This window comes from Hordeum vulgare, chromosome 7H (assembly GCF_904849725.1).
Source record: "Hordeum vulgare subsp. vulgare chromosome 7H, MorexV3_pseudomolecules_assembly, whole genome shotgun sequence".
Classification (NCBI taxonomy): Eukaryota; Viridiplantae; Streptophyta; class Magnoliopsida; order Poales; family Poaceae; genus Hordeum; species Hordeum vulgare.
In genome coordinates this window covers 555,693,547-555,765,635 of record NC_058524.1, presented here as the reverse complement: position 1 = coordinate 555,765,635, position 72,089 = coordinate 555,693,547, and positions in this window count along the sequence as shown.

Here is a 72,089-nt window from a genome sequence, read left to right as displayed (position 1 = left end):
CGACTGCTGCCCCCGGCCTCCCAAGTATTGGTGCACCTCCCTGGCGCCGAGACCGCTCCCGCACCCGCCGCGGGAGAGGTCGTGGTCTTCGTCGAGCACTTCTACCGGGGCTTCCGGCTCCCGGCTAGCTCTTTTTTCGCCAAATGGCTCCATTTCTTTGGCCTGCAGCCGCACCATCTGGCGCCGAACACCATACTGCAGCTGGCTGCCTTCGTGGTCATTTGCGAGGGCTTTGTGGGGAACGAGCCTCGCGTCGATATGTGGCATAGCCTGTTCTTCTTCAAACAACAATCCATCGACATGGAGAAATCCGAGGTGGAGAAGCTCATAGGGCTGCGCCCGAATGACGCCATGCGGGGCTGCTTTGGTGCATCACCGCTCGAAGTCCGACTCCCCCCAGATGCCTCTGCAAGAATCCATCAAGCATTGGCAGAAGGGTTTCTTCTACGTGAAGAGCGCCGACCCGGCCCAAGACGCCCTCAACATGCCCCCGTTCGCCATCGCCCAGCCGACGCGGCGGAACTGGGATGCGAAGACTCCCAAGCCGATTCCTGAGGTGGCGCTTATCTGTGCCCACCTCGACATTTTGGAGAAGAGCGGCCTCCTCGGCCGCGACCTTCTCACCACCATGGTGGTCCACCGGATTCTGCCCCTGCAGAGGCGGCCGCATCTGGTCTGCCAGATGGGCGGCCGGCATGATCCATGCCGGCTATCCACCAAGAGGTTAACCCCCGGCGCTGTAGCGCGAAGGGTGAACCTGATCTCCATCACCCGCATCGATGAAAGCGGGGAATGGACGTGGGGGATGTCCCCATTCAACAGGGCTCATACGCCTCCGATGGTAGGTGGCCTCTTTCTTCTCTGTCGTTTGCCTTGAAGCCGGTTGTGTTGCTGAGTCGTTAGTTGAATCCTTTTCCGTAGATGTTCGAGAACCTGCAGGGGTCCCGCCGTCCGCCTGCTCCCGATGTGGAGGTGTCCAACGCCTCAGAGATTGAGGACGAGGGTCTCATGGAATCACGCTCGGACTCCTCCGCCGGCTCGGAGAATCTCCTGGAGTCGGAAGGGACAGAGCCGTCTGGTGAGTACGCATGGCTCGCTGTTGCAAACTGGACGGATGACGACGAGATAGCCTCATTCTATTCTGGTGCAGCCTTCGAGGAAGATTCTGATGAGGTGGAGGAGGTCGCCAGCCCGCCACTAACACGCGGCAGGCGTCAAAGGGGCGGTGCGACCGCTGCTGACGAGGCAGCCGGGAATAAGGGCAAGGGTGCCGTAGCTTCCCGACCGGCTTCTAAGCGGCCAGCGCCGGGTCCTCCAGTCGGACAGCAAGCAGGCGGCGTCAAGAGACGCCGCGGTGCTGGTCGGAGGCAGGTCCCGATGGTAGCGGGGTAAGATTTCCTCCTCTTTTTCTTCGTCCATCTTGTGATGAGATTTGTTCCTTAGGAGTTTTGCTTGACACGGAGGCGGTGGATGTGGATGAAGACACCGCCTCCGCAGCTGAGCGGGCTGGCTGGGCAGCAGCCGATGCTGCCCAGAGGGAGCTTGAGACGGAGTCCAAGCGCCGGTGGGACACGGCTGCGGGGAAGGCCGCCGTGGACAAGCCTCACCCCAGCCGGGTCGAGAGGCCGGTGGAGAAGTCTGCGAAGGCTAGAGAGGACCCTTCCGCACATGCTCCCGCGGAGGAGCCAGCTAGCGAGGCTGCCTCTAGGCCGGCCCCAAGGGCTGAGGAGGCCCGACCATCAGGGCCGGAAGCCTCGGCGCAGGTGGATCTGGAAACAGTCCCTGACTCTCCAAGGGCCGTGGCGGCACCCGATGAGCCAGGGTTGGACCTAGCCACGCCGGACATGGCCCCTGACGCCCGAGGGGCGACCATGGATGTGCCGGACGCGGCCCATCCGCCTCCCGCGGAGGAGGTAGCGCCAGCCGAGATGGCGCCCGAGCCGGCTGCCGAGCCGACACCAGGAGCCGGTGCCATCGTCATCCCCCAGCACGGCCCTGTTGCGCGAGGAGCTGAGGGCTAGCCTAGCGGCCGGCCCATGAGGATGTGGCGGGCGGCAAACCTGGGCTGCCTGCGACTGCCTGCTGGCACCGTTCTTTCCGGCGTACCGGTGCTGCTGAGATTGTTTGCCAGCAGCCAATCCAAAGTGGAGCAGTCGACCCGCGTGGTGTGCGGTGACACGGAGCGCCTGGAGGCCCGCACCCAGGTAGGTGTTTCCTTCTTGGCTTTTTGAACTTTTTTATCTTCCTTTCACGTCAGTGGGGACCCGACAGCGCACCCACTGGGTGTAGCCCCCGAGAATTGGGCCGGTCGATCGTCGATTGTTCCGAATCTCTTGGAGGCCCTTTTCCTGTATGACTTCTTCAGTGGGGGGGCGCTAGCGCACCCACTGGGTGTAGCCCCCGAGAATCAGGCTGGTTAATTCTTAACCAGACCGAATCTTAATATTGTTTCTTTTTTGCTCTTCTGGTAGGAGCTTTATGATGCTCAAGCGCAGGCTTATAATGAGCTACGTACCCAGCACCTGGGGGCTGAGAGCCGGATCGCCGAGCTCGAAGCCCGGTTGGGTGAGGCTGCCACGGAGCGGGATGCCCTGCGCAACACCGGCAACCGGCTCCAGGAGCAGCTGGACCTTCTTGAGACGGAGAAGAAGGAGCTTGAGGCGGCCGGCCGGGTCGAGCTGGAGCGGTTGCGTGCCACGTTGCAGGAGAAGGAGGCCTCCTACTTCGCCGACGTGGATCGCCTCATGTCGCTTCATCTCAAAGAGATGGACCTCAAGGACGCCGCCTTGAGGGAGAAGGAGGAGGCCCTTGTCCAGAAGCAGATGCAGCTGGCCAAGGCCTTGGAGTTTGCGGCTACTCTCCAGGAGGAGGTTGCCCGCCTTACTCATAGCGAGTAAGGTACGGGAGCGCGAGGTCCTCGAGGTGTCCCATGAGACCGATGGTGCCTTCCATCGTGGGTCTCCCTTCCTTGTCTTGTTTTTGATCTTTTTGGCCGTCTCCTCTTTTTGATGTGCTCTTACGCCCTGGCTGCCGCCATTCCAGGTCTCTTCCCTGAGACCCAGATCGCGGCCGCCACCGCCGTCGAGGTGAGCCATGAGGAGCACCGCGCGGCCGGGCAGGAGGTAGATACTACCTCCGGCTGGAGCGTGGAGGAGATCGGGGTGGGCCTTCGGGCCTGCCTGCGTGCTCTTCGATGGTGGCGGCCTTGTGGCCGGAAGGTGTGGAGCCGGCATCCATGAGCCGGCTCGCCCACTGGCTGCGCAGGCTGGGGCTTACATGGCCTTACGCTTGGCCAAGTCCTGGTATGGGAACCTGGACTTGGGCAAGCTTGCCGCCCTGCACGATGGTTCGGAGGTGGAGCTGCAGGGCATGGAGGAGGCGCTTCGTGTGAGGTCCAGCGTTGTCGCCGAGTACGCGGCCTGGGACGACTTCATTTTGGAGCGGGGAGAAGATGGCGGTGTGATCGCTCAAGATCTGCACGGCCTTCAGCCCTATGACGCTGACGGCAGCTCCGATGAGGTGGCCCGGGCTACGAACTCTGTTGCCGCCTCCACTGATGCGGCGCATGCCGACTCCGGTGCGGACGGAGCTGGGAGCCTTCGCGAGGGAGACGGCGCTACCGCCTCGGGAGCAGCCGGAGATGGTGATGCTACCACATCAGGAGCAGCGGTCGGGGCGATCGATGAGGCCGCAACCCCGTAGCCGGTGTCCTTTTGTGTTTTGTTCTACCCCCGGGGGGATATAATGAACGTGGGCCGTGGGCCAATGCTTTTGTGAATGTATGTATTCAGCATTATATTCGTATGTCAAGCGTGTTGTCTTATGATCTTGTCTTTTGATTCCTGATTAACTCCTTTTTCGAAGCCATCAAGACTTAAAGAACAAGTCATAAACCAATCAGAGGCCGACATGAATGAGATCGTATATATGATCGAGCCAGCCCGAGCCGGCGACCCTTTGTAGCCGAACTTTGCATGTATCCGACCTGACCTGGCGTCACCTTGCAAACCAGGTGGCCGGAGCCAGCCCGCAGGCTCGTACGAGGTGACCAGGGATCAGCCGGTTACACTATGTGTTCATTTACAATAGGGAAGGCGTCCGAGCGGCTAGCGAGCCCCCGAGCATGTTAAAGACAACAAGGGGCGTGCGATGCGTAGCCTCCGAGCTGGATTAAGCCAGTAAGAGGTGTACACGGTGTAGCCCCCGAGCTTAATGAAGCGAGTCAGAGGGCGTACACTGAGTGAAAACTCGCAATAAAAAGAAACATGAGCATGCTTTTTTTATTGCATTTGTTGTTGTTCCCTGAAGAGGAAGAAAGATACATGGGCATGTTCTTTTCTTTGCTTGATTCTTGCCTTGATCTTTTTGCTGTGAACGGGCGAAGCAACGCCGCGTTCCATGGACGTTCCGTTTCTTGGCCGGAGTCATCCCTCTTGCTCTTCCTTGGCTTTTGGGCATCGATCAAGTAGTATGCATTGTTGTGCAACGCCCTACTGATGATGAAGGGTCCCTCCCATGGGGATGAGAGCTTGTGCTGGCCGGCAGTGCGCTGGATTCTTCTGAGGACCAAGTCTCCCTCCTTGAAAGAGAGAGGCTTGATCTTTTGGCTGTGGTAGTATCTCAGCTTTTGTTGGTAGATGGCCGTCCGGCTCAAGGCCAAGTCCCTTGCTTCTTCAAGGAGATCCACACCCTCTTCTCTTGCCTCCTTCGCCTCCGTTTCTGTGTACAGGGTGACCCGAGGTGAGTCGAACTCGATATCCATGCGAATAATAGCCTCGGACCCATATACCAGAAAGAATGGAGTGAAACTGGTCGACCGGTTGGGCATGGTGCGGAGGCTCCATAGCACAACCGGCAGTTCTTCAATCCAGCAGCCGGCTGACCTGACCAGTGGTGCTACCAGCCTTGGCTTGATGCCGGCCAGAATTAGGCCGTTGGCCCTCTCTGCTTGGTCGTTTGACTGAGGATGTGCCACTGAAGCCAAGTCGAGTCGGATGCCTACCTTGGAACAGTAGAGTGCCAGAGCACCCTTGGCGAAGTTAGTGCCATTGTCGGTGATGATGCTGTGGGGAACGCCATATCGGACAGAGATGTCTGTGATGAACCTGACAACAGTGGGGCTATCAAGCTTTTTGATAGGTTTGGCTTCGATCCACTTGGTGAACTTGTCGACGGCCACCAAAAGATGTGTCATCCCTCCGCGAGCCGTCTTGAAGGGACCTACCATGTCCAGTCCCCAGACGACGAATGCCCATGATAGGGGAGTGGTTTTGAGGGCCCAAGGCGGCATGTGGCTCTGCGCGCTGAAGCACTGGCAGCCTTCCCACTTGTCGACCAGATCCACGACCTCCTTGAGGGCCGTGGGCCAGTAGAATCCATGACGGAATGATTTGGCCACCAGGGTTCTGGAGGCGGCGTGACCCCCAGACTCCCCCTGGTGGATGTCTCTGAGGATCTCCTGCCCTTTTTCTGATTTGACGCAGCGTTGGAACACGCCGGTCACGCTGCGTCCTACCAGTTCGCGATTGATGATGGAGTAGGCGGCGGATCTGCGCTGGATCTGTCTCACCTCCGCCTCGTTCTCAGGAATTTCGCCGCGAAGAAGGAAGGCCAGAATAGTTTGAGCCCATGATGGAGCTGACACCAGGGTCGCCTCCGCTTCGTCTTGACTGTTGGGGGCTTCTCCAGCCCCCGAGCTTGATGGTGTCTCCGGTGCTATCAGGGCAGTCGGCTCACCGTCTACGTTCATGACGTCCACCCACTGGGAGGATTCGAGCCCGGGCAGAGCTGGGGTTGTTGTCGTAGCCGGCGCCGCAATTGGAGTCGGTGAGACCAATGGAGTTGGCATAGGAACCGTAGCCGGCGTAGTTGGTGGAGCCGACGGCGCTTGCACCATGGATTCAGTTGATGCCGCATTTGGAGTCAGCGTCGTCAGCGCAGTCGGCGTGGGGTCCGCAGCCGGCATAACTGACGGAGCCGACGGCGCTTGCATCGTAGAGTCGGCCGGTACAAAGATCGATGCCGACTCGGGAGATGGCTTGATAGACGGCTTATGGAGTTTCTCGAGGGAGACGTCGGCTGGAATGGCCTGTCTCGTGGAGCTGATATTCGCCAATGAATCGGCCGCCTCATTTTCCTCCCTGGGAACGTGGTGAAACTCATAGCCCTCGAAAGGACCGCTGAGCTGCTGGATGAGGAAGCGGTAGCTCGCCATGTTGGCGTCCCTGGCGTCCCATTCGCCAGAGACCTGCTGCACCACTAAGTCTGAATCGCCGAAGCATATGAGCCGCCAGATGCCGATCTCCTTGGCAAGCCGGAGGCCATGAGCCAGTGCTTCATACTCGGCGACGTTGTTGGAGGCGGCGAAATGAATCTGGAGAGCGTACTTGAGCTGGTCCCCTTTTGGAGACGTCAGGACGATGCCGGCTCCCAGTCCTGTCCTCATCTTCGAGCCGTCGAAGTGCATTCGCCAATGCGTGGAGTCTGGAGGTGGTGGCTCAAACTGGGTCTCGGCCCAGTCGACTAAGAAGTCGGCCACCACCTGTGATTTGATGGTGGTGCGAGGCTCATACCGAATATCATGGTCCGCCATGGCGACGGACCATTTGGCAATCCTACCCGTGGCATCACAGTTGCCCATGATCTCGGAAAGCGGATCAGTGCTTAGTGATGGCATGCTCTTGGAAGTATTGCTTAAATTTCTTTGCAGCAAGGTAAACACCATAAAACATTTTTTGATAATTTGGATAGTTCTGCTTAGAGGCGCACAAGACCTCGCTAAGGTAGTCGATAGGGTGCTGCACTGGCAGGGCCTTGCCTTCCTCTTTACGCTGAACTAGCAACACTACGCTAAGCACGCGAGTGGTCGCCGCAATATATATGAGTATGGGTTCCCTTTCCGACGGGGCTGCCAAGATCGACAGGCTCGAGATTACCCGCTTGAGGTCGCGGAAGGCTTCTTCCTCCTAGTCGTTCCACTCGAACTTCGTCGTCTTCTTCATGAGTTGGTAGAGTGGAAGGGCCTTCTCGCCAAGCCGGCTGACAAACCGGATGAGGGATGCCAAGCAGCCGGCGAACTTTTGGACGTCGAGGATTCGAGCCGTCCGCACCATCCGCTCGATGGTGCCGATGTTCTCGGGGTTCGCCTCGATGCCGCGGGCGGACACGAAGAACCCCAAGAGCTTGCCGCCTGGAACCCCGAAGACACACTTCTCAGGGTTGAGCCGGATCTTGCATTCGCGCAGATTGGCGAACATCTCCCGCAGGTCGTCGAGGAGGCTGAAGTGCTACTTTGTCTTGACGACGATGTCATCCACATAGACGTGGATGTTTCTGCCAGTCTGTGGCAATAGGCACTGCTGCATGCAGCGTTGGAATGTCGCACCTGCGTTCTTCAGACCGAACGTCATGGTGGTGTAGCAGTAGGCGATCAGCTGGGTCAAGCTTGATTTGATGGTAGCCTGAATAAGCTTCCAGAAATGACAGCAGTTCGCAGCCTGCAGTGGAGTCGATCACTTGATCTAAACTAGGCAACGCGAAAGGGTCACTCGGACAGGCCTTATTCAGGCTAGTGTAGTCAATACACATTCGCCATGTGTTGTTCTTCTTCAGCACCAGGACCGGGTTAGCCAGCCAGTCCGGGTGGAAAACCTCCATGATGAAGCCGGCTGCAAGAAGCTGGGTGATTTCTTCTCCGATCCTCCGCCGCTTCCCCTCGGCGAAGCGGTGCAGGGGTTGTTTCACCGGCTTCGCGTCCGGTCGCACGTGAATTTTGTGCTCGGCGTACTTCCTCGGAACACCCGGCATGTCCTTGGGGGACCATGCGAAGATGTCCCGATTCTCACGGAGGAAGTCGACGAGCTCGCCTTCCTATTTGGGGCTGAGGCCAGCCCCGATGGTGATGCACTGCTTCGGGTTGGCAGGGTCGAGTGGGACCTGCTTGGTCTCTTGAGCCGGCTTGAAAGAGCCCTCGTCGGCCGATTGGGACGGAGGAGAAGGAATCGCCGGCTGCTCGGTAGCGTGGGCCACGAGACGGTCGATCTGCCGCTTCTCCTCAGCAACCACCAAGGCTCGGCAAGGCGGCTGCTATCTTGGGCACACTCGAGCGACTTCTTGTAGTCGCCAACAACAGTTATGATGCCCTTGGGACCCGGCATCTTCATCTTCAGGTAGGCATAATGCGGAATAGCCATAAACTTGGCCAGAGCCGGTCTTCCCAGCAGCGCGTGATACGGGCTACTGAGATCTACTACCTCGAACCATATGGACTCATGGCGGAAGTGGGCTTTGTTGGCGAAGAGGATGTCCAGCTAGATCTTGCCGATGGGCGAGCAGGACTGCCCACGCACGATGCCGTGGAAGACAGTACTGGTTGGTAGGACGTCCGTCTCCTTGAGCCTGAGCTTGAGGAGAGTGTCGAGGTAGAGGATGTTGATGCTGCTGCCGCCATCGACCAACACCCGGGAGAATCAGTAGGTGAGCCTCTTGGAGGCGAAGGTGGGGTCGAGGACGAGTGCGTATGATCCCGGGTTGGACATCACCGCAGGATGGTCCACCCGGCTCCATGTGATCGGTTTGTCGGACCAATGCATGTATTGGGGAACCGGGGGGACAGTGGTGTTTACCTCACGCCGCCTCTGGCGCAGGCTGTGCTTGTTGTCGCCTTCGCTGGTGAAGACGACGAACGCTCCGTCTTGATGAGGGTAGTTGTCTTGCTGATGACCGTCGTCGCGAGGCGGCGGCAGCGGAGCCGGAGCGTGGTTGGGAGCTGGTGCACGAGGGGCCCCCTGCGCACCTGGAGGAGCCGACAAGCCATCTCCTTGCGATAGCCGGCGCGCAAAGCTGCACTGTTGAAGGGTGTGGGTAGATGGTTGCGCCCCAGAATGTATCTTGCAGGGGGCGTCGAGCAGCTGCTCGAAGGACTGCTTGGGCAACCAGTTGGTGTTACTCCTGTTGGGACGCTTTCGTGGAGGGCTGGCTTGAGAAGCCGATGCTTCGCTCTCCATGCTGGCCACCAACTTGTTGTTGGAGCGGGGATCCATCTGATCCGCCTTGCGCTGGTAGTTGTTCTGGCTGCCTCGGTTGTCCCCAGCCGGCTTGGGAGTAGCCGGCGTAGGCACAACCTTGTCCGAGGCGGTCACCTTGACCCGCATCGCTGAGTTGGCCGTGGCGTATTTGTCCGCCTTGGCCATGAGCACCGCCAGAGAGGTGGGCTCGGTGCACATGAGCTTGTGCTTGAGGAGGGTGTCGTCTCGGCAGCCTTCGATGAAGTACTGGATGGCCTGTACCTCATGCACCCTCTCACAGGAATTACGGAGCTCAATCCACCGGGTGACATAGTCGCGAAGGGGTTCGTCGGCCTTCTGGACGCACATGGACAGCTCGCGGGGCCAGCCAGGGCGCTTGTACGTACCAGTGAAGTTGCGGACGAACGCCTCCTCGAAGTCCACCTAGGGTTGACACTATCTGCCGGGAGGCTGTTAAGCCAAGTCCGGGTCGAGCCGGTCAACATGAGTGGCACGTAGCGGACTGCTACGCGCTTGTTGCCCCTGGCAATGCCGACAGCCGTGGTGTAGTCAATCAGCCAGTCCTCTGGCTTGGCCGTGCCATTGTACTTTGGCGTATCCCGAGGTAGGGTGAAACCTCGACGGAACGGCTCCCCTCTGATTTGGGGGCCGAAGCATGCCGGACCGACGGGTCCGTCTTCCTCTAGGAGGGCTGACTGGGCCAGGACGATGAGACGCCGGCGGGCATCCCGCTCATCCTGGGTGGCGTGAGCGCCAGCGCTGGTGGCGAGAGGGGAGGCGCCTCGTGAGCCAGAGACGTGAGTTCTTTGCGGGGGAAGAATCTCACACTCCGAATCGCCCTCGTTGCCTCCGCGACGCAAGCCCAAAGTCTGCTCGCTTTGGCGCTGAGAGCGCCAGTTGCGGCTTCCCTCACCCCTCCGTCCAGAAGGGCGTTGCGAGGAAGATCCTTCTGCATGATGCTGACCACTAGGGTTGCGGCGTGCCCCTGAGTTGGGTCCCGGGAACTCCGACTGAGTCTGACTGGGGTCAAGCCGAGCGTGTTGCTGGTTGGCGGCGTCAAGGAGGTCCTTGACCCGCTTCTCCTGGAAAGCGCGCTCCTCACCTTCCAGGCTGGCCATCTCCTCCATGGCTGCCTGCGCCACTCACATGTTGGCCATAGGAGTCTCGTAGGTGGACAGATCGCCGCCTAGAACCTCGGCGATGAACCGGCCGCGGCTGCGGACCGATCCAAGACGGCTAGGGGCCTCGGAAATCGGAGTGAGGCCGTATGTAGAGTTATACTCGCGCTGCGTAACCTCCAACCGATGTTTCGCCGAAGCTACGACGATGCCCTCCTCCAAGATACGCTTGCGAGCCTCCTCCAGCGAGGCCCGAGCGTCAGCAGGGTTTGCGGAAGCGGTGAAGTGTGTCTTCCGGCGAGCGGTGGCGTCCCGAAGAGTATCGGCGGTGGCAGCAGCGGGCTCGCCAGCGCCTACGGAGGCCTTTCCGGGAGCAGTGCTGGTGCCGGCGCCGATAACCATCACCTCCATGGTGTTGGAGACGACAGCAACATGGTATGGGGTGAAGAACCCCACCCACGGCGGAGGGCCATCGAAGATGAGGACGTTGTTGGGATATATGTCGTGGGCAGGCATCTCTGCGATAGAGAGCCTGCTGAAGCTGGCGCAGAGCGCCTCAACGTCGAAGTCCTCGCCGAAGTAGCGTGGGCCGTCGTGGAGAAGATGGTCGCTGAAGAGAACGCTGAGGTTCTCCATAGCAGCGACGACGACGCTAGGGAGCGCCTCGTCATCGAAATCTTCGTCCAAATCCGCATGGCGGACGGGGACGTCGATCATCATGGGTGTTGCCTCGTCGAAAGCGGGCTCCACGGGCATGCAAACTGATCCGGACGCGATGCATCCGGTGGTGTAGGTGCGGGGTCCCGCCCAGCGCGTAAAGCCAGCCGATGCTGCGATCGGCCCCATGGTGGGTGCCAAATGTCGGTGAATACTCACAACATATGCCATAGGTAGTCTAAAGTCGGTGAGAACCGAAGGGACAAAGGTGGACGCTGGGAACGAGGTTGGCACACGCATGGGACGCACGATGTACCCAGGTTCAGGGCTCTCCGTAGAGATAATACCCCTAATCCTGCCGGAGTGTTTGATGTATATGAACAGAGTACAATGTCGCTCCAGGAGCTGTGTTGGGAGGAGGAAGTGTTGGGGAACGTCGCATGGGAAACAAAAAATTTCCTACGCGCACGAAGTCCTATCATGGTGATGTCCATCTACGAGAGGGGATTTACGATCTATGTACCCTTGTAGATCGCAAAACAGAAGCGTTAAGAAACGCGGTTGATGTAGTGGAACGTCCTCACGTCCCTCGATCCGCCCCGCGAACCGTCCCACGAACCGTCCCGCGATCCATCCCACGATCCGCTCCGTACTAGTGCCGAACGGACGGCACCTCCGCGTTCAGCACACGTACAGCTCGACGATGATCTCGGCCTTCTTGATCCAGCAAGAGAGACGGAGAGGTAGATGAGTTCTCCGGCAGCGTGACGGTGCTCCGGAGGATGGTGGTGATCTAATCTCAGCAGGGCTCCGCCCGAGCTCCGTAGAAACGCGATCTAGAGGAAAAACCGTCGAGGTATGTGGTCGGGCTGCCGTGGCAAAAGTTGTCTCAAATCAGCCCTAATACCTCAGTATATATAGGTGGGAGGGGGAGGGAAGAGGCAGCCTCAAACCCTCAAGGTTTGGCCGAAATTGGAGGTGGAGGAGTCCTACTCCAATCCTACTTGGAGTAGGATTCCACCTTCCCACTTGGAAACTCTTTCCACCTTGTGTTTTTTCCTTCTCAAACCTTATGGGCCTTAGTGGGAACTTATTCCAGCCCACTAGGGGCTGGTTTATCTCTTCCCATAGCCCATGAGACCCCTTGGGGCGTGACACCCCTCCCGATGGTCCCCGGCACCCCTCTCGGCACTCCCGGTACACTACCGATGAGCCCGAAACTTTTCCGGTGACCAAAACAGGACTTCCTATATATCAATCTTTACCTCCGGACAATTCCGGAGCTCCTCGTGACGTCCTGGATCTCATCCGGGACTCCGAACAACATTCGGTAACCAACCATATAACTCAAATGCGCATAAAACAACGTCGAACCATAAGTGTGCAGACCCTGCGGGTTCGAGAACTATGTAGACATGACCCGAGTGACTCCTCGGTCAATATCCAATAGCGGGACCTGGATGCCCATATGGGATCCTACATATTCTCCGAAGGTCTTATCGGTTGAACCTCAGTGTCAAGGATTCATATAATCCCGTATGTCATTCCCTTTGTCCTTCGGTATGTTACTTGCCCGAGATTCGATCGTCAGTATCCGCATACCTATTTCAATCTCGTTTACCGGCAAGTCTCTTTACTCGTTCCGTAATGCAAGATCCCGTGACTTACAGTAAGTCACATTGCTTGCAAGGCTTGTGTGTGATGTTGTATTACCGAGTGGGCCCCGAGAAACCTCTCCGTCACACGGAGTAACAAATCCCGGTCTCGATCCATACTAACTCAACGAACACTTTCGGAGATACCTGTAGAGCATCTTTATAGTCACCCAATTACGTTGCGACGTTTGATACACACAAAGCATTCCTCCGGTGTTAGTGAGTTATATGATCTCATGGTCAAAGGAACAAATACTTGACACGCAGAAAACAGTAGCAACAAAATGACACGATCAAGATGCTACGTCTATTAGTTTGGGTCTAGTCCATCACATGATTCTCCTAATGATGTGATCCCGTTATCAAGTAACAACACTTGCCAATGGCCAGGAAACCTTGACCATCTTTGATCAACGAGCTAGTCAACTAGAGGCTTACCAGGGACAGTGTTTTGTCTATGTATCCACACAAGTATTGTGTTTCCAATCAATACAATTATAACATGGATAATAAACGATTATCATGAACTAAGAAATATAATAATAACTAATTTATTATTTCCTCTAGGGCATATTTCCAACAGTCTCCCACTTGCACTAGAGTCAATAATCTAGTTCACATCACCATGTGATTCCAACGAATCCAACACCCATATAGTTCTGGAGTCTGATCACGTCTTGCTCGTGAGAGAGGTTTTAGTCAATGGTTCTGAAACTTTCAGATCCGTGCGTTCTTTACAAATCTTTATGTCATCTTATAGATGCTGCTACTACGTGCTATTTGGAAATGCTCCAAATATCTACTCTACTATACGAATCCTTTTCACTACTCATAGTTATTCGGATTAGTGTCAAAGCTTGCATCGACGTAACCCTTACGACGAACTCTTTAACCACCTCCATAATCGAGAAAAATTCCTTAGTCTATTTAGTTACTAAGGATAACTTTGACCGCTGATCAGTGATTCAATCCTGGATCACTTTGTGTACGGACTTGCTGCAAGGCACACATCAAGTGCGGTACTCAGCATGGCATACTTTAGAGTCTACGGCTAAGGCATAGAAGATTGCCTTTGTCTATTATCTTTATTCTGCCGTGGTCGGGTTTTGAGTCTTACTCAAATTCACACCTTACAACGCAACCAAGAACTCCTTCTTTGCTGATCTATTTTGAACTCCTTCAAAAACTTGTCAAGGCATGCATCTTGTTGAAACTTCCATTAAGCGCTTTTGATCTATCTCCATAGATCTTTGATGCTCAACGTTCAAGTAGCTCAATCCAGGTATTCCTTTGAAAACTCCTTTCAAACAACCTTGTATGCTTTACAGAAATTCTACATTACTTCTGATCCACAATATGTCAACCACATATACTTATCAGAAATTCTGTAGTGCTCCCACTCACTTTTTTGGAAATACAAGTTTCTCATAAACCTTGTACAAACCTAAAATCTTTGATCATCTCATCAAAGTGTATATTCCAACTCCGAGATGCTTGCACCAGTCCATTGAAGGATCACTGGAGCTTGCATACTTGCTAGTATCTTTAGGATCGACAAAACCTCCTGGTTGTATCACATACAATGTTTGCTCAAGGAAACCGTCGAGGAAACAATGTTTTGACATCCTACGTGCAATATTTCATAAATAATGCAGCAACTACTAACATAATTCTAACAGACTTTTAGCATCGCTACGAGTGAGAAAGTCTCATCATAGTCAACTGTTTGATCTTGTCGGAAACATCTTTGCGACAAGTCGAGCTTTTCTTAATAGTGACTTATCACCATCATCGTCTGTCTTCCTTTTAAAGATCCATCTTTACTCAATAGTCCTATGACCATCAAGTAGTTCATCCAAAGTCTACACTTTGTTTTCATACATGGATCCTCTCTCGGATTTCATGGCTTCCAGCCATTTGTCGGAATCCGGGCCCACCATTTCTTTCTCCATAACTTGCAGGTTCACTGTTGCTCAACAACATGACCTCCAAGACAGGGTTACCGTACCACTCTCCAGTAGTACGCGACCTTGTCAACCTACGAGGCTTGTAGTATCTTGATCCGATGCTCGATGATCACCATCATCAGCTTTCACTTCAATTGGTGTAGGCGCCACGGGAACAACTTCCTGCACCCTGCTACACACTGGTTGAAGTGATGGTCCAATAACCTCATCAAGTTCTACCACCCTCCCACTCAATTCTTTAGAGAGAAACTTTTCCTCGAGAAAGGATCCGTTTGTAGAAACAAACACTTTGCTTTCGAATCTGAGATAAGAGATGTACCCAACTGTTTTGGATATCATATGAAGATGCATTTTTCCGCTTTGGGTTCGAGCTTATCAGAATGAAACTTTTTCACATAAGTGTCGAAGCCCCAAACTTTCAAGAAACGACAGTTTAGATTTCTCTAAACGTCAGTCTATACTGTGTCATCTCAACAGAAATACGCGGTGCCCTATTTAAAGTGAATGCGGTTGTCTCTAATGCATAACCCATAAACGATAGTGGTAATTTTGATAAGAGACATCATAGCATTCACCATACCAAATAGTGCATGGCTATGACGTTCAGACACATCATCACACTATGATGTTCCACGTCGCATGAACTGCGAAACAATTTCCACATTGTCTTAACTGCGTACCAAAACTTGTAACTCAGATATTCATTTCTATGATCATATCGTAGATAGTTTATCCTCTTGTTACGACGAACTTCACTCCGAAACAGAATTGAACTTTTCAATATTTCAGACTTGTGATTCATTAAGTAAATACTCTAGTATCTACTCAAATCGTCATTGAATTAAGAACATAATGATATCCACTGCGTGCCTCAGCACTCATTGGACTGCATACATTCAAATGTATTACTTCCAGCAAGTTACTATCTTATTTCATCTGAATGAAAACAAGGCCTTGCTCATGTGGCATGATTTGCATGTCACTAGTGATTCAAAATCAAGTGAGTATAAAGATCCATTAGCGTGGAGCCTCTTCATGCAATTTATACCGACATGACTCAAGCGGCAGTGCCACAAGTAAGTGGTACTATCATCATTACCTCGTATCTTTTGGCACCAATATCATGAACATGTGTAACACTACGATCGAGATTCAATAAACCATTGAAGGTGATTATTCAAGAAAATAGAGTAACCATTATTCTCTTTAAATGAATAATCGTATTGCAATAAACACGATCCAATCATGTTCATGCAAGCACAAAATAATAATTATTTAGGTTTAACACCAATCCCGATGGTAGAGGGAGCGTGCGACGTTTGATCATATCAACCTTGGAAACACTTCCAACACGTATCGTCACCTCGCCTTTAGCTAGTCTCCATTTATGCCGTAGCTTTCATTTCGTGTTACTAATCACTTAGCAACCGAACCGGTATCCAATACCCTCATTCTATTAGGAGTACTAGTAAAGTACAAATCATGTATATCAAATATACTTCTTTCGACTTTTGCCAGCCTTCTCATCTACCAAGTATCTAGAGTTGCTCCGCCTCAGTGACTGTTCCCCTCATTACAGAAGCACCTAGTCTCGGGTTTGGGTTTAATCTTGGGTCTCTTCATTAGTGCAGCAACTGTTTTGGCGTTTTACGAAGTATCCCTTCTAGCCCTTGCCTTTCTTGAAACTTAGTGGTTTTACAAACCATCAACTATTGATGCTCCTTCTTGATTTCTACTTTCACAGTGTCAAACATTGCGAACCGCTCAAGGATCATTGTATCTATCCTTGATATGTTATAGTTCATCACGAAGCTCTCACAGCTTGGTGGCAGTGACTTTGGAGAACCATCACTATCTCATCTCGAAGATTAACTCCCACTTGATTCAAGTGATTGTCGTACTCAGACAATCTGAGCACACGCTCAACGATTGAGCTTTTCTCCTTTACTTTGTGGACAAAGAATCTTGTTGGAGGTCTCGTACCTCTTAACAAGGGCACTAGCATGAAATCACAATTTCATCTCTGTAGAACATCACTTATGTTCTGTGACGTTTTAAAACATTTTCGGGGCCTTGCTTCTAAGCCATTAAGTATTTTGCACTGAACTATCGTGTAGTCATCAGAAACGTGTATGTCGAATGTTCATAGCATCCACAGACGACGCTCGAGGTGCAGCACACTGAGTGGTGCATTAAGGACATAAGCCTTCTGCGTAGCAACGAGGACAATCCTCGGTTTTACAGACTTAGTCTGCAAAGTTTGCTACTATCAACTTTCAACTAAATTTTCTCTAGGAACATATAAAAACAGTAGAGCTATAGCGCAAGCTACATCGTAATTCGCAAAGACCATTAGACTATGTTCATGATAATTAGTTCAATTAATCATATTACTTAAGAACTCCCACTCAAAATGTACATCTCTCTAGTCATTTGAGTGGTGCATGATCCACTTACACTAGCTCAAGTGCGATCATCACGTGAGTTGAGTATAGTTTCAGTGGTAAGCATCCCTATGCTAATCATATCATCTATATGATTCATGATCGACCTTTTGGTCTCATGTGTTCCGAGGCCATGTCTGCACATGCTAGGCTCGTCAAGCTTAACCCGAGTGTTCTGCGTGTGCAACTGTTTTGCACCCATTGTATGTGAACGTTGAGTCTATCACACCCGATCATCACGTGGTGTCTCGAAACGAAGAACTGTCGCAACGGTGCACAGTCGGGGAGAACACAATTTCGTCTTGAAATTTTAGTGAGATATCACCTCATAATGCTACCATAGTTCTAGGCAAAATAAGGTGCATAAAAGGATTAACATCACATCCAATTCATAAGTGACATGATATGGCCATCATCACGTGCTCCTTGATCTCCATCAGCAAAGCACCGGCACGACCTTCTTGTCACCGGCGTCACACGATGATCTCCATCATCATGATCTCCATCAACGTGTCGCCATCGGGGTTGTCGTGCTACTCATGCTATTATTACTAAAGCTACATCCTAGCAAAATAGTAAACGCATCTGCAAGCACAAACGTTAGTATAAAGACAACCCTATGGCTCCTGCCGGTTGCCGTACCATCGACGTGCAAGTCGATATTAACTATTACAACATGATCATCTCATACATCCAATATATCACATCACATCGTTGGCCATATCACATCACAAGCATACCCTGCAAAAACAAGTTAGACGTCCTCTAATTGTTGTTGCATGTTTTACGTGGTGACCATGGGTATCTAGTAGGATCGCATCTTACTTACGCAAACGCCACAATGGAGATATATGAATTTCTATTTAACCTCATCCAAGGACCTCCTCGGTCAATTCCGATTCAACTAAAGTTGGAGAAACTGACACCCGCCAGTCATCTTTGAGAAACGGAGTTACTCGTAGCCATGAAACCAGTCTCTCGTAAGCGTACGAGTAATGTCGGTCCGAGCCGCTTCGATCCAACAATACCGCGGAATCAAGAAAAGACTAAGGAGGGCAGCAAAACGCACATCACCGCCCACAAAAACTTTTGTGTTCTACTCGAGAAGACATCTACGCATGAACCTAGCTCATGATGCCACTGTTGGGGAACATCGCATGGGAAACAAAAAATTTCCTACGCGCACGAAGTCCTATCATGGTGATGTCCATCTACGAGAGGGGATTTACGATCTACGTACCCTTGTAGATCGCACAGCAGAAGCGTTAAGAAACGCGGTTAATGTAGTGGAACGTCCTCACGTCCCTCGATCCGCCCCGCGAACCGTCCCACGAACCGTCCCGCGATCCATCCCACGATCCGCTCCGTACTAGTGCCGAACGGATGGCACCTCCGCGTTCAGCACACGTACAGCTCGACGATGATCTCGGCCTTCTTGATCCAGCAAGAGAGACGGAGAGGTAGATGAGTTCTCCGGCAGCGTGACGGTGCTCCGGAGGTTGGTGGTGATCTAATCTCAGCAGGGCTCCGCCCGAGCTCCGCAGAAACGCGATCTAGAGGAAAAACCGTGGAGGTATGTGGTCGGGCTGAGGTGGCAAAAGTTGTCTCAAATCAGCCCTAATACCTCAGTATATATAGGAGGGAGGGGGAGGGAAGAGGCAGCCTCAAACCCTCAAGGTTTGGCCGAAATTGGAGGTGGAGGAGTCCTACTCCAATCCTACTTGGAGTAGGATTCCACCTTCCCACTTGGAAACTCTTTCCACCTTGTGTTTTTTCCTTCTCAAACCTTATGGGCCTTAGTGGGAACTTATTCCAGCCCACTAGGGGCTGGTTTATCTCTTCCCATAGCCCATGAGACCCCTTGGGGCATAACACCCCTCCCGATGGTCCCCGGCACCCCTCCCGGCACTCCCGGTACACTACCAATGAGCCCGAAACTTTTCCGGTGACCAAAACAGGACTTCCTATATATCAATCTTTACCTCGGACCATTCCGGAGCTCCTCGTGACGTCCTGGATCTCATCCGGGACTCCGAACAACATTCGGTAACCAACCATATAACTCAAATGCGCATAAAACAACGTCGAACCTTAAGTGTGCAGACCCTGCGGGTTTGAGAACTATGTAGACATGACCCGAGTGACTCCTCGGTCAATATCCAATAGCGGGACCTGGATTCCCATATTGGATCCTACATATTCTCCGAAGGTCTTATCGGTTGAACCTCAGTGTCAAGGATTCATATAATCCCGTATGTCATTCCCTTTGTCCTTCGGTATGTTACTTTCCCGAGATTCGATCGTCAGTATCCGCATACCTATTTCAATCTCGTTTACCGGCAAGTCTCTTTACTCGTTCCGTAATACAAGATCCTGTGACTTACACTAAGTCACATTGCTTGCAAGGCTTGTGTGTGATGTTGTATTACCGAGTGGGCCCCGAGATACCTCTCCGTCACACGGAGTGACAAATCCCAGTCTCAATCCATACTAACTCAACGAACACTTTCGGAGATACCTCTAGAGCATCTTTATAGTCACCCAGTTACGTTGCGACGTTTGATACACACAAAGCATTCCTCCGGTGTTAGTGAGTTATATGATCTCATGGTCATAGGAACAAATACTTGACACGCAGAAAACAGTAGCAACAAAATGACACGATCAAGATGCTACGTCTATTAGTTTGGGTCTAGTCCATCACATGATTCTCCTAATGGTGTGATCCCGTTATCAAGTGACAACACTTGCCTATGGTAGGAAACCTTGACCATCTTTGATCAACGAGCTAGTCAACTAGAGGCTTACTAGGGACAGTGTTTTGTCTATGTATCCACACAAGTATTGTGTTTCCAATCAATACAATTATAACATGGATAATAAACGATTATATGAACTAAGAAATATAATAATAACTAATTTATTATTGCCTCTAGGGCATATTTCCAACAGGAAGAGGGGAGAAACCGGCTCGTCTCTTCCTCTCTCTCTCTGTGGTTGGTGAAGGTGTTGTGTTGTATGACTGGTGAATGATCGGCCCCCAGCATGGAGGGCAACCGGGGGGTTTTATAGACGAACACGCCAGCCTACAATATGGATAAAGGCTACTAGTGTGGGACCCGGCTGGCAGCCTCGCTGGCTGGCCAGGGGCCCACAAGAGTCTTGTCTTGTCGCTTGAGGGGCCCGCCGGCTGCATGGTCTCGATTGCCCGTGGGACCCGCCGGCTGGCCAATGAGGCTCTCGCGTAAGGTCGACGCCGAGCACGCTTTGTACTTCAAGCTTCGCCCCGTGAGATTCTTCATGGGCAAGTGGTACGGCTGCCTCAACTGTTCCCCACGCCGAGTGCAGTAATGGAGTGGGAGTGTGACGGTCCGACACTATGCTAGGTGATGGATCAGAGCCAGTGTAGGTCAGCGGCGTGGCCGCCGACGCTCATACCTACCGGGCGCCCCGATCCAGTACCTTTGCTGACGCGTAGATACCTTTAATCGTGAGGTCTTATCCTGACCTACGATATGATGTGACCTGTGATCTTCGACCGGCTAACCTGCTTGGCTAGCCAGCTTAAGTGCGGCCGCCTCCTCCCCAGTCCGGTTGGCGGGACCAGGCCGCCTCAGAAGAGGAGGCCGCCTTGACTCTAGCCGACAGGGGTTGCCTGGCCGGCCAGAAGGATGGCCGCCTCGTCCTCTAGCCGGTAGGTGATGCCTAGCCGGGCAGAGGAGTTGGGCCTTGGGAATCTGTATACGTTCATGTCCAATGGGCCGGAAATGAAGGAATAGGCTTGATGAGCCTACCCCGGGGTTATGCCCCCGACAACGTACACGGCGACTCTGGGAGAATCATGCCTTATATCGGTTGGTAGAACCGCCTCAGCCCCATAGACGAGGAAAATAGGAGTGTAACCAGTAGATCTGTTTGGTGTTTTTTTAATGCTCCAAAGCATCGAAAGAAGCTCTTCGCCCAACAACCCATAGTGCGCTGCAAGGGAACCATGAGTCGTGGCTTGATTCCATGCAAGATGTCCTGGTTAGCCCGCTCAGCTTGACCATTGGACTGTGGATGAGCCATTGCGGATACATCAAGCTGGATGTGCTCTCGTTGACAAAACTCCTTCATTGACCCCTTAGAAAAATTAGTACCATTAGCAGTAATGATGATGTGGGGTTAACCAAAACTGAAAATGAGCTCCTTCTGGAACTTGACTGCCGTCTCTGCCTCACAATTGCTGACCGTCTGTACTTCAACCCAATTGGTAAATTTATCAACCGCCACCAACATATGGGTCTTTTAGTCGGAAACATTTTAAAAGGGCCAACCATATCAAGCCCCGAGATTGCGAAAGGCCATGTAATTGGGATCATGCGCAACTCCTGAGCCGTCACACGTACTTGACGTCCAAACTTCAGACATCCATCACATCGGCGCACTATATCCTCTCCATCAGCATGAGCCGTCAACCAGTAGAAACCATGGCGAAAAGATTTTGACACCAAATATCGTGACCCAGCGTGATGTCCACAATCGCTCGCATGTATCTCGTTGAGAATATCTCACCCTTCTTCCGGCGGAACAGAACGCTCGAAAACCCCCCAAGTATTTAGCTTGGGTAACTCACGTCGATGTATAACCATGGACTTGCACCGCCATATGATTTTTCTAGCAAAAACTTCATGAGCTGGAACTCGCCTCGAGCTAGATAAGCCATGTAAGGTACCGTCCAGTCAGGAATTGCCCGCACAGCCGCCACCAACTCTAACTCCAGGTCACGAATCGCTATGTCTTCCTCAGAAAGCAACTTCACAAAAGGGTTTTGTAAGACATCTAAGAACACATTTGGGGGCACGGGCTTACGTTGTGATCCCAGTCAGGATAAAGCATCAGCCGCCTTGTTCTGTTGACGATCAATATGATTAACCTGGTAGCCATGGAAATAACCCGCAACCTTAGCTGTCGTACGCCTATAAGCCGCCATCAATGGATCTTTGGAATCCCATGTTCCTGATACTTGCTGAGCCAGAAAATCTGAATCGCCGCAACACCTGACCCGGCTCAGGTTCATCTCTAGAGCTATCCCGAGCCCATGGAGCAACGCCTCATACACAGCCGCATTGTTGGTGCAAGGAAACATGAGCCGCAAAACATAGGAAAACTTGTTACCTCTTGGGGACGATAACACCACTCCAGCCCCTGAGCCTTCCAACTACCTAGAGCCATCAAAATGAATAGTCCAATATGTGTTATCAGGCCTATCTTCCGAAATCTGCAAATTGGTCCAATCATTGATAAAGTCTACCAGAGCTTGCGACTTGATGGTTGTCTAAGGCATATACTGCACATGATGAGGACCAAGCTCCATTGACCATTTAGCAATCCGCCTAGTGGCTTCTCGGTTGTGTATAATTTCCCCAATTGGCGCAGAACTGACCACAATGATTGGGTGCTCCACGAAGTAGTGCTTCAACTTCTGTCTTGCCATGAAAATCCCAAAGACCAGCTTCTGCCAATGTGGGTATCGCTGTTTGGACAGGGTCAACACCTCACTGACAAAATACACAAGCCGCTAAACAGGATATTCCTTGCTTTCTTCCTTTCGTTCAACAACCACCACTACACTCACCGCATTAGAATTAGTTGCAATGTACAAGAACATTGGCTCTTTATCAGCCGGGGCTGCCAACATGGGCGGCTCAGGAAGTTGCTTCTTAAGGGCCTCGAAAGCCTCATTAGCCGCATCGGTCCAGACGAAGTGATCCATTTTTCTGAGTAACTGATAAAGAGGGCTGGCCTTCTCACCGAGTCGACTTATGAAATGACTCAATGCCGCAATACGACCCTCCATACGCTAGACCTGATTAATGTTAGCCGACTTTCCGAGCGAAGTTATCGCCTTGATATTATCCAAGTTAGTCTTTATGCCACTCTCAGACACCAGGAATCCGAGTAATTTTCCCATAGAAACCCCAAACATGCATTTGGTCGGGTTAAGCTTCATATGATACACCCGGAGGTTGTAAAATGTCTCCCTGAGGTCGCCTAGAAGAGTCTCCTTCTTTTGTGACTTCACCACGATGTCATCAACATAAGCATGGATGTTACGTCCAATCTGGCTGTGCAAACAATTCTGAATGCAATGCTGATAAGTCACCCCCGCGCTCTTGAGTCCAAAAGGCATTGAGACATAGCAAAAAGCACCAAAAGGGGTGATAAAGGTCATCTTCTCCTGGTCCTTCTTGGCCATCTTGATCTCGTGATAACCACAGTACGCATCCAGAAAGCTCAAACACTCACAACCCATCGTAGAATGAGTGATTTGATCAATACAGGGAAGGGCAAAATGGTCCTTCAGACAAGCTTTGTTGAGGTCTGTATAGTCAATGCACATGTGAAAAAGTGTCCTTTTTCTTGAGAACCAAGACCGGGTTAGCCAACCATTCAGGATGAAACACCTCGACGATGAATCCGGTGGCCAAGAACCGGGAAACTTCTTCTACAATTTCTTTACGCCTCTCCTCATTAAAACGACAGAGGTACTGACAAACCGGCTTCATCTTGGGATCTACATTGAGATGGTTCTCAACAAATTCTCTCGGTACTCCTGGCATGTCAGAAAGTTTCCATGCGAAGATGTCCCGATTCTCACGGATGAATTCGATGAGCACGCTTTCCTATTTGGGATCCTAGTCGGTCCCAATAGTAAACTGCTTGGAAGAGTCGCCAAGGACGAAACCAATTTGTTTGGTATCATCTGCCGGCTTGAATTTAAGGGGGGGGGTCAGGGTCAACCGTTGGCTTTTTTGAGCCGCCTCATGTCAGTGTGATCCACATTGGCCTTGTAGAACTTCAACTCTTCGGCAGCACATGCCAACTCAGCATATGCGGCGTCTCCTTCTTCACACTCCTGAGCTATCTTTCGGTCCCCATTGACTGTGATGGTGCCATTGAGACCTGGCATTTTAAGCTTAAGGTACACATAATAAGGCGGAGCCATGAAGCGACCGTAAGCTGGCCGCCCGAACAAAGCATGATAAGGACTTTTAATTTTGACCACCTCAAACATCAATGACTCACTCTTGTAATTAGATTCATCCCCAAAAGCCACATTCAACTTGATCCGACCAACAGGATATGCCGACTTGCCCGGAACGATGCCGTGAAAAACCGTGGTCGAAGGCATAAAGTCCTTCTCATCAAAGTTCATCCACCGAAAGGTGTCATAGTACAGGATGTTGATACTACTACATTCATCCATGAGGACCTTAGAAAGCGTATATCCCCCAACCTGAGGCGCCACCACCAACGCTAAGTCGCCAGGGTTATCAATCTGAGGCGGGTGATCAGGTCTACTCCATGTGACAAGCTGTTTAGACCGGTTTAAGTATCTGGGAACCGTCGGCTCAGCCATATTGATGGCCCTCTATTTTATTTTCTTATCCCTCTTATAGGTACCAGTGGTGAAGACATGGAATTGCCTCCCATTCAACTACTTAGGATTACTCTAGAAGCTGCCCTGATTGTTTGGCTGCTGGAAACTGCCCTAATCACTATACTTCTGACTGCCTTGGCCAGACGATTGTCCACCATTGTTATGTGAGCCGCCCCGCCCTTGAGGACCTGGGTTAGGAAAGTCATTAAATGAGCCTCCTCGCAACCCGCCCGGGCAAAATTGACCCTGCTGGGCACCATCATTACCTCCTTGATGATCTCGGGACGCCTAAAGACATAATTCCTGCATTACAAAACAGTTTTCCCAAGAGTGAGTAGACGGGGCACCTGGGGTACTATGCATAGGGCAAGGTCCCTTGAGCATCTCTTCATAATTGCGAGGCTTCCTTTCGCTAAAGCCCCGGTCCTTAAAGCCGCCTTGGCCAATGTTCCGACACTTGTTCCGGGGCCCGGCACTGGCGTTAGGAAGAAGTTAGGCACGCCATCTTGCTGCCTTCTTTTTTCCTTGACCTCCATGGTTATTGTTGTTCCCGTGAGTCTAGAAATGACCCTTACTTCTATCTCCTCTTTTCACATCACTGGCCTTCTCATCATCTAAGCCGGAATCCTTCGTGCCATCTGACTCAGCATACCTGGTGAGGGTGTCCATCAACTCGCCCATATCTGGCATCTTTCGCTTGAGGCGGCCAAGATTCAACACCACGGGCTGAAAATGACAATTCTTCTCCAAAATCAGCACGGCTTGAGCCACCGTAATGTCATCCGAAGAGTGGATGATCTCCGCGACCCGCCTCGTCCAATGATGAGCCGATTCATCCGCTTGTTGAACACAATGTTGTAGATCTACAATGGTCATCGAACGTTTGCAGGTACCCCAAGATTGTTGTTTGTATGGAAGGTACCCGTGGATTCGACCTTCTGTGGAATGTGATCGATTGGTGGAGGGGGTGTAAAAACTTTACTATTATGTTTGGTAACTGCCTATAATGTATTTAGCATGGAAGATATTGAGAACTCTTAGTTGTTATGGTGACAATGAAAGCATACCGCCCAATTTTTTTGTGTCATCCCTATTTTAAAAGCTCGAGATCTGGCACCTCTGTAAATCAATGCTTCCCTCTGAGAAGGGCCTATCTATTTTACTCTATTGTTGAGTCATCCTCTTCAAATAAAAGGGCACCAGTTAGAGAACACATCTATCATTTGTATGCTTTGCTATTAATTGATATTGAGTATGAGTATGACTGGATCGGTTTTACCATGAATTACAATATCTAGTTAGTCCTTGTTCTTTGGAGGTACTCTGCATTTATGTTTTGCGGTCTCAGAAAGGGCTAGCGAGATACCAGTTTATCATATTGTATTATGATTGTTTAGATAAAATTGTTGTCATCCGAGACTTATTATTATTGCTCGCTAGTTGATTATGCCATTGATATAAGTAAATATGAGACCTAAAATATCATTGTGAATGTGGTTAGTCTATAATCTAAGATGAAGACCTGAACCTAAGTTAGACATATTTACAACAACAAGATCAAACAGAGTTTGTAAAAGTTTTCCTTTATCACTTTCAGTTTATCAACTGAATTGCTTGAAGACAAGCAAAGATTTAAGCTTGGGGGAGTTGATACGTCTCCAACGTATCTAATTTTCCAAATTCTTTTGCCCTTCTTTTCGACTCTAATTTGCATGATTTGAATGGAACTAACCAGGACTCACGCTGTTTTCAGCAGAATTGCATTGGTGTTAGTTTTGTGCAGAAATAAAAGTTATCGAATTGACCTAAACATTTATGGAGAATGTTTCTGGAATTAATATAAAATATTGGCAAAAGAATCTACCAGAGAGGGGCCACCCCCTGACCACATGCCTAAAGGGCGCCACCTAGGCCGTGCCCCTGGCTTGTGGGGTCCCTGAGGCTCCATCGAGCTCGTTTCCACTTCTATATGTTCCTATCCGTGGAGGAAAAAATCGGAGAGAAGAGTTCATTGTGTTTTATGATATGAAGCTGCCGCTACCTCCCGTTTTTCCTCGGGAGGGCAGATCTGGAGTCTGATTTGGGCTCTGGAGAGGGGAAATCGATGCCATCATCATCACCAACCATCCTTCATCACCAATTTCATGATGCTATCCATCGTTCGTGAGTAATTTCATCGTAGGCTTGCTGGATGGTGATGGGTTGGATGAGATCTATCATGTAATCGAGTTAGTTTTCTTAGGGTTAGATGCCTAGTATCCATTATGTTGTGAAATTGATGTTTCTATGACTTTGCTATGCTTAATGCTTGTCACTAGGGCCCGAGTGCCATGATTTCAGATTTGAACCTATTATTTTTTCATGAATATATATATGTGTGTTCTTGATCCTATCTTGGAAGTTATAGACACCTGTTACGAGTTATGATCCGCATCCCCCAGGGTGATAATAAGTGAGTTAGAGGAATTCATGTATTCACTAAGTGCTAATGCTTTGGTCCGGTTCTCTATTAAAAGGATGCCTTAATATCCCTTAGTTTCCATTAGGACCCCGCTGCCACGGGAGGGTAGGACAGAAGATGTCATGCAAGTTCTTTTCTATAAGCATGTGTGACTATATATGGAATACATGCCTACATTACATTGATGAAATGGAGCTAGTTCTGTATCACCCTATGTTATGATTTTTGCATGATGAATGTCATTCGACATAATTATCCATCACTGATCTATTGCCTACGAGCTTTCCACATATTGGTCTTTGCTAAGTTACTTTTAAGTTGATATTGTTGCAATCACTACGAAACTGCTACTGTCACGTTTGTGACCGATACCGTTACTTGCATATTACCTTGCTACTAAATACTTTGCTACAGATATTAAGTTTTTCAGGTGTGGTTGAATTGACAACTCAGCCGCTAAGACTCGAGAATATTCTTTGGCTCCCCTTCTGTTGAATCAGTAAATTTGGGTTAAATAATCTACCCTCAAAAACTATTGCGATCCCCTATACTTGTGGGTTATCAGTCGTCTTCCTCCTTTGGCCGAAGGGGAGTGAGGCCTCCGGGGATTGGGGCCACCAATCGAGAATCCGAAAGCACCAGCATGCTCAAAGCCCCGAGGCTTTCCGGAAGAGGGGCGATTTGGTCGACGGGGAGCTTGGGAGCTCCGGCAGCTACTAGGCCGGTGGACGGTGGTGCGGACCAGCAAAGGGATGCTGCCCATGGTCCATCTCGAGCTCAAATGAGAGAGTAGAAGGCTTTTAATGCACATGTCATTCCGTTTCAGGGAAGAACGGTGTTGGAGAAGCATCAATGGTTGCTAATTTAGACCGAGTGGGCGGCGGACAAACTAGGACCAGAGGTGAGGAAGATGATCCTCCCTGGTCGATTGGCTGCAGTGAGAGCTCGAGAGGGGTCAGAGGAGCTCTTTTATCCTCCTGGGTGAGCTTAGGGGGCTTAAATACCCGAGCTACGTGGTTCCCGATGGCATCCGGATAACTCCGGCGACAGTGCTCGCACGCTATATGGTGAAGGCAGAAGGTGGTCAAAGCGGGTCTTGGCTGGCGCTGATCTAAAGGACGAGGGTTGTGGCTAAACAGACATGCGTGTGGCATCACTGGCTGAGGCGGCGATGTCATTGCCGCAGCAGGTGTTGCTCGCTTCGACGGACGACACGGCTGTAGGTGTCAGGGGGTTGGCTGTGGTGTCCCTTCGGGTTAGGAGGAGTCGGGTGCGCCTCTTCGAGCGGTGAAGGGCTGAGGTGCGGTAGGTGGGACACGACGACTCGATTGCACTGCATGCAATAGTCGCGCTCTAGAGCGCCCAGAGCCGCTCGCTAGGTTCTCGAGGAAATGCCAAGGCATTCCGCAAGACTCCAATGCCAATGGGACTTGGAAGGGGGTGTGCTTAAGGCAGGACAAGGTGGTGAGACAGTTGGTGTGGTCACTGGGGTAACTCTGCAAGGTAAACACATAACCATGCCAATGCAGGTCATGCACCAAAGGTGTTTGACAAAATGCCAGGGACATCTAGGTGGCTGTGCTAGCTACTTAAATTTCTAGGTTGGGGGCTCCATGGATGCAAATAATGATGGTCTGGTTGGTTTGGGAAAAACAGAAACTACCTAGTAAAAGGTTTGAGAAAATACAATTCTGGACAGAAACAAAGTGAGGCTACAACATGGTCAAAAATAATATCAATGAGGGTGAAACTCTCTACTTAAGCGTTTCGTAGGGTTCTCAACGGGCAGTAAAATTTTCACAAACTTTAGGGTAGAAAACAATAGGGTCGGAGTGCAAACTGTAAAACTGGTCTAGAACAGAAAATAGGATGTTGTGCTCAAATTTTTCAAAACACCAAAGTGAGTTTGTGCATAAAAGTGATTTATAGGGACTCCTTGACAACTGCAAATTTTTATAGAATTTTTGAAGAAGTATATCTACAGGTTGTAGTGCGAAGCACCAGATTGTACCAGAGGAGAAAAGAAGGTAATGAATTCAATTTTTCCAAAACACTTGGCTAGTTTTTTCATAAAATTGACCTAGGGGTATCATAGGTCATCCACAAAATTTTGTGGAATTTTTTAAAATTTCACCAAATGGCTGCATTTCAAATCAGGTCTTTAAAGAATTAAGAAGTCAATTTTGAATAAATGTAACTTAAAAGAAAATATTTAAAAAAGTCCATCACTGGATTTGGAAATGAAGGGGGAATATTTGAGGTAAGTACTCAAGTCAAATAATATTTTTCAAAAACACCTATGTGACGCCCTCGATTTAATCGTACGCAAATCATACACGCAAACGCGTACGACCAAACCCAAGGACTCACGGGAAGATATCACAACACAACTCTAGACACAAATACAATAACATCAGCTTCATGTTACAAGCCAGGGGCCTCTAGGGCTAGAATACGAAAGCTCGACAAACACACGAGTCAGCGGAAGCAACAAATATCTGAGTACAGACATAAAACATGGGGTGCCTTAGAGAAGGCTAGCACAAAAGATACAACGATCGAACGAGGCGAGGCCTCCTGCCTGGGAACCTCCTAACTACTCCTGATCATCAGGGCCTCCACGTAGTAGTAGGCACCATCGGGGTAGCAGTCGTCGGTGGCGGGGACCTCCATCTCCTGGGCTCCATCATCTGGTCGCAGCAAACGGATCAAGGGGACAAGGGGGGAGCAAAACAGCGGTGAGTACTCATCCAAAGTACTCGCAAGTCTTACATGAGAACTATTCTAATTATGCATCAGTATCGAAGAAGGGGGTTATATGTGGACTGACTGCAGCAATGCGAGAAAGAGAGAGAAGGCCTAGTCCTATCGAAGACTAGCATCTTCAGGGTCTTGCAGCAATAGACGAGAGTAGAACAGGGGGATAAAACATTAATAGTCATATTGTTACAGTAGTATTAAAGTGAGGTCACGCCTAAAGATCCTCCCGCGACTCCCTGCGAGGAAGCAATCCCGAGGCAAACTAATTCCAGTTAAGTAACATTTGTAGTTGTAAAAGATCGGGGCACAACTCCAAGTCGTCCTGTAACCGTGGACACGGCTATCCGAATAGTTAATTATCATCCCTGCACGGGTGCACCACATGTCCCGTCACGCTCGATAACACTCTGGCCGGACATACTTTTCTGGGTCCTGCCCGGCCTCGGAATATCGACACGTCGCAGCCCCACCTAAGACTAATAAGAGAGGTCAGCCCGCCGGTCTAAATCCTAAGCACAAAGGGTTCGTGGGCCCAGTTCCCCTTCACACTCCTGCAAGTGGCGTGGGCGGCCGACGTCAGTCCTAGCATCCCTTAATCACAAGCACGATGCATCTCGGGACCACTCGGGCGCGCGCCGCTACATTTGCTGACATCTGAAAAGCTTCGGCTGATACAGCGACGCCGAGTACCCATAATTCTTCCCGCGTAGCCGGTTAGTGCGAAAAGGTCTCCGACCAACCCAGATAAAATACCCAAATCCATTAACATTTTAAATAGGCCAACAACACAGTCTCACGGGAATCCACCCGTCTTACAACTAACCACCAATGATCCCAGTAACATGGTCGAGTAAACGTGTGGTTGTAACATCGGGGGGAATCCGAGGTATCACCCTCGTTGAATTCCGAACGATGTACCCATCAAGGTGGGCTTAGAGGAATCACCCTCGGGGGTCCCACACTTGTGGGGTTGCACGACAGAGGCGTCATCGAGAATGGTGAAAGAGGAATCACCCTCGATAACCACGACCGACTAGCTATACTACAGAGATATCATCAGGAGTACTTAGCGGGGTGTCACCCTCGGTACTCGATAGTATCTCTGTAGCGTCGTACAACTAAGGGGGGGTGTATGTGATGTGTCGGGTCTGGCTCGTCGATCAGGGATCGAGATTTGAAAACAAGCGGGGCAACTGAACTACGGGGTCAGAGGGGAAGACTGCTCCACGTATACTAAGCAGATTAAAGTATAGGACTGAAAGTAGCAGTTCATCAAAAGTAGGCTATGCATCAGATATGGGAGCTAACTACAACAGTAGCAAAATACTAATGCAAGCAGTAGGAAGAAAGACATAGGCGATATAGAAATGATCAAGGGGGTTTGCTTGCCTTGCTGCTCTGCGGCAAAGGACTGATTGGCAGGGTCGTAGATGTACCCGGCAGCAGCGTCAGTCTCGGGGTCTACCGGTAAGAAGAGGGGGAAGAAACAATAAACAAATAGCACCGATGCAACACAAAGTATGACATGGCAAGATGCAGGCTAGACATGAGCTAACGCAGCGACATCCATCATAGACGGGTCGGAAGAATATCTGACGATATTTTCCTGGTCTTGGGCTACTACCGGTTATACTGGAAACGATGGAAAGGTTCCATGTTTGCTATGCTAGGGACGCGTGACAGAAGAACGGAAAGCGTATCCAGGTCCGTCTTGTTCTGCTGATCAACTTTCATGTTGAAAATATTTCGATCTGACTTACGGATTATTTAATATTAATTTTTAAAGTTTTATTCAATAATTAGGAATTAAAAACAGATTTGAATAATTTAATAAAATCCTATTATGACATCATCGCGATGTCATGCTAACATCAGCAGTTGACTGGTCAACTGACCAGCGGGTCCCGAACGTCATAGGCACAAGTTTTAATTAAGACTAAATATTAATTAATCAGATTAATTTAGTGGGGGACCCACGTGTCATTCTCTCATTAGGTTAATTAATTATTCTAATTAACAGATTAACTTATATATCTATTTAACTAATTCATTAACTCATTAGTTACTTATTATATCTATTTATTTATTTATTTAATAAAAACATATATTTTTATTATTTATATTAACTATCGCGTGGGGCCTCCCTGTCATAGACAGCGGGTGCGTTGGCCCCACCGGTAAGTGACCTTAGGCCAAAAACACATTTTTAATCACAAATACATAACCATACAAATGTCGTATTTCTCCACATACCTATATACGCAAATACATACATAAATACGGGTATCAAATGCATACATTCATACATATGGAATACAACATTTTTTTTATTTCCCTCTTTCTATCTTAACTCTCACTGGCATCTCTGTGTTCATCTCTCAACAGAGAGGAAGGGGGGCAAACTCCACTACACCTACGAGACCTCAGCGCCACCGGAACGAGGAACTAACTTCCGGAACGGAACCGGGGCGAAAAACGGAAGGAGAGGGTGGGAGGAGCCCGTCAAAGGGCTCACCGGCGGTGGAGGTGAGGTGAGTAAGGAGGCCGGGGTGGGGAGGTGCCGACCGAGGTGGGGAGGAGGAGGTCGGGGTGGGGAGGTGCTGGCCGGTGGGAGGAGGGAGAGGGGATCTGGGGGGCTCGGTCTCGGTTGGGACCGAGAGCGAGGGGAGGGAGAGGCTTCGGGTGGGGAGGCGAACGAGAGGTGAGGGGGGATCTGGTGTCCTGGGGAAGGGGGTGGGGAGTGGGGCTCTCGTAGGCATGGAGTTAGAGAGATTGCGAGAGGGGAGGGAGAGGTGGCGATGGGGTGGGGGAAATCGGGAGGAGGCAGTGGGAGGGGCTCGCGTGGTGGTTGCCTATGGTTTCAGGGGAGTGGAGGCCGATGCGGGAGGGCCTGGCCAGCTGGGCCACTTGACCTAGCTCGGCGAGGGGGGAGGTTAGCTTTGTTTTTTTTAATTTCTTTTCTATCTTTTATTATTTAATATACTATTTAACTTTCTTTTAAATACTCTTTCATACTTTCTTTTACAATTTATTATACATACTTTTAATTATTTCCTTTATTTATTTATTTTCATTTACTATATTTCCTTTATTTATTTTATTTAAAGCTCCGAATTTGATTCGGTTTCAACCAACACGAGATCATTGATATCACTTGCGATGACGTGGCATCATTAGCGCGGGATCAGTGTCGCTTAATTACAATCATTATTGTAGCAAAAGTCGAGGATGTTACAATTCTCCCCTACTAACAAGAATTCTCGTCCCGAGAATTAAGAGGTAGAGGGAAAGAGCCCGGGGTATTCATCACGAAGATGATCCTCGTGCTCCCAAGTGGCCTCATCTTCATAGTGATTGGACCATTGCACCTTAAGGAACTTGGTGACCTTGCGACGAGTCTTACATTCAGCTTCGTCGAGAATGCGGACCGGATGCTCTTTATAAGAGAGGTATTGTTGTAGTTCAAGCATATCGTGATCCACTGCTCGAATAGGGTCCTTGAAGCAGCGACGGAGCTGAGAAACATGGAAGACATCGTGAACCTGAGAAAGGTTCGCCGACAGTTCCAATTGATAAGCCACTCTTCCACGCCTTTCGAGAACAGTGAAAGGACCAATATAACGAGGAGCTAACTTGCCCTTGATTCCGAAACGGTGTGCACCTCTCATTGGTGTGACACGAAGATAAGCCTTTTCGCTAGGTTGATAGACCATATCTTGATGATGACGGTCGTACTGACTCTTCTGACGAGATTGAGCAGCCTTGAGATTCTCATGAATAATGCGGACTTGATCTTCGACATGTTGAATAATATCCGGACCGAAGAGTGATCGTTCCCCAGTTTCTGACCAATTCAGAGGAGTTCGACACCTTCGCCCATACAATACTTCGAAAGGGGCCATCTTCAGACTAGCTTGATAGCTATTGTTGTAAGGGAACTCAGCATACGGGAGAGATTCCTCCCATTTCTTACCGAAAGAAATGACACAAGCTCGAAGCATGTCCTCGAGGATTTGGTTGACTCGTTCAACTTGTCCCTGGGATTGACGATGAAATGCAGTGCTGAAGGACAGATGAGTCCCCATAGCCTTCTGAAAACTTTCCCAGAATTTTGAAGTGAACAAGCTGCCACGGTTCGAACTGATTACCAACGGAATACCGTGAAGTGAAACAACTCTTGACATATAAAGATCTGCCAGCTGCCTAGCATTAATCGTTTCCTTGACGGCCAGGAAATGTGCAACTTTGGACAGTCGATCAATGACAACAAGAATAGCATCATTACCTTTCTGAGATCTGGGAAAACCAGTGACGAAGTCCATTTCAACGTGGTCCCATTTCCACTCGGGAATAGAGATAGGTTGCAGAGTTCCAGCAGGCTTTTGGTGTTCTGCTTTGATACGCCGGCATATATCACATTCTGCCACATAGCGTGCAATGTCTTGTTTCATATTGGGCCACCAGAATCTTTGTCGGATGTCTTGGTACATCTTGGTACTACCCGGGTGAATAGACAATGGTGTGTCATGAGCTTCTTCCATCACCTTCCCAGTCATCCTGAGATTTTCCTTCTTATTTGGGACGAATAGGCGACCCTTGAAATACAAGGCGCCACCTTCATCAACAGTGAAAAAGGAGGGCTTACCCTTCGCAATATAGCTCTTAATCATGTCGACATCATCGTCAAAGTATTGCAGATTCTTTATGGAGCTCACAAGATCTGGTTCAACCACTAGGTTACTGAGGGAACCCTGATTAACAACACAAAGGTTCATCTTTTGACACTCTTCAGGAGGGGGAACAAGGTAACCCTGAGGAACAATGTGGAGGTTCAGCTTACGGAACTCCTCTTGCAGACGATCGTGAACCTGATGAACTTGGAGGTGGTTGCAGTATGACTTGCGACTTAAGGCATCAGCCATTATGTTAGCCTTGCCAGGGGTATATGATATACTACAGTCAAAATCTGCTATACGCTCCATCCACCTTTGTTGACGCAGGTTCAGCTCCGGTTGAGTGAACAAGTACTTCAGACTTCGATGGTCGGTGTAGATTTCACAGCGATTACCGACAAGGTATTGTCGCCATTCCTTCAATGCATGAATGACTGCGGCAAGCTCGAGATCATGAACTGGGTAGTTCTCTTCATGAGCACGCAGTTGACGTGAAGCATAAGCGATCACCTTGCGATCCTGCATTAGGACACAACCTATTCCTTGACAAGAAGCATCACAGTATATGATGAAGTCCCTTTTTGTATCTGGAGGAGCAAGTACTGGAGCGGACGTCAGTTTGTCCTTGAGCGCCTGGAAACTTTCCTGACATTTATCAGTCCATTCATACTTAACACCTTTGTGAAGCAGGTTGGTTAAGGGCTTCGCAATCCTGGAGAAGTTCTCGACGAATCGATGGCAATAGCTGGCGAGTCCGAGAAAACTTCTGACTTGCTTGACATTCTTCGGGGGAGTCCAGTCAAGAATAGCTTGAATTCGTTCGGGGTTGACCGCAATACCATCCTTGGAAATCACATGACCAAGGTAAGTCACTTCGTCTAGCCAGAACTCACATTTGGAATACTTCGCATAGAGTTTATGCTCCCGAAGCTTATCTAGTACAGGACGAAGATGTTCAGCATGCTCTTCTTTGTTCTTCGAAAACACCAGAATATCATCCAGATATACCACGACAAATTTGTCGAGGTAATCCATGAATATATAATTCATCAATCGAGAGAAGGTTGCCGGTGCATTGGTTAAGCCGAAGGACATGACGGTGTACTCGTATGATCCATATCGAGTAACAAAGGCGGTCTTTGGAATATCCTCCTTGCGAACACGGATTTGGTGGTATCCCAATCTCAATCGAGCTTAGAGAAAACGGTGGAACCAGCAAGTTGATCATACAAATCATTTATCCGAGGGAGAGGATATTTGTTCTGAATAGTGGCCTGGTTGATAGGACGATAGTCTTGGACCAGTCGATTTGTCCCATCCTTCTTCTTAACAAAGAGAGAAGGTGCTCCCCAAGCAGAGGAACTCGGACGGATGAAACCCAGACGGAGCGAGTTGTCAATTTCTTGCTTAAGTTCAAGGAGTTCATGTGGTGGCATTTTATAAGGACGCTTGGCAATAGGAGTGGTACCGGGTACCAAGTCAATGACAAACTCGACAGCTCGAGCAGGGGGAATCCCCGGAAGTTCTTCTGGAAAGACATCTTGAAATTCTGGGACCACTGGTATGTTTTCAATCCCTTCAAGAGGCGACGCATTTAATTCATTCAAAGCATACAGCCGTGCCTCAGCATTACGGACGAGATGCGCATGGTAGCTTATTACTTCATCTGAAGGGTGTAGGAGGTGGACGGTCTTGGTGGCACAAACGATCGATGCCGTATGAGCTTTCAACCAGTCCATCCCCAATATGAGATCAATGTTGTATGACTTTAGTAGGATGGGGTTGGCAAGGAATTATAATCCTTCAATTTCAACTGGAACATGGGGGAAAACCACAGAGGTTCGGCATTCGCCCCCAGGGGTGTTTACCACTATCGGGATGTTCATCTCTTCGCTCCTAATGTCATGCATGTATGCAAAATTTTCCGACATAAAAGAATGCGATGCTCCTGTATCAAACAATACAGAAGCAGGTACTGAGTTAACGAGAAGTGTACCCATCACGGTAGCAGGCTGGTCTTGAGCTTGACTCATATCAATGTTGTTGGCCTGACCACGAACATAAGCAGGCTTAGCGTTGAAATTGCGGTTCTGGTTGTTGCCACTGCCAGTTGCGGGAAGTGTCAGCTGGTTCGGATTCTGCCTGCAGTCTCTAGCACGATGACCTGGACGGCCACACTTGAAGCACGGCCCGTCCTCAGGACGGGAAGGAGGAACTCGAGGCGGTGGAGCTGGAAGCCTCAGCTGCCTATGCGGTGGAGGAGGCAGGCGAGGTGCAGCATAGGACGGCCTCGGAGTAGGAGCAGGTGCATGGTACATGTTGTTGGGAATCCAGATCTTCCGCTTCTGTGCAGATGAGCCCATGTCACGGTTGCGCTTGCTACTATCTTTGTATTCCTGCATACCAGTCTCAACCTGAATAGCCTTGTTCACCAGGGTGGCGAAATCAGCATAGTCCTGAACGAGGAGTGTCAGCTTGATATCAGGGTGGAGGCCTTCACGGAACTTCTCCTGCCTGCGTGCATCAGTCGCAATGTCTTCTTCAGCATAGCGAGATAATTCCAGAAATTCCCGCTGATAAGCATCCACAGTCCTGTTACCCTCGCCCAAGTTGCGGAACTCACGCTTCTTCCGGTCCATGATTCCCTGGGGAATGTATCGAGCACGGAAACTAGCTTTGAACTCTGCCCAAGTGATGATAGTTCCATCGGGCTGAGAGCGCCTGTGGCTGTCCCACCATTGAGCAGCGGGACCCTTCAGAAAGTAGGCTGCAAAGTTGACATAGCTCGCCAGGGGCACGTTGGCAGACTCTAGCTCATAAGAAATGTCACGGAGCCAGTCATCAGCATCAAGAGGCTGAGTTGAGCTGCGGTAGATCGCAGGGTTGAGACGGCATAAGTCTTGCAGTGTCACGCCTTGCGGTTGGTTCATGTTCGGCCTTTGGAACTGATCCATGAGCCCTTGCATAAACTGGCGGTTCAGCTCAAACTGTTGGATCATCCCCGCCATATACTCAGGAGGCGGGGATGGTGCATCGTTGGCAGGGGCACGCGGGCGGCCAGCTGGTCTAACCATCCTGTTAAATATTTAGCAGGGGTAGTTTAGCTTAAAGTAATTGAAAGGCATCGCATGCATTCATGAAGTGGTTAAGCATAATGAAAGGGAAATGCGATAGATACTCCACAGTAGTTGAGTTCGACATACACACCCATACATAAGTTCGATTACAGACTAACGATTACAAATTCGAAATTTGGCGATAGCCCGGACGCATTAGACGATACCCTGGACTCACTATGCGGCGCGCAGGCACGCGGTGGAAGAGTGCCACAACGAGATGTAGCGATAGGCTACGTCAACGTCGGAGAGGACGATCGAATCCTGGTAGCTGGCGGTGATAGAAGGTAGGGACAGGACCCTGTGTCCCGTTGTGACTCTGGTGAGGGTACCGCATCCAGTCGAGCAGCTGAGGTCCAAGTGCAGGGGTTCTACCCCCAACATCAGTCCACTCGTGAGCTGATGGTAGCTCTGTCCTGCTCGGCTCGCGGATGCGCATAGGGGGAACCCTCGGGCAGTGTGATGGCTCCAGCTCTGTCAACGCGTCGTAAAGACGAGCGCGCGTAGCATACAGCTCCACAGTCAGAGCTCGGAAAGCACGATCCATTGCCTCAGTGTACTGCACCAGAACTAGCGCGTCGTAGCGACGCGTCACGTAGGGGGCGCAGACAGCGACGTAGGAACGGTCGCTGCGCTCCTGAACGTCAGAAGCATAGGCAGTGAGATCAGACCCAGTCTCATCCCCAACAGGAGCATGTGGGATGTATCTGAAAGGGCTCTCCTCCAGGTGAGGGTACGCTCCACGGAGACGGGTGATGGCGATGTAGGCCGCATCATGGACGGCCATCTCGACCGACACTCCAATACCACAGAACACGTGCCGCTCGAGGGTCTCGCCGCCCCTCTGGTCGAAGATGCGAACCTCAGCCTGGTACTGGTACTGGTTGTACTCGCGGAAATCCTCGAACACAGTGTACTCGGGGTACCAGCAATATCCCAGCCTGGTCAGGAGATCAACCAAAATGGCCGGGAACCCAATCGTCTCGGTGGCCTATGTCAGGCGCACGTGCTATCTTGCGGGGCGCATCTGAAAATAAGATTGACGGATGTCAAATGACAATGTGTGTAATATATATTCAGGAGAAAGAGTAGATAGTCCAGCGCTCCGGATCGATGTGATTCGAGAACCTAATGTTAGAGTTAGTAAAATCTTTGACCCGAAAGAGAAGAGAAAGTAGAGCCCAGAGTATAGGAAAGGAGTAAAAGATACTAATACCACCCAATTGAGATGTGGGCCCGTAAACCACAACATTAGTGTTAATAAATTTTTTCAAACAGTAGACTCAACTTCGGCGAAGGAGTTGGAAAGGGGGCTACCTACAGGCAGTTGGCTGTGATACGAACTTGTGACGCCCTCGATTTAGTCGTACGCTAATCATACACGCAAACGCGTACGACCAAACCCAAGGACTCACGGGACGATATCACAACACAACTCTAGACACAAATACAATAACATCAGCTTCATCTTACAAGCCAGGGGCCTCGAGGGCTAGAATACGAAAGCTCGAAAAACACACGAGTCAGCGGAAGCAACAAATATCTGAGTATAGACATAAAACATGGGGTGCCTTAGAGAAGGCTAGCACAAAAGATACAACGATCGAACGAGGCGAGGCCTCCTGCCTGGGAACCTCCTAACTACTCCTGATCATCAGCGGCCTCCACGTAGTAGTAGGCACCGTCGGGGTAGCAGTCGTCGGTGGCGGGGACCTCCATCTCCTGGGCTCCATCATTTGGTCGCAGCAAACGGATCAAGGGGACAAGGGGGGAGCAAAACAGCGGTGAGTACTCATCCAAAGTACTCGCAAGTCTTACACCAGAACTATTCTAATTATGCATCAGTATCAAAGAAGGGGGTTATATGTGGACTCACTGCAGCAATGCGAGAAAAGAGAGAGAAGGCCTAGTCCTATCGAAGACTAGCATGTTCAGGTTCTTGCAGCAATAGATGAGTAGAACAGGGGGGTAAAACATTAATAGTCATATTGTTACAGCAGTATTAAAGTGAGGTCACGCCTAAAGATCCTCCCTCGACTCCCTGCGAGGAAGCAATCCCGAGGCAAACTAATTCCAGTTAAGTAACATTTGTAGTTGTAAAAGATCGGGGCACAACTCCAAGTCGTCCTATAACCGTGGACACGGCTATCCGAATAGTTAATTATCATCCCTGCAGGGGTGCACCACATGTCCCGTCACGCTCGATAACACTCTGGCCGGACATACTTTTCTGGGTCCTGCCCGGCCTCGGAATATCGACACGTCGCAGCCCCACCTAATACTAATCGGAGAGGTCAGCCCGCCGGTCTAAATCCTAAGCACAAAGGGTTCGTGGGCCCAGTTCCCCTTCGCACTCCTGCACGTGGCGTGGGCGGCCGACGTCAGTCCTAGCATCCCTTAATCACAAGCGCGCTGCATCTCGGGACCACTCGGGCGCGCGCCGCTACATTTGCTGACATCTGAAAAGCTTCGGCTGATACCGCGACGCCGAGTACCCATAATTCTTCCCGCGTAGCCGGTTAGTGCGAAAAGGTCTCCGACCGACCCACATCAAATACCCAAATCCATTAACATTTTAAATAGGCCAACAACACAGTCTCACGGGAATCCACCCATCTAACAACTAATCACCAATGATCTTAGTAACATGGTCGAGTAAACGTGTGGTTGTAACATCGGGGGGAATCCGAGGTATCACCCTCGTTGAATTCCGAACGATGTACCCGTCAAGGTGGGCTTAGAGGAATGACCCTCGGGGGTCCCACACTTGAGGGGTTGCACGACAGAGGCGTCATCAAGAATGGTGAAAGAGGAATCACCCTCGATAACCACGACCGACTAGCTATACTACAGAGATATCATCAGGAGTACTTAGCGGGGTGTCACCCTCGGTACTCGATAGTATCTCTGTAGCGTCGTACAACTAAGGGGGGTGTATGTGATGTGTCGGGTCTGGCTCGTCGATCAGGGATCGAGAGTTGAAAACAAGCGGGGCAACTGAACTACGGGGTCAGAGGGGATGACTGCTCCACCTATACTAAGCAGATTAAAGTATAGGACTGAAAGTAACAGTTCATCAAAAGTAGGCTATGCATCAGATATGGGAGCTAACTACAACAGTAGCAAAATACTAATGCAAGCAGTAGGAAGAAAGACATAGGCGATATAGAAATGATCAAGGGGGTTTGCTTGCCTTGCTGCTCTGCGGCAAAGGACTGATCGGCAGGGTCGTAGATGTACCCGGCAGCAGCGTCAGTCTCGGGGTCTACCGGTAAGAAGAGGGGGAAGAAACAATAAACAATAGCACCGATGCAACACAAAGTATGACATGGCAAGATGCAGGCTAGACATGAGCTAACGCAGCAACATCCGTCATAGATGGGTCGGAAGAATATCTGACGATATTTTCCCGGTCTCGGGCTACTACCGGTTATACTGGAAACGATGGGAAGGTTCCATGTTTGCTATGCTAGGGACGCGTGACAGAAGAACGGAAAGCGTATCACGGTTCGTCTCGTTCTCTTGATCAACATTCATGTTGAAAATATTTTGATCTGACTTACGGATTATTTAATATTAATTTTTAAACTTTTATTCAATAATTAGGAATTAAAAACAGACTTGAATAATTTAATAAAATCCTATTATGAGATCATCGCGATGTCATGCTGACATCAGCAGTTGACTGGTCAACTGACCAGCGGGTCCCGAACGTCATAGGCACAAGTTTTAATTAAGACTAAATATTAATTAATCAGATTAATTTAGTGGGGGACCCACGTGTCATTCTCTCATTAGGTTAATTAATTATTCTAATTAACAGATTAACTTATATATCTATTTAACTAATTCATTAACTCATTAATTACTTATTATATCTATTTATTTATTTATTTAATAAAAACATATATTTTTATTATTTATATTAACTATCGCGTGGGGCCTCCCTGTCATAGACAGCGGGTGCGTTGGCCCCACCGGTAAGTGACCTTAGGCCAAAAACACATTTTTAATCACAAATACATAACCATACAAATGTTGTATTTCTCCACATACCTATATACGCAAATACATACATAAATACTGGTATCAAATACATACATTCATACATACGGAATACAACATTTGTTTTTATTTCCCTCTTTCTATCTTAACTCTCACTGGCATCTCTCTGTTCATCTCTCAACAGAGAGGAAGGGGGCAAACTCCACTACACCTACGAGACCTCAACGCCGCCGGAACGAGGAACTAACTTCCGGAACGGAACCGGGGCGAAAAATGGAAGGAGAGGGTGGGAGGAGCCCGTCAAAGGGCTCACCGGCGGTGGAGGCGAGGTGAGTAAGGAGGCCGGGGTGGGGAGGTGCCGACCGAGGTGGGGAGGAGGAGGTCGGGGTGGGGAGGTGCTGGCCGGTGGGAGGAGGGAGAGGGGATCTGGGGGCTCGGTCTCGGTTGGGACCGAGAACGAGGGGAGGGAGAGGCTTCGGGTGGGGAGGCGAACGAGAGGTGAGGGGGGATCTGGTGTCGTGGGGAAGGGGGTGGGGAGTGGGGCTCTCGTAGGCAGGGAGAGAGAGAGATTGGAGAGGGGAGGGAGAGGTGGCGGCGGGGTGGGGGAAATCGGGAGGAGGTAGTGGGAGGGGCTCGCGTGGTGGTTGCCTAGGGTTTCACGGGAGTGGGGGGCCGATGCGGGAGGGCCTGGCCAGCTGGGCCACTTGGCCTAGCTCAGCCAGGGGGGAGGTTAGCTTTGTTTTTTTTTAATTTCTTTTCTATCTTTTATTATTTAATAAACTATTTAATTTTATTTTTAAATACTTTTTCATACTTTCTTTTACAATTTATTATACATACTTTTAATTCTTTCCTTTATTTATTTATTTTCATTTACTATATTTCCTTTATTTATTTTATTTAAAGCTCCGAATTTGATTCGGTTTCAACCAACACGAGATCATTGAGATCACTTGCTATGACGTGGCATCATTAGCGCGGGATCAGTGTCGCTTAATTACAATCATTACTGTAGCAAAAGTCGAGGATGTCACAGCCTACTTAGGAAAGGGAGTTTTTTAATAAAATAAAGCAAAGAACGGATTTGAAAACAGCAGAAAACCCAAAATAAAAATTTGAAATAACCATGGCCAAATTTTAGTAAATAAAATCATGGCTGAATTTTTGGGGTGTTACAAACTCTACCCCACCTAAAAAAACATCATCCTCGAGATTTGTTAGAGATATTGCAAAATATTTACTCCTACGACACTGCACTATCTGCACGAAAATAACTACTCTACGAGGTTACAGTAAAAATGATAATTGGTGCAACTTTGGTGTGGTGCTGGTGCTACAGACAATTGCTACGGTTGGGCAATTGAGACGCTCCTACGAATGGCTATGTTAAAATTTTCCAAAAAGGAAAAACTACAATTTCCGAATTGTGCTTGCCGCACCCAAGTGCACAGTGCTCTCTCTGGCACACAAGTGGACCCAGGGCCCACTGTAAGTCTCTTCTTCTTCATCCGGCTCTCTCCTTTCTTCGCTGTCGCGCGCGCTTTCTGCGCTTTCTTCATCCCTGGCGCCTAGCACGTAGGCGCCTCACGGTCATACTGTGGTAGCCCGCGGCGTGCTAGGTGCCGACGCAGCGTGCTCGCACCTCGCGGCCATCGTCTTGTCACCACTGCCGAAGGATTCACCTCCGGACACCAGCGATCGAGCGATGGGCAGCGCTGATGGACTACATCTACCGCACACCAAAATCGAGCTATAAAACGATCACGTCGTTCTCCTCTCTCCCTCACATCTGGCCTCACTCCTCCTACTTCCTTCTCCTTCTCCATTACTGCGCAGGAGCTCGAGCGACACTGCAATGGTGGACACGCTTCTGGGGTGGCAAGTGATCCTGATGGTTGGACTAATGGCGTCTCTGGTCGGCTCTCGGTGCTGCTGTGCGCGATGATCCAAGACGATCGTTGCAACAATGTTGCTCGGGTGGTGGTTCTCCGCAGTGTCGATGAACACAATGACTAGGCGTGCGCAAATTGCATGGGTGGTTGCTAGTGTGCTGGTAGCACTCTACAATAATAAAAACACCCACAAGGTATTCCTCTCGTAAAAACGGTGGCGCTAGCGAGGCGATTAGCAAGGTGTTAGGTGTGTGCAGTTTTGCCCTTAGTGCATTGGCAGAGCGAGTGTAGTTGTGATCTGTTTGGCATGCGAATAAAATCCTTCTTGGAAAAAAGTTTTGCTGCATTAGTTTTATTATGAAAATATCTTAGAAAGTATTCTCATAAGAAAAACAATCAAGGAAAACCGCAGCAATCACACAACTGAAATATAATATATGCATGTGATAATTTACAAAGTAAGGCAGAACCATCACATTACACAATCAGAAACTAGACTAGAAGATACAAACAAGGCATTCACGGAACACACAAAAATCTAACAGTCATTAGGAAATATTTCCGGCAGTGGAATTTCTATTTCATCTTCAGGGGCGAGTGGTTGTGGGACTCGCAGAATGCGCCCTGCTTGATCTAGCCTCAGGGTTCGCGAATGGTGATCTGATGGTTTTGGAAAGTGAGAGCGTGGAGAAAGTCCATCACCTTCTGGATCAAGCACTCTTGAGCGATGACAAAGTACACAAGCCTCGCCAGTACTGGGTCCCTCTCTTCATGGGTGCTTGGAAAAGATGCTGCTCCTCCGAGCGCTGCACGACTCAGAAAATAACAGCGCCCCTTTCACTGGCATATGGTACTGCAAATCGAAGGCGAGTAATCGCTTTGTAGGCAGCAACCTCTATGGCCATTTTCACGGTAGGCATAGATTTCCAGATGAAGCAGACTTCCGTGGGCTCTTGGTTAGCGTCCATAGGGAAAATATGCACAACTGCACAATATTTCGAGGTAGTGGAAGTGATCCTTGATTTGAAGAGTTCATACTAGGGTGAAAGGGGAGAACCCATGGTATTGCGGGTAAAATCCCACAATATCTTAACGAATCTGCCCGAAGCTGCATCCGGACTTTTGAGGTAACTCCCTTGGGGTAGCGTGGAAAAAGGTTGTGACTGCAGTGCACAAGGCGAGGGATGATGGGAAAAGTTACTCGATGACTCTTATATAGGAGTGGTTTAGGGCACAAGCTTTAGATTGTGTGGTTATCGATGGTTGGCTCCATTCAAACATGGTTCGGTCATAGCCATAGACAAAAGTCCACGAAATATGACGTATTTCTATGGTGGGTGGTTGGGAATTGGCTTCCGATGGTTACGTCCAACTATAAGCTATAAGGCCAAGTGCACTCGGACATGGCTATCAGCTGTACTATAAAAATAATGGTACAAAACCAACTTTCTCATTCATTTATGATAGTACTAACGCATACATTACATGCAAGGAAACACAAGGGCGGGGTTATGGCTTAATCTACTTCGTTTACATCTAGGTGGGCGAGTCTTGCAGACATCGAGTTTGCTAGAACCACAGCATCACGAATGCTCGAGGAAGAAGGTGCGGCTACAAGACTGGGGTAGCGGTGGTGTCCATTACGGGGTGCTGAGGATACCGTCCTGTTGGAGGAAATCCCAACAATGCGGCAAAGCTCCTCATGGGAGATAGGCGCATGATTCAGTTCAGAAGCTGGGCTAGACGTGAGGAGCTCAATCGGTCTCCCAAACAGCACTACAGGGTTGCTCGCGTCGGGCTCTACTTCTATCCTCCTTGGGTCAAGACGAGCCATCTCTCCACGAGCTGCAATCAGGTCGAGGGTGACCTGCTCGTACAGGGCTTCTTGCGCTCTCATGTAGCGCACAAGATGCAAGAGGGAAGGGTCGGTCTCATGGTCCCCGCTGGCGAATTGGAGCAGCCTACCATAACCTTCATAGCATAGTAGTAGAACGAGTGATAGTTAACTCTTGGCGACAGGTGCCGGAGTTGAACTATTGCTTCTCGAGCTGCTAGCTGGATGGCTTGTGGCTCGTAGGAAGTTGTCCTTCCGGTGAACCGATGGGGACGCTCTTGGGTGATACTCCTGCCGTAGATGTGTACTGTGGTCAAGAAGCTACAGATGGCGTCACTCGTGTGCTCTTGGTACACAACATACTCCAGAGGCTCTTCCATGACAAAGGCACGACGGGTTAAGTTGGCAAGGATGGCTACAAAACCTCCTTGTTCCGCAGTAGTGGTCTCATTGTGAACAATGGGGCCTGGCATCGTGGGAGGTGGTAGTCGTTGTGATGTGCTGCGTTGGGTAATCGTTCCCTTTATAGAAAAGTAAAACGGAGTCCTCCCTCGCAAGATTGCGAAAGGGTCAACTCAGGTGTCGGTCACGGGCGTATGACTATAGGACAAGTCTATAGGTTAGGCATCGAGTGCCGAAAGGTGTCGGTTAACACTATTCAGGCTACTGGTTAGGGCAGGCTTGGCTGCGTGGTTACCTAGGGTTTATTCTCGGCTAAGATAGGATTAGTCAATGGTCAGCCTGGCTCTGATACCAAGGTTGTGAGGACCGGTTTTTCTAGGCTTTAATTTCCCTTCAAAATGGCCCTTGTGCATACCAGCCCCAGGAATACTGTTACCAGGTACAAGACCGAGGTGGTCCATGGAGTACATCAAAAAGGGTTTCTACTAGTTGATGGCGGAAGTGGTTTGGGGATCTCCAGCATCTTTGGGACTCCATTTACCATAGTAACAGCTGACCTAGTTAATTCCTATCTCACACGACTGCAGTGTTTGGTGCCTAGGTTCCGGGGTTATCATCCGGTTCCTCCTTTCCGAGCATGCAATCTGGCCAAGATAATAGCAAGGGACAAGCCAGTGAGTACTTTGAATGTACTCACAAACATCATGAAAACATACATAAATTGGCACGGGGTTAATATGCACTTGCAATAATACCACAATATTTCGTCAACCATACAATAACTTCTCAAGTACTAGTACACAGTAATTTAATCATACTAAGAAATTAATGAGCAATCAGTAAGAGTAGAATTAATGGATGTGATATAAGACATGCCTCCGTCGGGTGTCTGAGCAACACCACATACACGGCTTATATGAAATAATAACAAGCATGCCACAGTGGGGCGTCTGAGCGACACCACATAAAGGGCTTATAAAAAATAATTACAAGCATACCATAGTCGTGCGTGGAAGCGACACCACGTAAAGGGTTTGTAAGAAATAATAATAAGCATGCCATAGTCGGGCGTGTGAGCGACTCCACATAAAGGGCTTATATTAATAATAAACATGCCGCAGTTGGGCGTCTAAGCAACACCACATAAAGGGCTTATATTAATAATAAATATGCCACGTTAGGCGTCTAAGCGACACCACATCAAGGGCTTATATGAGACAATAATGTATACTGAATATTCAGGAGGTAGAACCGTCCCACGGATATTCAACAATCATAATGATAGGGGTTAGCCCACAATAAAAATAGTAGTTATGATCATCCACCATATTAGTCTCACGATTTCGTTAACTTCTTCCGAAGACCGACACTGAGACCAACACTTGACTAGTCAACCAGTCGTCCTTGACCGTGGACACGGCTAGTCGAATAGTTTTGATTCTACAAAGGGTGTACTCTTTACCCACAGCCCACGGGTTTCAATAGTCACTTGGACTAATCCCGTGTATAGTATCTGAGAAGTAAACACTTAGAACCAGTACACACCCATTTTTCCCCCGCGAAGACTGGCCTCACCCGGGCTACGTTGCCAGGGAAAAACCATAAGACTGGATGCTCCAACCTCGACTAGCATGGGATCAAATTTATACCGCGCGCTACAAGGTAAGAGCTTTTCCCTCTCGGTCCCAGACCAGAAACACCCATGCCCCCTGACCGGATGACTGGATTTAGTCCAGTGCCCCAGATACCTTCATCTCGGCCCCTCTACTTGGTGTGTACCTGGTAATAGGTTTACGACCTACTGAACCATATTCCCTTTCAGGAAGATAGGTGGCAGCATGAAAGGTTTAAGGTGACACACTGACAAGACTCGATCTATGGTCGACTCTGGAGGTTTCAGTTATTCCCTGCATGATTAGCACAATAAAAGCGTTTCATCACCGCACACACAGTCAGTACCTGTCATGACCCATCATGCCTCACTGATCATCTTCGTCCCACGAGATATCAGCCCCAAAGTCATATCTCCCCGAGACACCAACTCTCTTTGGATCCCATCTGGTACGCATGTGTGGCAGAAAGATGTGACTACTATCTCATGCATCTCAATCATGCAATAAATGTACTTTCAATCATAAAGTCATATGCATGATCATCACATGAAATGGCATCACTCATTTAACATAACAATAGTGTTTTTTTTCATCAAGCAACCCACGCGCAACCAAAATATATCAAGGTTGAGAATGCTTTCCTTCAATGTGTAGATAGGTGAGGCGCACATCAAAACTTTTGAAACTTTTGATCTTTCTTCAAATTCCTATTTAATAAAAATGCTCAAATCAACATTCAATACAAACATTACTCAAAAGTTGTTTGCAAATTTTCCAATTAAATACTAAAACAAACTATGCAAAATTTGAAGGGGGTGAGAAAAATAATCAACTCATTTGGAGTTTTAGTGTAAAAGTCAGGGCCCGTCAAAGTTTGGTCAAGAATTTATTTTAAATATAAGATCAGAAAAGAAAATGCTTCAAAATAGGACATGCTTTCACAGGAGGTTTTACATACTCTGACGAATGCGCCTCCACTCAAGTGGGCTGCGCGTGGTTGTGTCACTGATGAGGGGGGCCTGCTCACAGGTTTTACTTCGATCAAGCCGGTAGTCTTCCTCCTCTGGCCAAAGGGGGGTGCGGCCTCCGGCGATGCCCGCCGGTGATTGGGGCCACCAATCGAGAAGCCGAAAGCACCAGCATGCTCAGGGTCCTGAGGCGTTCCCGGAGAGGGGAGATTTGGTCGCCGGGGAGCCTAGGAGCTATGGCGGCTACTAGGCCGGTGGACGGCGGCGCGGACTAGCAAAGGGGTGTTGCCCATGGTCCATATCGAGCTCAAATGAGAGGGGAGAAGGCTTGTAATGCTCGTGACGTTCCATTTCAGGGAAGAACGGCGCCGGAGAAGCATCAATGGCTGCGAATTTAGAGTGAGTGTGCGGCGGCCAAACTAGGACCGGAGGTGACGAAGACGATCCTCCCTGGTCGATTGGCTGTAGTGGGGGCTCGAGAGGGGTCGGAGGAGCTCTTCTATCCTCCTGGGAGAGCTTGGGAGCCTTAAATACCCGAGCTACGTCGGTTCCCGGCGGAATCCGGATAACTCCAGCGACAGTGCTCACATGCTTCATGGTGAAGGCACAAGGTGGACAACGGGGGTCCTGGCTGGCGCTGAGCTAAAGGATGAGGGTCCTGGCTGCATGGACGGGCGGCTGGCATTAGTGGCTGAGGCGGCGCTGCCATTGCCGCAGCAGGTGCTGCTGACTTCGACGGCCGACATGGCTACAGGTGTCAGGGGTAGGTTGTGGTCACCCTTCGGGTTTGGAGGAGTTGGGGTGTGCCTCTACGATTGGCCAAGGGCTAGGGTGCGATAGGTTGCGCGCGGCGACTCCATTGCACTGCCTGCAATAGTCATGTGGTGGAGCACCTAGAGCACGCCCCCAGGTGCTCGGAGAGATGCCAAAGCATTCCTGAAGACTCCAATGCCAATGGGACTTGGCAGGGGTGTGCTTAAGGGAAGAAAATGTGGTGAGATAGCTGGTTGGTCACTAGGGCAACTCTGCAAGTCAAACACATAACCATGCCAATGCAGGTCATGCACCAAAGGTGTTTGACAAAATGCCAGGGACATCTAGGTGGCTCTACTGGCTACTAAAATTTTCCAGGTTGGGGGCTCCTTGAATGGAAATAATGATGGTGTGGTTGGTTTCGGAAAAACTAAAACTTCCTAGTGCAAGTTTTGAGAAAATATATTTTTGGACATCAACAAAGTGAGGCTATAGCATGGTTTAAAACAATAACAATGGGGCAGTAACTTTGGAGATAAGGGTTATGGACGCGTACGTGTCGTGGTAAACAAATAGGGGTGTTTATTTCCCCCTGACTTGTGCACGGATGATAAACCACAGACCACACAACCTAAGGTTTCTGAGGAATGCTACCACTCCATCAAGGCCCGGTCCAAGTGAGAGAAGCCGCTCTACCAAAACTCAAGGAGCACATCAAGAGCCGGAAACAGAAGCCGGCAAGATCTACACAAGCGGCCCAATAACCCCCGGCATATGCCATAGGCGAAGGCACAGGCATCACTGACGGGACCCGGCAAGGTGCCTCCCGGCAAGCGCGGGCCAATCTGCCACCGCTCCACCTCATCACTACACCAGTCACTTATCGATAAGGTGTCGAGCTCCCAGATGGCTACATGGCTCTCGCTAGATACGTGCCGGTGCATCTAAGACAGATTACGACCAATTGACACCCGTCCAGAGGCATGTCAAGACGCCAAGCCACGACCAGCTAATACATGGCACGAGCTTGCCGGGAAAGCACCCCCGCTCAGCACCTAAGACCTCATTTATGGCGCTTTATCTTAATTGCCAGAGTTAGGTATGATAGCACTGTTTGCTATTTGATCATGACTGTTTGCCATAATGGACGGCCCTTGATCTATAAAAGGAGACCCAAGGGAACCTAGCAAGGGATTGGACACTTACTAGATTCAGACCCCCAGGGGATTAGAACCAAGTATATTTGTACGTACATGATACCTCTCCGCGGCAACCCTTGTCGGGGGAGAACTCTGTCCAAACTTCATCTTCCTCAATAAATCCACCAAAGCAGGAGTATGGTTTAACGATTCACAGTGGCCCAAACGTTGGTAAAGTTCCCCGAGTCTAATCATCGTGCTACTTCGTAGTTTCTTCTCTTTGTGCCACACGACCTCCTCGTAGAGCCACAAAGGGGCCAAAGGTCCCATAGGTGCTCGAGTGCACATCTGCACCGACATCTTTGGCGCACCAGGGATCTTCATTTGCACAAACCCGAGATTGTGAGTGCTTCTTCAATCTTCATTACAATCCCCTCCGCTTGGAGCATAGAGGGAGAATAACATTGTCACCTTACAAGTTTTTTCATCTCCTAACCCTGCCACGCACCACCATCGTGGTTGCGTCAATTGCAGCAAGGACCGTCGATGCCATGGCTGTTGCATCTGATGCAGACGACGCAGCCACGGTGATGACGTCAGTAGAGGGAGGAGCGGACTAGGCAACGTCGCCATCCCTATCACGATCATCAAGATGACCCACCTAACCCCTGGGGAGGTGTGATGACCCACAAGTGTAGGGGATCTATCGTAGTCCTTTTGATAAGTAAGAGTGTCGAACCCAACGAGGAGCAGAAGGAACTGACAAGTGGTTTTCAGCAAGGTATTCTTTGCAACCACTGAAATTATCAGTAACACATAGTTGTGTGATAAGATGATTCGTAGCAAGTAGCAAGTAACAATAGTAACAAAGGTGCAGCAAAGTGGCCCAATCCATTTTGTAGCAAGGGACAAGCCTAGACAAACTCTTATACGAGGTAAAGCGCTCCCGAGGACACATGGGAAATTCTATCAAGCTAGTTTTCATCATGTTCATATGATTCACGTTCGCTACTTTGATAGTTTGATATGTGGGTGGACCGGTGCTTGGGTGCTGCCCTTACTTGGACAAACATAACACATATGATTAACCCCTATCGCAAGCATCCGCAACTATGAAAGAAGAATTAAGACAAAGTCTAACCATAACATTAAACTAGTGGATCCAAATCAGCCCCTTATGAAGCAACACATAAACTAGGGTTTAAGCTACTGTCACTCTAGCAACCCATCATCTACTTATTACTTCCCAATGCCTTCCTCTAGGCCCAAATAATGGTAAAGTGTTATGTAGTCGACGTTCACATAACACCACTAGAGGAAAGACAACATACAACGCATCAAAATATCGAACGAATACCGAATTCACATGACTACTTATAGCAAGACTTATCCCATGTCCTCAGGAACAAAAGTGACTACTCACAAAGCATAATCATGTTCATGAGCAGAGAGGTATTGAATAGCATTAAGGATCTGAACATATGATCTTCCACCAAGTAATCCAACTAGCATCAACTACAAAGAGTAATCAACACTACTAGCAACCTTACAAGTACCAATCGGAGTCGCGAGACGGAGATTGGTTACAAGAGATGATCTAGGGTTTGGAGATAGATGGTGCTGATGAAGATGTTCATGGAGATGAGTCCCCTCCGATGAGAGGAGTGTTGGTGATGACGATGGGGACGATTTCCCCCTCCGGGAGGGAAGTTTCCCCGGCAGGACGGCCTTGCCGGAGCTCTAGATTGGTTATGCTCAAGTTCCACCTCGTGGCGGCGGCGATTCCTCCCGAAAGCCTCCTCGTGATTTTTTTCTGGAACGAAACCCTCCTTATAGTAAAAGATGGGAGCCAGAGGGGCAACAGGGGGCACACAAGCCACCCAGGCGCGGCTAGGGGGTAGGCCGCGCCTGGCAGGCTTGTGGCCTACTGGTGGCTCCCCTCCGGTCCTTCTTCCGCCCAGTATTTTTTATAAAATCCAAAATAATTCCTCATTACTTTTCACAGTTTTTGGAGTTGCGCAGAATAGGTATCTCAAACTTGCTCCTTTTTCAGACCAGAATTCCAGCTGTCGGCATTCTCGCTCTTCATGTAAACCTTATAAAATAAGAGAGAAAAGGCATAAGTATTGTACCGTAATGTATAATAACATCCCATAAAGCGATAAATATCAACATAAAAGCATGATGCAAAATAGACGTATCAACTCACCCAAGCTTAGACCTCGCTTGTCCTCAAGCGGAAGCCGAGATCAAAAAATATGCCCACATGTTTAGAGATAGAGGTGTCGGTAAAACAAAATACGGACATGTAGGCATCATGATCATAATTACAACAGCAATATCGTTATATAATCTCTTATGCTAAAGTGACAATTCCTTCACAAATTAAAGTATGGATCAAGAACCTTATTGACAAATAACAACCAAAAGCCTTTAGTTATTGAAGCAATTGCAATTTATCATAACATCGGAAAGAGTCAAATAAGAGCTTGTAAAGCAAATCCACATACTCAATCATCCTTTCGTCTTCTACAATGGCTAAAACTCACAAGGTACTCATGAGATCAAAGCTTCAGTTAGACATAGGGAAAGATAGGGGCTTATAGTTTCGCCTCCCAACTAATTACCTCAAGGGTAATGTCAACAATAATAATTCATGGATACTTACTTCCAGGTTGACATATGAATATAGATCTTTCCCTAGCACATGACGTTAGCCAAGATAAAGGCGAAATAAGGAATTGGTGTCGATCACCATGACTCTTTTAAGGATAAAAAGTAAAGGTACAAGATAGGCCCTTCGCAGAGGGAAGCAGAGGTTGTCATGCGCTTTTGAGGTTTGGATGTGTGACCTCTTTGTGTGGAGGAACGTCATTTTATATTGCGTCCTGTGATAAAGAACTTTATTATGCAGTCTGTCACTTTTATGTCTTCCTCATCACAGGTTCGTACAAAGCTTATTTTCCACACACTAATAGATCATACATATTTAGGGAGCAATTTTTATTGCTTGCACCGATGACAACTTACTTGAGGGATCCTATACAATCCATAGGTAGGTATGGTGGACTCTCATGGCAAAACTGGGTTGAAGGTTTATGGATGCACAAGTAGTATCTCTACTTAGTGCGGAAGTTTTGGCTGATATGAGGTGGAAGCAATCGTCATATGCTAAGGGATCTCTAGTCATATAACATTGTTTGGAACCAAGCAAACATAATTCATTATGTTGTCTTCCTTGTCAAACATCTACTTCGAAGCACGTAATAGTTTAATGAGTGTTCACAATCATAGATGGTGCCCAAGATGATATATTTATATGTAAACCTCTCTTTCTTTATTACTTCCTATTAATTGCAACAATGACCAAGGTCTACGTTTGTCCACCCACAACAAGTTTCAATCAACATTCTTTTTATATGTGAAGTCATCACTTCCCATAAGATCATTACATGATCTTTCATGCTTTTGTTTTTTTATTATTCTTTTCTTTAGATCATGGCATGAGGCAAGGCCCTTAACTAAAACACTCTTTATTATATGACTCACGAACTCGATTGCAAAGGGGGTAACACAAAGCAAAACTCAAACCTAGAACACTAAGAACTTTATTCTACTAGAAAAAGATAAAACCAAAAAGGATCGAACTAAGAAAAAGGTACAGGCAAAAGATGTGATGGTGATATGATACCGGGGCAACTCCCCCAAGCTTGACACAAGCCAAGAGGAGTGCCCATACCCGTGCTTAATTGTCTTCCTTCGAAGGTGATGATGGTGGAGTTGTCCTATCTTTTGATTCCAAGAGGGCCATCAATCTTTGATTTATACTTTGAAGCTCTGTGATATGTTTCTCCAGCAAAACAACTTCACGGGTGAGATAAGTATTACGAACATGAGTTATTTCACATAGCCTCAAGAGTTCGATCAAGGATGGAGATAAAAGGTGGAGGTAGGGTTGAAGAAAATCCTCTTCCTCAGCTTCTTCCTTGTTGAGCACAGATTGCCCTTCGTCCGACGCCGGATTATCCTCCTTAGTTTTGCCCTTAGTTTCTTCCAGCAGCCCTTCCTTGGCCTCTATGACCTACATTCTTTTCAGATCAGCTTTTACTTCTTCATAGACTTGAGGGAAATCGTTCTCCCCGACAGATTCATGAGACGACATCCTTTCCCTAAATCTACGGCAGAAAGAGGTTCGAAACGAAAACAGAGGATATTTGCGCGATACGAGGGTCAGACCTTTCGGGAGAATATATAATGATTTTTTCCCGACCAAAAGGAGTACTCCGCAAGAAAACGGAGTCCGGGAGGCACAAGAGGTGCCCATAAGCCACCCAGGCGCGTACATGGGGGTAGGCCGCGCCTCGCAGGCTTGTCGCCTCCTCGTGCGCTTTCCGGACTACTTTAAATTTTTCTATTTTTCTAAAAATTCCAAAACGGAGAAATATTGCTACTGGAGAAGTTCTAGAGTCAGTTTACTTACCGAATCACATACCTCTTCGTTTTTGGAGTCTGAAACAGGCTGATAAATATCCCTTATGTACTCCTCCGGAGTTATGGTATTAATAATATTTCTTTCAATATTTATGGGCGTACCTGAGATATAATGCGTGATTCTTTGCCCATTTACCACTCTCGGAAAATTACCTTCCGTGTTGTTGATCTTGATGGCAGTGGAACGATATACTTCCTCAACAATGTAGGGACCTTCCCATTTAGAGAGAAGCTTGCTTGCAAAAAATCTTAAACAAGAATTGTATAGCAAGACATAATCACCTACATTGAACTCACGTTTTTGTATCCTTTTAACATGCCACCTCTTAACTTTTTCTTTGAACAACTTGGCATTTTCATATGCCTGAGTTCTCCATTCATCAAGTGAGCTAATATCAAATAACCTCTTCTCACCAGCAAGTTTGAAATCAAAGTTGAGCTCTTTGATTGCCCAATAAGCCATATGCTCTAGCTCAAGAGGTAAATGGCATGCTTTATCGTAAACCATTTTGTACGGAGACATGCCCATGGGATTCTTATAATCAGTTCTATAAACCCACAGTGCATCATCATGTTTCTTAGACCAATTCTTTCTAGACCTATTAACAGTATTTTGCAGAATTAATTTAATCTCCCTATTACTTAGCTCTACTTGACCAATGGACTCAGGATGATAGGCAGATGCAATTCTATGGTTGACATCATACTTAGCAAGTGTTTTACGGATAGCACCATGAATGAAATGTGAACCACCATCAGTCATTAAATATCTAGGGACTCCAAATCTAGGGAAAATAACTTCTTTAAGCATCCTAATAGAGGTGTTGTGATCAACACTACTACTTGGGATAGCTTCTATCCACTTAGTAACGTAATCAACACCAACTAGGATATGAGTATACACGTTAGACTTTGGAAAAGGTCCCATATAATCAAAACCCCAAACATCAAATGGTTCAATGACAAATGAATAATTCATAGGCATTTCCTGATGTCTACTGATATTACCTATTCTTTGACATTTATCACAAGACAAGACAAACTTACGGGCATCCTTGAAGAGGGTAGGCCAATAGAAACTGGATTGCAATACCTTGTGTGCAGTTCTATCTCCCGCACGGTGTCCTCCATAAGCCTCGAAGTGACACTTCTGTAGGATCTGTCCCTGTTCATTCTGAGGCACACAACGTCTAATAACACCATCTACTCCTTCCTCATATAGGTGAGGATCATCCCAAAAGTAATGTCTCAAATCAAAGAAGAATTTCTTCTTTTGCCGGTATGTGAAACTAGGTGGTATAATATTTGGCAACAATACAATTTGCATAATCAGCATACCACGGTGTACTACGTCAAGAATTGATGACATTCAATTGCTCATCAGGAAAGCTATCATCAATAGGTTGTGGGTCATCAAGAACATTCTCCAACCTAGACAAGTTATCTACTACGGGGTTCTCAGCACCCTTCCTATCAACAACATGCAAATCAAATTCTTGTAGCAAGAGAACCCATCTGATAAGTCTAGGTTTAGCATTTTCTTTCCCATGAGATACTTAATAGTAGCATGATCAGTGTGAATAGTAACCTTGGAATCAACAATGTAAGATCTGAACTTTTCACATGCAAACACGACTGCTAAAAATTCCTTTTCAGTAGTAGCATAGTTTCTTTGGGCACTGTCTAGAGTTTTACTAGCACAATGAATAACATTCAATTTCTTATCAACTCTTTGCCCTAGAACAGCACCAACAACATAATGATACGTCTCCGTCGTATCTACTTTTCCGAACTCTTTTGCCCTTGTTTTGGACTATAATTTGCATGATTTGAATGTAACTAACCCGGACTAACGCTGTTTTCAGCAGAATTGCCATGGTGTTGTTTTTGTGCAGAAATAGAAGTTCTCGGAATGACCTGAAAATTTACGGAGAATTTTTCTGGATTTAATGAAAAATACCTGCACAAAGATTCACCGGAGGAGGTGAGCCAGTGGGCCACATGCCCAGGGGGACGGCCACCCCCCTGGCCGCTTCGGGCAGGCTTGTGGGGCCCACGTGGCTCCACCGCCTCCAAACTTAGCTCTATTTATTCCGTTTCACCCAGAAAAAATCAGAGAGAAGGATTCCTCGCGTTTTACGATACGGAGGCGCCGCCACCTCCTATTCTTCATTTGGAGGGCAGATCTGGAGTCCGTTCTGGGCTCCGGAGAGGGAAGATCGTCGCCATCGTCATCATCAACCTTCCTTCATCGCCAATTCCATCATGCTCTTCACCGTTCGTGAGTAATCTCATCGTAGGCTTGCTGGATGGTGATGAGTTGGATGAGATCTATCATGTAATTGAGTTAGTTTTGACGGGGATTGATCCCTAGTATCCACTATGTTCTGAGATTGATGTTGCTACTACTTTGCCATGCTTAATGCTCTTCACTAGGGCCCGAGTGCCATGATTTCAGATCTGAACCTATTATGTTGTCGCCAATATATGTGTGTTTTAGATCCTATCTTGCAAGTTGTATTCACCTACTATGTGTTATGACCCAGCAACCCCAGAGTGACAATAGCCTGAACCACTCCCGGAGATGACCATAGTATGAGGAATTCATGTATTCACCAAGTGTTAATGCGTTGGTCCGGTTCTTTATTAAAAGGAGAACCTTAATATCCCGTAGTTTCCATTAGTACCCCGTTGCCACGGGAGGGATGGACAATAGATGTGATGCAAGTTCTTTTCCCTAAGCACGTATGACTACATACGGAATACATGCCTATATTAGATTGACAAACGGGAGCTAGTTACTTATCTCTCCGTGTTATAGCTGTTACATGATGAATCACATCTGGCATAATCATTCATCACCGATCCAATGCCTACGAGTCTTTTACTACTGGTCCTTGCTATGTTACTTTGCCGCTACTGCTGTTACTTGCTACTACTGTCACTACTGTTGTTACTTGTTACTTTGTTGTTACCTGATGCAAGACTATTTTCTAGCGCCATTGATACAACAAGTCAGGAATAGTCTGCCGACAACAGACCTTTTCTGGCACCGATGTTATCATACCACTTTGCTACTTTGCTTGTAGATACTAATCTTTCAGGTGTAATTGAATTGACAACTCAACTGCTAATACTTGAGAATATTCTTTCGCTTCCCCTTGAGTCGAATCAATAAATTTGGGTTGAATACTCTACCCTCGATAACTGTTGCGATCCCCTACATTTGTGGGTTATCAAGACCATTGTTTGGCGTCGTTGCCGGGGAGGCACAACTATATTCTCTGAGTCACTTGGGATTGACGTCTGCTGGTCACTATGAGGAATCTGATAGATCCAAGAACTAAAGTCTTGCCCTCCACTACGAGGACAGGTAAGGAACTGCCATCTAGCTCTGCACTTGATTCACCTTCAGTTATGAGTAAGTTTGCGACATCACCTCCTGCTAGAAATCTTGATATGTTGCCTGTGCTTGATGATGCTACTTCTGCTGCCCATGATGCTTATGATGATGCTATGCTTGATACTATGCATGATGATCCTATGCTTGATACTATGCCTGATGATGCTATGCTTGATACTATGCCTGATGATGCTATGCTTGATACTATGCATGATGATGCTATGCTTGATACTGCTTTACCACTAGGTGCATTCCTTGATGCACAAATCGCTAGAGTTGCTACTAGATGTGATGATATTTCTGAAACTGTTGATGCCATTGAAGTAGAACCTGCTATTTTGCATACTAGAACTAGCTCTCCTGATATGCCTGAATTGCCAGTTATGCCTGAGCATTATGTTATGGAGGGAGAGATAGCTGAGGATTTTCTTGCGTGTAAGGATAGTTATGATGTTGAGAAATTACTGCGCAAGTGGAAAGAAAAATCTCTGAACGCTAGGATGAAATACGACCTGAAGTTTGCCACTTCGCCTATCTTTGTGACCGATAAGGATTATGAATTCTCTATCGATCCTGTGCTAATCACTCTGGTCGAATCTGATCCCTTTCACGGTTATGAGTCTGAAACGGTTGTAGCCAATCTTACCAAAATGCACGATATAGCCACCCTATTCACTAGTGAGGAAAAGATCCGCCACTACTATATCCTCAGGTTGTTTCCTTTCTTGCTAAAGGATGATGCTAAGACCTGGTTCACTTCTCTTGCTCCTGGTTGTGTGCGTAGCCCCCAGGATATGGTCAACTACTTCTCTGAAAAATATTTCCCTGCCCATAAGAAGCAAGCTGCCTTGCAGGAAATATACAACTTTGCTCAAGCTCAAGAAGAGAGTCTCCCATAATCTTGGGGGAGGCTTATCCAGCTACATAATGCTTTGCCTGATCACCCTCTTGAGAAGAATGAAATACTTGATATCTTCTATAATGGACTTACTGATGCTTCCAAAGACCACCTAGATAGTTGTGTCGGCTGTGTTTTTAGGGAACGAACTGTAGAACAAGCTGAGATCCTATTGAATAATATCTTGTGCAATGAGAATGCTTGGACTATTCCCGAACAACCTCCTAAGCCAAATCCAAAGAAAAGAGGTATTCTATACCTCAGTCCTGAAGATATGCAAGAAGCAAAGAAATCTATGCGAGAGAAAGGCATTAAATCTGAAGATGTCAAAATTCTACCACCTATCGAAGAGATCCATGGTCTCGATAACCCGATACAGGTAGTAGAAGTAAATTATCTGCGTAGGTTTGATGAGAGTGACATTCCTTTTGATAAACCTGCTAGCCTATGCGTGGATGAATTTGATAACTTTGTTGCCAAACAATAGAGTTTCAATGATTATTTTAGCAGGCAATTGGAACAGAATGCTCGTATGCTTAGTCATTTAAGTGCTTGTGTGGACAGCAACGTCAATGATCTTAAGCTCTTGAGTAAACATGCCTCTATGGTTACTACTCAGGTAGAACAAGTACTTAAAGCTCAAAATGACTTGCTCAATGAGTTGAATGACAATTCCGTCATAGTCGTCAGTAGAGGCGGTAGAATGACTCAGGAACCTTTGTATCCCGAGGATCATCCGAAGAGAATTGAACAAGATTCTCAAGGAGTTGGCACTGATGCACCTAGTCATCCTAGAAAGAAGAAGAAAGATGATAGGAACCTGCACGCTAGCAACCCTGTTGCTGCTACACCTAAGAGTCCAAATGATGTCTCTGTCTCTGATGCTGAAACACAATCTGGTGATGAACAAGACCCTAATGATAATATCAATAGTGATGTTCATGATGATGCTCAACCTAGCAATAATAAGGATGTGGAGATTGAACCTAGTGTTGATCTTGATAACCCACAACCTAAGACAAAGAGATACGATAAGAATGACTTCACTTCTAGGAAGCATGGTAAAGAAAGGGAACCATGGGTTCAGAAACCTCTGCCCTTTTCTCCCAAACCATCCAAGAAAAAGGATGATGAGGATTTTGAGCGATTCATTGAAATTATCAGACCTGTCTTTCTGCAAATGTGTTTGACAGATATGCTCAAAATGTCTCCATATGCTAAGTACATGAAAGATATTGTGACTAATAAGGGGAGGACACCTGAGGTTCAGATTTCCACCATGCTCGCTAATTATACCTTCAAGGGTGGAACTCCCAAGAAACTAGGTGATCCCGGTGTGCCCACTATATCTTGCTCCATTAAAGGAAACTATGTTAGAACTGCTTGTGCGACCTTGGAGCCGGTGTTAGTGTTATGCCTCTCTCCCTTTATCGTAGACTTGAACTGGATAAGTTGACACCAACTGAAATCTCTCTGCAAATGGCCGACAAGTCAACTGCTTTTACTATCGGCATTTGCGACGATGTGCCTGTTGTGGTTGCTAATGTCACTATCTTAACAGACTTTGTTATCTTGGATATTCCCGAGGACAATGCCATGGCTTTCATCCTCGGAAGACCCTTTTTAAACACTGCAGGGGCTGTTATAGATTGCAACAAAGGCAATGTTACTTTCCATGTCAACGGTAATGAGCATACGGTGCACTTTTCGAAGAAACAATATCGAGTACATTGCATCAATGCTATCAAAAAAACTTCATCGATTCTTATTGGGAGCGTTGAATGCCCTATTCCTCGTGTCAAGATGAAGTATGATTTGCTTGTTGAGGAGATACACATCCCCATTGAGGTTACCTAGTGACTATTTGAAAATTCTCTGTCTTCTTTTGCGATTCGAGAAAGTTTGTCAAGGAGACTAGATCAACCTCATTGACGGATTTCTTTCAATGACCATGAGATGGATGAATCGAGGAGTCACAAACCTCTGTTCCAAGCTTTCACTTTAGGTTGCTTAGAAGAAAAATTATAGATTTAGTTTAGTTTTCCCTGTTTTGTGTTTTAGCGTCCCTTAGAAAATTACCCCGGAAATAGAAGTTCTGCGAACGTCCTGAAAATCAAGAATGATTTTTTTTGGATTTTTTGAAAAATACTAAGACGAAGAGCTTGTCTAGGGCCTGCACCAGTGGGCCACAAGCCCAGGGGGCGCGGCCACCCCCCTGGCCACGCCACCCAGGCTTGTGGGGCCCACAGGCACCCCCTCCACTCATTCTTGCTCTCATCTGGTTCTCCTACCTCCAGAAAAAATTGTTTCGTAGCTCAAACCCGTGTTCTTGCTCCTCTTGCTGGGATTTTCGATCTCTTTGCTCAAAGCACCATTCTCCGAACTGATTTGGGGAAATTACTCCTCGGTAAGTGACTCCTCCATTGGTCCAATTAGTTTTTGCTCTAGTGCCTTATACTTCGCGTATTTTTTCTGCCTTGGTGACCATGTTCTTGAGCTTTGCATGCTAATTTTAGTTGGTCCCAAGTAGTTTTGATGTGTAATATCGCCTCTAGGCACTAGATGGAGTAGTTGCTACGAGTTTAGTTGAGCCTTGTTCACTTTTCCTTAGAGTCACTGAAAATTTCAGAAAAGGAAGATGTTCAGGACAAACTATCATGGTGGTTCCTCAAGCAAGAGAGGTCCCTGTCTTGCGATTCGGGAGCCTGATCCTTACCAACCAAGGGACGCGCAGGTACAACCATGTGAATGGCCCTGTGATGAATTTATGATTGAGGCAGGTTTCAAAGATGAGTTTGATGCACTTGTTGGCAACGTCGGACTCGAAGAATTCATCTCCGATAAATGTGAACAGTATGTTGCTCTCACTGCCTATTTTGTTCGTAGATTCAAATTATCAGTTGGGCGTGACACTTCGGTACGGTTTGATCTCTATGATAAATCGTATACCACGGATTTAGAGGATTTTAACAGAATTTCCAAAACACCTATTTGGGGTAACGTGATCCTCCTAAATCTTCGGTTAGAGATTTTTTTTTCTCTTCTATTACTGTTGGAGAAACTAGAGACATTATGCAAGCGACCATGGGGAGTATTCATTTTCCTGCCTTGCATTACTTTTCCCTCTTCATAGGCAGATGCATTAATGGCAAGGTTGAGCATTGTCACCTCTGCGCACCCGACCTTAGTATCCTTAAGAGCGCAGTAAGGTGAGAAGAGTTTCAACATGGGAGCTATAATAGCAAGGAGGCTGAATAATAATGCTAATGAAGGGGATTTCTTTGGTGGGATCTATACCATCGGCATAGTAAATTTTCTTGGAGTACCTATCCGCGAAGGAGATCGCCCGCTCCATACAGCTTTCCTTGACCGTGTCGCTTTGACACGCTACCAGTTCCTTGAGAGGGATGATGAATCCCTCCCATACCGTTTGATATTTAACCGGCAGCGTGTTCTCCATATTACCCTTCCTGCTCCTGCCTTCTTTGACTTTCAGGTAAAACGGAGATATTACATAACCAGAGGAGAGGCAGAGGAGTATGAGAGCGAGGCAAAGTCTGCTCGTCTCCATGAGGCAGCTATTCAGGCAGTGGCTGCGGTGCTCCCATATAACCCCCATTATGATTTTGGTTGTCGTCAGGACCATCCTTAGGAGTAGACCAACTTAGGCCAAAAGCCTAAGCTTGGGCGAGTACGTGTTCTCACCGACTTTACATTCTTTCTTATGCCTTCACCTTGTTCGTCGGTGTTCACACTTTGCCACTATATCATCCATGCTAGTTTATTTTCTTTTTCTCGTTTTCTTTTCGTGTGTCTGTCTAGTATGAGGAAAACCAAAAAGATTTTGTTTTCTTATTTTGCTTGTTGGGAGCTTTCCCGTGTAAATAGTTTTCTTTTTCTTTGGGTCAAGGTAGAAGACCATGTTTACAATGTTTAGTGGCTCTTGCATGCATACCTGTTTAGCTGTCATAGAGCCATACTACTTTGTCTTCTCCGTTTTGTTTGCGTGCAGATTCCAGCTTTAGTCCAATGCACGAGCACGCTTATTATTGTTCACATCATTTGGTCGTGCAAGTGAAAGGCAATAATGACGATATATGATGAAGTGAGTGAGCTTGGAAAAGCTGGTATGAACTCGATCTATTTTGTTTTTGTAAATATGACTAGCTCACTGTTCCTAGTTCAACTTTGTTGTGAGAGAAACATGTTTTCAATGACAGAGATCATAGTTGCTTATGCCATGCTTACTTAGCTAGGAGCTTATAATGGTTTGCCTTGGTTGCCAACATGAATGTTGAGATGACAATGATGTAGTATGATAGGATGGTATCCTCTTTTGAATGATTCAAGTGGTTTGACTTGGCGCGTGTTTACGCATGTAGTTGAAACAATATCAACATAGCCTCTAAGATATTCATGTTCATGGTGATTTATGTCCTACTCATGCTTGCACTCAATGTTGGTTAATCTCAATGCATTTTGATGCCCGTTGTCGCTCTCTAGTTGGTTGCTTCCCAGTCTTTTGCTAGCCTTCACTTGTACTAAGCGGGAATACTGCTTGTGCATCCACTTCCATTAAACTAAAGTTGTTCCATATGAGTCCACCATACCTACCTATATGCGGTATCTACCTGCCGTTCCAAGTAAATTTCCATGTGCCACTCTATAAATCTTCAAGAAATAATCTGTTTTGCGTGCCCGAACCGCTCATGTGGTGACAGGGGGCTATTAGTATCTTCCATGCTAGGCGTGTTATCCTCGATATGTGTTTATTCACTATCATTCACGAGAAAGGGGCCAGTAATTGGAATTCCTAGTTCCATGCTCGAATCGAAAAGATAATTGCAAACAAAACTCCCCCAGGATTGATGTTGGTATGGACGGTACCAGAGGATTCGGCTAGCCGTGGAGTGTAATTGATTGGTGGTGGGGGAGTCAAAACTTTACTTTTCTGTTTGGGAACCGCCTATAGCATTTGTAGCGTGGAAGATGTTGAGAACTCTTAGTCATTGCGTTGACAATGAAAGCATGCCACCCAAAATTATTATCTCTGTTTTCAAAGCTTGAGTTCTGGCACCTCTGCAAATCAATGCTTCCCTCTGCGAAGGGCCTATCTATTTATGTTCCTATTGAGTCATCCTCCTGTTATAAAAGCACCAATTAGAGAGCACCTCTATCATTTTTATGCTTTGCTTTTAACTCTGTTGAGTATGACTTTGACTGGATCTTCTTTTCCATGAATTACAATGTTTAGTCAGCCCTTGGTCTTTGAAGGTGCTCTGCATTTATGTTTTGCGGTCTCAGAAAGAGCTAGCGAGATACCAACTGTTCGCACTGCTTCATGTTGTTTTGATTGAAGTGTTGACATTTGAGGCTTATTATTATTTGCTCGCTAGTTGATTATGCCATTGACATGAGTTTACCGTGAGTCCTAGATGTCATTTGCTTATGTGGTTTGCTTGTGATCTTGTTGAAACTCTGGATATGAGTTAGACATAGTTGCAACAACAAGATCAAACAGAGTTCGTCAAAGTTTTTCTTTTGTCTCTTTTAGTTTGTCAACTGCATTGCTTGAGGACAAGCAAGGCTTTAAGCTTGGGGGAGTTGATACGTCTCCGTCGTATCTACTTTTGTCTCTTTCAGTTTGTCAACTGCAATGCTTGAGGACAAGCAAGGCTTTAAGCTTGGGGGAGTTGATACGTCTCCGTCGTATCTACTTTTCCGAACTCTTTTGCCCTTGTTTTGGACTCTAATTTGCACGCTTTGAATGGAACTAACCCGGACTAACGAAATTTTTAGCAGAATTGCCATGGTGTTGTTTTTGTGCAGAAATAAAAGTTCTCGGAATGACCTGAAAATTTACGAAGAATTTTTCTGGAATTAATGAATAATACCTGCACAAAGATCCACCGTAGGAGGTGATCCAATGGGCCACAAGCCCAGGGGGCGTGGCCACCCCCCTGGCCGCGCCGGGAAGCCTTGTGGGGCCCACGTGTCTCCACCGCCTCCAAACACAGCTCTATTTATTCCGTTTCGCCCGAAAAAAATCAGAGAGAAGGATTCATCGCGTTTTACGATACGGAGGCGCCGCCACCTCCTGTTCTTCATCTGGAGGGCAGATCTGGAGTCCGTTCTAGACTCCAGAGAGGGGAGGTCGTCGCCATCGTCATCATCAACCTTCCTTCATCGCCAATTCCATGATGCTCTTCACCGTTCGTGAGTGCCATGATTTCAGAACCTATTATGTTGTCGCCAATATATGTGTGTTTTAGATCCTATCTTGCAAGTTCTAGTTACCGACTATGTGTTATGACCCAGCAACCCCGGAGTGACAATAGCCCGAACCACTCCCGGAGATGACCATAGCATGAGGAGTTCATGTATTCACCAAGTGTTAATGCGTTGGTCCGTTTCTTTATTAAAAGGAGAACCTTAATATCCCGTAGTTTCCATTAGGACCCCGCTGCCACGGGAGGGATGGACAATAGATGTCATGCAAGTTATCTTCCCTAAGCACGTATGACTACATACGGAATACATGCCTACATTAGATTGACAAACGGGAGCTAGTTACTGATCTCTCCGTGTTATAGCTGTTACATGATGAATCACATCTGGCATAATCATCCATCAATGATCCAATGCCGACGAGTCTTTTACTACTGGTCCTTGCTATGTTACTTTGTCGCTACTACTGTTACTTGCTACTGTTGTCACTACTGCTGTTACTTGTCACTTCATTGTTACCTGCTGCAAGACTATTTTCTAGCGCCATTGATACAAAAAGTCAGGAATAGTCTGCCGTCAACAGACCTTTTCTGGCACCGTTGCTATCATACCACTTTGCTACTGATACTTTGCTTGTAGATACTAATCTTTCAGGTGTGGTTGAATTGACTACTCAGCTGCTAATACTTGAGAATATTCTTTCGCTTCCCCTTGAGTTGAATCAATAAATTTGGGTTGAATACTCTACCCTCGAAAACTGTTGCGATCCCCTACACTTGTGGGTTATCACATAATCACTAGCATCACACATAATTTCAAAAGGTAAGTTCCAATCAGGTGGTTGAACAATAGGTGCAGTTATCAAGGCCTTCTTAAGTATTTCAAATGCTTCCTCACAATCATCATCAAAAACAAATGGAATATACTTTTGCAAGAGATTGGTGAGAGGCCTAGGTATCTTAGAGAAGTCTTTAATGAACCTTCTATAGAAACCAACATGACCAAGGAAACTTCTTATAACTTTGATGTCTGTAGTGCATGGCATTTTCTCGATCGCATCAACCTTAGCCTTATCGACTTCAATACCTCTTTCAAAAATTTTATGTCCTAAGACGATGCCTTCATTAACCATAAAGTGGCACTTCTCCCAATTCAAGACAAGGTTGGTATCTTTACATCTCTGCAAAAGTTGATCGGGGTTGCTGAGGCAATCAACAAAAGAAGACCCATAAACAGAGAAGTCGTCCATGAAAACCTCAACAATCTTCTCACAAAAGTCAGAGAATATAGCCATCATACATCTTTGAAAGTAGCAGGTGCATTACATAAGCCAAAAGGCATACGTCTCTAAGCAAAGGTACCGAAAGGGCAGGTAAAAGTGGTTTTCTCCTCATCAGATTGTGCAACAGGTATTTGGGAGAAACCAGAATAACCATCTAGAAAGCAGAAGTGTGTGTGTTTAAACAATCTTTCTAGCATTTGGTCAATAAAAGGCAAAGGGTAATGATCTTTCCTGGTGGCTTTATTCAATTTCCTAAAATCAATCACCATCCTATAGCGAGTAATAATTCTCTGTGGGATCAATTCATCTTTATCATTAGGGACAACGGTAATACCTCCCTTCTTAGGGACGCAAAGCACCAGACTTACCCAATCACTATGAGCAACAGGATAGATAATATCTGCTTCCAGGAGCTTTAGTATTTCTTTTCTTACTACCTCTTTCATCTTAGGATTTAATCTCCATTGATGATCAACAACTGGCTTGGAATCAGGATCGGTTTTCATTTTACGCTGGCATAGAGTGGGACTAATGCCCTTAAGATCATCAAGAATATATCCAATAGCAGCACGGTGCTTCCTCAGAGTTTTCAATAATTTCTTTTCTTGATGCTCTAAAAGGCTAGCACTAATAATAACAGGATATATCTCTTTTTCATCAAGATAACCAAACTTAAGAGTATCAGGTAACTGTTTAAGATCAAACACAGGATCACCCTTTGGTGGGGGTGGATCTCCAAGCAGTTCAACAGGAAAATTATTCTTAAGGATAGGATGTTGGTCAAAGATAACTCTATCTATCTCATTCCTTTCATCCATATGCATATCATTTTCATGCTCAAGCAAGTATTGCTCTAAAGGATCAGTAGCAGGCACAACAATAGAAGCTAGGGCAATAATTTCATCCTTACAAGACAACCCTTTTTCATGAGGTTGTCTACCAAACTTGGAGAAATTGGACTCGTGTGACACCCTTCAAAGCCAACAGTGACAGTTTGCTTCTCACAGTCAGTATGAGCATTGACAGTATTGAGGAAGGTTCTGCCAAATATGATGGGACAAAAGCTATCTTGTGTGGTAGCAAGAACAAGAAAATCAGCAGGATACTTAGGTTTACCACACAAGACTTCAACATCTCTAACAATTCCCAAAGGGGAGATAGTATCTCTATTGGCAAGCTGAATAGTGACATCAATAGGTTCCATCTTGACAGGTGCAATTCATCTTTAATTTCATCATATAAAGATTGAGGCATTGCACTAACACTAGCACCCACGTCACATAAACCATGATAACAATGATCTCCTATCTTAACAGAAACAACAGGCGTGCCAACAACAGGCCTATGTTTGTCTCTAGCATGAGGTTTAGCAATTCTAGCCGCATCTTCACAGAATTGAATATCATGGCCATCAACATTGTCGGACAGGAGATCTTTGATAATAGCAATGCTAGGTTCAACTGTTCAGGGGATGTAGGTGTTCTAATGTAGCCCCTATGTATCACAGTTGAAGCTTTAGAATGATCCTTTATTCTAACATGGAAAGGTGGTTTTTCAATGTAAGCACTAGGAACAATAGGATCATTATAAGAAATGACTTTTCTTCAACTGGATTGGGTTTAACCACATTGACTTCTAAGGGAGGATGATATTTAAACCACTTCTCTTTAGGGAGATTAATATGAGCAGCAAATGATTCACATAATGAAGCTACTATCTCACAATCAAGTCCATGTTTAGCGCTAAAATCACAAAAAGTATTTGTTTCAACGAAGGATTTCACGCGATCAAACTTAAGATTCATACCTGACTCCTTTCCTTAATCAAACTCCCAATCTTCAGAGTTGCGTTTAATTCTTTCCAATAAATTCCATTTGAAGTCAATATCTCTCTTCATAAAAGAACCGATACAAGAAGCGTCAAGCATGATGCGATTATCATGAGAAAGTCGAGCATAAAAGTTCTGAATAATAATTTCTCTTGAGAGCTCATGGTTGGGGCATGTATATAACATTGACTTAAGCCTCCCCCAAGCTTGAGCGATACTTCCTCTATCACGAGGCCAAAAATTATAGATATAATTCCGATCACGATGTACCAAATGCGTAGGATAAAACTTTTGATGAAATTCCAATTTCAATCGGTTGTAGTTCTATGATCCAGTATCATCACATAGCCTATACCATGTCAATGATTTATCCCTTAAAGATAAGGGAAAGACCTTCTTCTTTACCTCATCCTCGGGCAAACCTGCAAGCTTAAATAAACCACAAACTTCATCTACATAGATTAGATGCAAGTCGGAATGTGATGTTCCATCTCCTGTAAAAGTATTAGCCAACAGTTTCTCTAACAAATATTTTCAGTAGGTGCAGCAGGTTGAGGAGAAAATCCTTGTGCTTCCGTTCGAGGTGAAGATACCCCGAACAAACTCCTCAAAGGATTAGTTTCCATAGGGACAAGTGACAATAAATTTCAGCACACTATATAAATGTTTCCTTCCCAAATTTCACTTTCCAAAGGCGCTTCACTCCCCGGCAACGGCGCTAGAAAAGAGTCTTGATGACCCACAAGTCCAGGGGATCTATCGTAGTCCTTTCGATAAGTAAGAGTGTCGAACCCAACGAGGAGCAGAAGGAACTGACAAGTGGTTTTTAGCAAGGTATTCTCTCCAAGCACTGCAATTATCGGTAACAGATAGTTGTGTGATCAGATGATTCGTAGCAAGTAGCAAGTAGCAATAGTAACAAAGGTGCAGCAAAGTGGCCCAATCCCTTTTGTAGCAAGGGACAAGCCTAGACAAACTCTTATACGAGGTAAAGCGCTCCCGAGGACACATGGGAATTTCTGTCAAGCTAGTTTTCATCATGTTCATATGATTCGCGTTCGCTACTTTGATAGTTTGATATGTGGGTGGACCGGTGCTTGGGTGCTGCCCTTACTTGGACAAACATCCCACTTATGATTAACCCCTCTCGGAAGCATCCGCAACTACAAAAGAAGAATTAATACAAAGTCTAACCATAGCATTAAACTAGTGGATCCAAATCGGGCCCTTACGAAGCAACGCATAAACTAGGGTTTAAGCTTCTGTCACTCTAGCAACCCATCATCTACTTATTACTTCCCAATGCCTTCCTCTAGGCCCAAATAATGGTGAAGTTTTATGTAGTCGACGTTCACATAACACCACTAGAGGAAAGACAACATACAACGCATCAAAATATCGAACGAATACCAAATTCACATGACTACTTATAGCAAGACTTATCCCATGTCCTCAGGAACAAAAGTGACTACTCACAAAGCATAATTATGTTCATGACCAGACATGTATTGAATAGCATTAAGGATCTGAACATATGATCTGATACGTCTCCATCGTATCTACTTTTCCAAACCCTTTTGCCCTTGTGTTGGACTCTAATTTGCATGATTTGAATGGAACTAACCTAGACTGACGCTATTTTCAGCACAATTGCCTTGGTGTTATTTTTTGCAGAAATCAAAGTTCTCCAAACGTCCTAAAATTCTACAGGCAGCAGTTTTGGAAAATATAAAAAAAATCTGCGCCAAGTTCCACGTGAGGGGGTGGGCTAGTGGGCCACAAGCCCTGGCTCCACCACCACCCCCCTGGTGGCGGTGGGTAGGCTTTTGGGGACCACACGGCTCTGCCGCCCCAACCTCAGGTCTATAAGTCCCCTTTCGTCCTAGAAAAAATAAAAAGAGAAGTTTTCGTCGCGTCTGTGATATGGAGGCGCCGCCATCACCTGTTCTTCATCTGGAGGGCAGATCCGGAGTCCGTCTTGGGCTCCGGAGAGGGGAAATCGTCGCCATCGTCATCATCAACCTTCTTCCCTCTCTAATTCCATGAAGCTCTGCGTCGTTCGTGAGTAATCTATTCGTAGGCTCGCTGGGCGGTGATGAGTAGGGTGAGATCTATTATGTAATCGAGTTAGTTTGTATGGGGATTGATCCCTAGTGTCTACTATGTTCTGAGATTGATGTTGCCACTACTTTTCCATGCTTAATGCTTGGCACTAGGGCCCGAGTGCCATGATTTCAGATCTGAAATTATTATGTTGTCACCAATATATGTGTGTTTTAGATCTGATCTTGCAAGTTGTAGTTACCTACTATGTGTTATGATCCGGCAACCCCGGAGTAACAATAACCGGAACCACTCCCGGTGATGACCATAGTTTTCATGTGTTCACTCGTAGTTTCCTTTTGGACCCCGCTCCCACTGAAGGGATGGACAATAGATGTCATGCAAGTTCTTTTCCCTAAGCACATATGATGACACACGGAATGCATGCCTACATCACATTGACGAACAGGAGCTAGCCACATATCTCTCTGTGTTATAGATGTTGCATGATGAATATCATCCGAACAAATCACCGACCCATTTCCTACGAGTTTGTCATACTGCTGCTGCTACTACTGTTGCCACTGCTGTTACTTGTCTTGCTCTGCTGCTGCTACTACTGTTGCTACTGCTGTTACTTGTCTTGCTCTGCTGCTACTGTTGCTACTACTGTCGCTTGCTATTGTTGCTACTTGCTACTGCTCTCACTACCGCTGTTCCTTGCCACTGCCGTTACTCGCTACTTTTGTGTTACTACCTTGCTTGCAGATACTAAAATTTCAGGTGTGGTTGAATCTGATAAATTCAGCTGCTAATACTTGAGAGTATTCTCTCACCTCCCGTCGTGCGAATCAACAAATTTGGGTCAAATACTCTACCCTCGAAAACTGCTACGATCCCACGCGCTGGTGGGCGTCAACAACATTCTTCTAGTTCCGATTGCCGGAGAGTGCTAATAGCATTCTTCTGGTGCCGTTGCAAAGGGGAAGAACAGTTGACATCAAGCATTTTTCAGGTGCCGTTGCCGGGGAGGTATTGCTATATTCTCTGAGTAACTTGGGATTTATATCTGCTGATTACTATGAAGAATCTAAAGGATCCGAAGACCAAAGTCTTGCCCTCAACTACGAGGGGAGGTAAGGAATTGCCATCTAGCTCTGCACTTGATTCACCTTCAGTTATGAGTAAGTTTGCGACATCACCTCCTGCTAGAAATCTTGATATGTCACGTGTGCTTGATGATGCTTATGATGCTACTGCTAGAGATGCTATGCTTTATACTATGCCTGATGATACTATGCCTGATACTATGCCCGATGCTATGCCTGATACTGCTAGAGATGCTATGCTTGATGCTGCTTTGCCTGATGATGCTAGAGATGCTATTTTGCCTGATGATGCTATGCTTGATACTGCTAGAGATACTACTTTGCCTGATGTTCCACTAGGAGTGTTCCTTGATGCTCATATTGCTAGAGTTACTGCCAATGCTCGTCATGCTTCTGATATTGCCGATATTATTGAGATAGAACCTGCTTTTGCTCCTGCTAGATCTAGCTCTCCTAGATATGAATTGCCTGATATACCTGAGGGTTACGTTATGGACGGAGAGATAGCTGAGGATTTTCTTGCGTGTAAGGATGCCTATGACGCTGAGAAATTACTTCTCAAGTGGAAGGAAAAATCTCGGGAAGCTAAGATGAAATACGACCCGAAGTTTGCCACTTCACCTATCTTTATCACCGATAAGGATTATGAATTCTCTGTCGATCCTGAGATAATCTCTCTAGTCGAATCTGATCCTTTTCACGGTTATGAGTCTGAGACGGTCGTAGCCCATCTTGCCAAACTACACGATATAGCCACCCTTTTCACGAATGAGGAGAAGATCCGTCACTAGTATATCCTTAAGCTGTTTACTTTCTCTCTAAAGGATAATGCTAAAGCCTGGTTCACCTCTCTTGTTCCTGGATGTGTGAGTAGTCCCCAGGAGATGGTCTATTACTTCTG